We start from the raw sequence: 60,948 nt of genomic DNA on the forward strand, positions 1-60,948 counted from the left end.
TTCGACGTTATCATCGCATAAAATATTCATATTAGGCATGAGATAATTAGACAACGCTAATTATAGCATTGCTTAATTACAATGGTGATGAAACCCTATGTTCCAGGCACAAAATCAAGCCCTAAAAATACTTCCCCAGCCACCGCCTTAAGTTATAAACGTTAGCTGAGACTATTCGCGTTTCTATATCGCCATATTGCACCCATTTATTATTACTGTTTTTATTGTCAACTGTGGTAGAGTTTGAACAAAAAATATATAGTTACTTTTCGTTTCCAGTCGGTGGCACACACAAAATAAACGTAAAAACAGCAGAGAAAATATCACGGAAGAAAGACTTGTCTGAAAATAAGTCCGAAGTGTTAGCAAATATTTTACTTACTTCCAACACCACTAAAGAAGATGAAAGTCATTTATTTAGAATCGAAACAAATAGAGAGAGAGAGGGTGTCATCACGTCAACGCAAACAAACTTCTTTTCGTGCTTGAAACGGGGGTAAACAAGGGTTCCTAGTAACATACCAATTACCATTAATGGAGGTTAAAAAAAACCTTTTTTTATTTTATGGCAAATTTTAACGCAAAATATACAAAAAATATGTGGGTAACATAGGAAATAGAATATATTTATGAATGAAAAATGGTAATTAAATATAAATTGCTTTCATAATTCCGCCGCACTTCTTTACTAAATGGATATCTCCTCGCAGGGTTGGTGTGGTGACAAGTGTTTTGGCGTTATACCTCATGGGTCCGAGTTCAAATCCCTTCGGTGGCTGAGAATTTCCAGAGACTGCCCGATCCCTGCTTGAATGTCTATTAGAGGGTATTTCAAGTGCGGCAATCCGCTTGTCGGATGGTACGTTAAACCGTGGTCCCATTGGCGCCTTTCGTTACGAGCAGGCTTACCAATACCAGGTTTTTCCCCACCCTTCCTACCCTTATGTCTTTTTCATCCTCTTCTCTTTTCTCTTTCCATCTTGGCGCAAATGACCTTAGCTATCGGTCACCTCCTCCTCAAACCATAACATACTAATCTCATAGCAAACATAGATATATATTAAATCATCCTTCATTTTCTTTCTCTTTTGCATTTCGATTCTTCTCAAAAAGTAATAAAAGCTTAAACTGATAACCTCTCCATCGTTATACATTGGTTGTCTACCCACTTTCAGGTCCCAAACACCAAAGCTGTGCCCACCTCCTCCTGTCCCAGACCTCCTCGTTGGTTTATCTACAAACTCCGTTCATCCTCACTTCGTCTCTGATTTTCAGCCTTTTTCTTCCTCTTCTATTTTCTCTTTCCACTGCTCCCTCTCCTGCTGTATGTGTTTTAATTACCCTCTCCTCTTAAAATGTGCCCAATCCAATTCCATTTTCTCTTCATCACAGTTCTCAATAGTATTCTTTCCTCCCCAACTCATTCAAGCACCTCCTCACTTTATCCACCCACTTCACTTTTTCCAGCCTTCTCCACTTTCCACATTTCAAAAGCGTTTATGCTATCCCTATCACTTCTTCCCAAGGTCTGAGTTTCATATTCATGCATCACAACACTCCAAATACACAGTATTAACAACTTTTCCTCTAAAACTATATCTGATACACTTCCCTTTTCTCTTTTGCATGGGTAATGGATTACAGTTTGGTGGCTAGTGTGGTTCATACCCCTTGGGCCCGGGTTCAAATCCCAGTAGCGGCAGATAATTTCCGAGTGTCAGATCCTAGTTGAATGTCTAGTGTAATCTGAGGTTTCAGGCGAGATGGAGTGGAAACGGAACATAATGAAAAAGCAGGAGCAATTTCCACAATTTACATACGGTACGCACGTAACGTACGCTACGTACCTGATGATGCTGTAAGCGAAACCGGTAGTTCTAATACATTTAAAATTGTGGAAATTGCTCCTGCTTCTTCATCAGAATGTCTAGTGAATGGCACTTCAAGTACAGCATTGAGTCCGTCGGATGGGACGTTAAGCCGTTGTCCCCTTGACGCCTTCCGTTAAGAGCGAGCTACTGCTGACGCCGAGTTTCTCTCTACCCTTCCCTCATGGCGCAAATGACCTCATCTGTCGGTCACCTCCACTGAATACAATACTATCTTTTGTGAAATTTTCTAAAATGTTATATTTATGGATAGGGGTAACTTTCCCAAGCGGGTTCGAGTCCCCCTATCCAGGTTACCGCAATCAAAGGCATGGTTGTTTGTGTACGTTCGATTGTTATCACGTTAGTAACCCCGATGTAAAAGGACGTGTAGAGCTGTTTTCGGTGGTATGGAAGAGGAAAAAAAATATAAACTCCTCCTCAACTCTTTCCTGCACCTCCTTACTTGACACTTTATCCATCCATTTCACCCCCGGCAACCTCGTACGCAAATCTGCGAATCGGTACAAAAATATCGCAAAACATTTCAAATTCTAGGCCATGCATTCGTCTATCTCACCTTAAATACTTATATGTAAAACTTGAAATAACAAAAAAATCACTATGGGAATGACGATAGCCTTTTAATATGTCACCACCATAAAGTTGAAACCCGGATGTAAGTAATAAATAATTTTAGTGGACAATTACCACATAGCTTTAATTTCTTTGCTAATCAATGCTCGTATCTCAAAACTCCTGATGTGCATAGCTTATATTATTACTTTTTTTCGCATCTAGAGAATGAGGAACTCCGACCGACTGGTTACGGAAAATTTCAGCTCAATGAGTATAGGATTCTTCTATCCGTATAGATTCTTTATCCCTCCGTCTGGCGTCGCAAGAGCCTTTGTGATGCAGATGGGATTGTGATCATTGGAGCGTAAATATCGCCGGCTCGATCAACAAGCTTCCTCGTCGCCAGCTCACCCTTGATGAATCGAAAGCCGATCGTTCGTGAAATTTGATTTCACAGTCCGAGCACCGTGAAATACAAACCCCACCGCCCAGACTTCTGCACCCATACAAGCGGCGAGTTTAGATACAAGTGCTGGTGTGTTGATGCTTTTGTGTTTAAGGTGGGAATTAATTATAATCTCCCTCTCTGTGAGATCTGAGTGAGCGATATCATTGAAAAAGACCCAATCCGGACAACATATAACAAAAATTAGCCGGCCTCGGTGGCGGTGGGGTAACGTTCTCGCCTGCCAAACAAGAGGTCGCGGGTTTGAGTCCCGCCTGGGTAGGTTTCCCCGGTCCACGGCATGGTCGTTTGTGTACGTTTACTTGTTACATTTGTTGAACACCCCGGTGTAAAATGGCCTATAAGAGCTGTATCCGGTGGTTTGAGAATAAAATTTTAAAAAATAAAATAAAAATAAAAATTATAACATTTACATGTAAAAAATGACAAACCAACTTTGCCTGAGATCAAGCAACCAAGTTTTTCTTGAACATTGCAATTGAAGAAAAGATCCTAACATTCAAAGGCAATTATTTCCACGACTTGAAACATTATCACAGATACAATAATATTCTTCATAACTCGTCAACAATCCTAAGATTGGTTTGACGCAGCTCTCCACTCAATTCTCCTATCAGCTAATCTTTTCACACCTACGTATTTATTCTCTTTAACATCCTTCTTTAATTGTTCCATATATTTTGTCCGAGGTCTTCCTTTTCCGTTCTTACTTCTTCATCGACGATTGTCTCCATCAGGCCATCATGTCTCAAAATGTGGTCTATAGGATTGTTCCGTCTCCTTGTTAACGTTTTCATGGGGCTTCTCTTCACCCCTACTCTTCTTAGGAATTCTTCATTCTAACTCGGTCGATCTATTTTATCCTTATCATTCCTCTGCAGCACCACATTTCGATGGCCTCTATCCTTGCTTTCTCCGCTGCTGTCATTGTTCATGCCTCACTTCCATATAGGAGCATACTCCAATAGCAGGTTCTTATAAAATTTCCTTACTTCCACATTTAAGTTTCCCGCTGTAAGCAGGTCTCTCTTTTGGTGGAATACTCTCTTGGCCTATTCTAATAATTCTTGGGACAATAATTTCTTACTTGCTTCTCCCATCAGTGGCGCAGGGGGTTTTGGGGGATAAACCCCCCCCCCCTCAGAGCTCAGAGAAATTTTAAAGTTTCATCCATTTTTCATAATTGGATTGATATTGATAGTAGAATAGGGTAAGGATTAATAAAATACCCTCAGAAAGCCGTAAAACTCACCATTTTGAACCATTTATCTTCACCCTTTTAATGCCTCCGGGCTGATACATTGAACCTCGCTGGTTGAGCGAAAACTGCCAGGGGCCGAATTATTTCACTTTTTTTTCGTGATTGTGGCCTTTTCAACGGTTGTAATTTATGTAAACCCCTATAATCTATCTATAGTTAAAAGGTGTAAATATATCTTAAGAATTGGGAAAAAAATCTAGATGTATTAAATAAAATTAAGTAGCTGAAAAAATTTTAAATCTGAAATGCTTCTAATTCCGGAAAATAGCCTTGGCAGTCTTTGTACATCCCACCTGAAATGGGCTGGAAGTAAAAGGGTTAAAATTCCGCAATTTATTAATCTCGCTCCTACCGCTTATCCTGGTGGGTATTCTATACCCCCACACACACCGGTATGTATTAGTTTTGCACCTAAACACCCCCCCCCCCCCAGCCTTAATTCCTAGCTGCGCCCCTGAATCTCTTTACTGAGCGACGATAACCTTTTGATACCGGCAAGGCAAGTATGGTCCAGAGGGCTTCACTTTTTTTGAAAAAGAGAGAGCTTTTACTGATCCAACAATAATGGGGTAGGTATTAGCACAATTTTTGTGATATTTGAAAAACTTGATGTTCTTTGTAAACCTATAACGTTGAAGAAGCAACCTTGTAGGCCATGAGATCTTGAGACGTGTGGTGCTACGGAAAAACGATTAGGATATAATGAATCGACCGAGTTAGCTATGAGGAAGTCTTAAGAAGAGTAGGAGAGAAGAGAAGCCTCGTGGAAACCTTAATAAGAAGACGGAACAACCTTGGCGGAACAACCAACAACAAGACGGTCACATCTTAAGACATGATGGCCTGATGGAGACATCGTCGAGGGACAAGTAGTCGGCCAGAATGTGAAAGGAATATCTCGAATGAAATACATGGAGCAGGTAAAAAAGGATGTGAAAGTGAAGAAATACGTACGTGTAGAAAGATTAGCAGACGGGAGAATTGAGTGGAGAGCAGCATCGATTCAGTATTAGAATAGGGTGGTTTCCTATTATTTTTTTTATTGCCTAAATCGAAAGATCATTACTCCTGGAGTAGGCATTTCACGCTTTTAGATTTTTAAATGACGATATCTATTTCTCGCGATTAAATGAAAGGTGAAAATTTTCAAGCGCGCGAAAACACGACGGCTAAGTATGAATGCTGGGAAAACCCCGTGTGACGTCATTCTGGTTCCCGCTGTCACCGTGTGAGGTGACCTTGGGGTGAGGGTATGTGTGCTGCTGCGATTCAGGCTGCTAGCAGGTAGTAGAGTACCCTGCCAGCAAGTAGCGCTGGGCTTAAAGAAGGATCATTAATACCTTATCAAACGAAGGAAACTTTCCGACCATAGGCAGTTTTAACAGGTGATTATTAAGACATGTTTCCCTGAGCTCTGTGCCTCATGTATGCATTGGTAATCTCAGACGATTTAAAACTCCTATCTACTCGTATAGAAACTAGGTCCCTTTGACGTCACGTGGAGTGGCATCGCATGGGCGCCAATATGGCCTTTTTCAAATACGGTTAAAATTGACCATTGCCAGTCGTCTAAACTTGGATTAGTAAAACCAAATAATTTGTATATTTTGAATAAACTAATGGTGGGTAAAGAATTGCAATCGATGCCTTTCGTTTTATTTCATGGAGGAGACTACCCTATTGTTGACGAGTGATGATGATGGTGGTAAGGTATTTGGAAGTGGCGATCGTCAGCTACATTCGTTGAAGGAAGGTAGGAAAGGAAGGGTGATGAGACATCCGGCGCCACTATTACTCTGCTCTTATGGAAATGTGCCAAGGTACCATGGCTTCCCTTGGACGGAAGGGCAAACTTCCACACAACATTCAAAGGGAAATCGGGCAGTCAGAGAAAAATCTCTGCAAACGCCGGGATTTGAACCTGCGCCCACAAGGTGTGGAGCCAATACTCATCTCATTCAAACCTTATCCCCTCTAAATATTTCTTTCAAATTCATCAATTGATGTAGAAAAGTCTTATGTCAGGTATTGTAAAATATAGTACGGTCGAAATCTTCCTCATAAAGAGATTTGCGTGAGCGAACCTTTCTGGTTTTCACCGCCAGCCACTGAAAGCTGAAGTGGGCGTCATGGTGATATTAGATTCAATTTTTGAGTAGCCCTGTTGTAAATATCATACGATGAATTCCATTGGAGATTTTTTTACCTCTTTGACTTCAAAAATGTATCGTAACGTCATGCCTCATGATATGGCCGTTTAAAGGTTTGTTTAGAATAATTTAATTTAGCAAGAAAACAATGTTTAACGTTATAGTTGAGTGTCTAAAAACCCCTTCTATACGCATGTCAGACCACAGAAGTATCAACGCTGAGAGGTATTGCATACTACCAAGGCGCAGCGGAGATTTAACGACCCTCCCAAAACAACCACCACCACTGGCGTAACTACGGAGTTGAAAGCTGAAAAATAGCGTCTTTTTATTCAAAATAACTAAAAAAGGCGTATCCTAACTTTGATTTGGATAGCCATTTTCAAGACGTTAGGTAAAGGATTTGCAGGGGGCCGTTTCCAAGCAACCTCTTCGGTAAACACGTGCGCCCACCATAAGTATCACGTGATGTGGGAAATTTATGCATCAATGAGTCTGGGATGAAAAATTAAGCACGCATAAAAATTAAATCCAATGCTTTAAATTTTTAAAATAGTTTTAACTTAAGTCACAAACTAAAGTCCACTGAGCTTCACTTGAAGATTTTTTTTACTGGCAACCAAATTGCACGAAAATATCGTATCCTTTGCTAATCGTAAGGCGTAAGTCACGTGGTTCAATGCCTGGTTCACGCTCGAGGTATGTTGGGACCAAAGTAGTGACATCACCTACTTTTATCCTTACTTTAAAGTTGAGATATTCTCAAATTTCTCTGGAATAAAATAACATGCTAAAAGGATAGTTGTGTCTAACGAAGAACATATAAATTAAGCTTATTATCTCCATAAAATTGAGAGCACGATTTATACGCGATATGTATAGAAACTGGAGAAATAAGTCATTAATTGGTCAGTTTAATTACAAGTGAAGTCACATCATCATTAGTTGCTGCGAACGGGGCTTCATGATCTCCTTTTCTATTGATCAGCAATGATCTTTCGTTATGTGCATGGGAGAGAGGAATGGTCAGACCTTTCCAGCGGAAGGAGTACTATTTATCGTTCGAGGAAACGACACGCCAGCAAATGTAAGCAAGACTATTGAGCGGAAATTCTGCAGAACCGTTCGGCGACTTCTTCATTCGCTTGATACGAAAAATAATTACATATATAATTTGATCCTCTACAGAAAACATGAGACATTAATAATAGCATTTGAAATGAAATTATTTTCGCAACAGTCCATTAAATTGATTAATTTATTATGACCGTGCATTAACTCATGGGCGGTGAAATACTCTAAGATAATCCACACTTTTACAACCTGATTAATCCAAGAAGAGAGAAAACAATGAATTTATTGGGCAACCAAGCAGTCTTATTATTGCTTTTGGTAAGAACGGATTAAAAATAGGTAACTTAGGAGTCAATTCTTATTAAAATTACTTATTTTAAACTTTATGAAAGTGTTGAGTTTTGCTTGAAGGATTACGTCATAAGATATTCAGGTCCAAAATATGTTAAATGAATCCCTGTAAACGAAGCTTGATTGGCCTCCGCCATTTTTGCAAACTTCCATTATACGTAGCAATCACACTTAGTGGTCTTGCGTATGCAATTACGTATGAAATTCGAGCCAACAACACTTAGGGAATAGTGGCTAGGATTGTGGATTGTCCATCGACCTTTTCCAAACGCGTTTCGTGCTAGGGTGCAGTTGGGTTTTCGCCGAGTGGTGAGGCGTGATTTTAGCACCCCTACCTCCCTCGTCACGGCTGTGTTGCCGAACGTGCGGATATAGCCAACCCATATTGATCCGGGGAGGACGCCACCACAACGCGTGACCAGGAAGCTAGCACCCCGGGCGCAGAATAAAAGACAGCCGCAGAGGTACGTGGACGAAACAAATCATTGAAATGAGAAATTAATTCACCCTTATGCACATCCGTACTCAGCGAATACAGCAAATAACATTAATGCATCACTTATTCCTCCAAATATGGTGTTAAATCTTTATGTTTCTTCGTTTGAAAGGCTATTTATTTTGTTTTATTCATTATCACATGCACCACTTTTCAGAGTACAGAGCTTAGTTACCATTGTTGTTTACTTTCAACCCCATAATTAGTTAGTAAGTAGGCATTTAAGCAGTTATTATAGTATGAAATGAATAGAAAAGGGAAGTTTGCAAATACGAATATCAAGGCCTTTCATTCGAAGTTGGAGTTATCGGTTGATATGGGTTTGAGGAAATAATATATAAAAGGGTTTGGGTATAACGGAACGTTTGGTTTTCTAAATTTCAAGCCATAAGAAATATGAAACACATAAAAAATCAATGTAATTCAAATATGATATCTTCTTCCACATTCATTGGATAATCTCCTGCCATCGGCATGCATCTTTGAGTATATTCTATCTTTGGTTTTCTTAATTGCCAATTAAAGTCTATCTTAAAACCTTATGCCCTTAAAACCCTTTTTATGACACCCTTTCGTCCACTAAAAAGTGAAAGATATGTATTCCTCTATGTTTCTTTGGAAATAGAGATCAGAAGGGGTTAATATTCCTCTTTTTATGACATGCTTTGGCTATTTTATCGTAATATTCCGTGAAAATCACTTTATAGCAGTCAACTGCCACCCTTAATGCGTTAAGAAAAATCTGATCTTTTTCCGGAGAACTTTTTGAACAAAAATCTCTCCCAGGTTTCCAGCTAGATGAGAGAATTCATCGCCTCCAAAGTCCTCAGGGAATAATGTCAATGGGTGAGGATGGTGAGGGACGTCGAACGTTGAACGAGATAGAATCTTCCACCCGGCTCATGGTGGGGTCTTCGGGGACATAAGCTGGCCCTCTCCAGAATTATTTTCCTTATGGTGCCTGTCATCCATACATTACCTTAGACACAATTAGCCGAGGAGCACTTATCCTTTGACTTTCTCTAAACTGTTAAAAGCTGTGAACTGAGATTAGGGTTTTGTTAATCGAGTTTTCATAGAGAAAGATCGAGGAAATCGAGATCGAGCCATGATCTTCGAGTTTAGCTCCAAACTCGATCATCCAACTTTGATCTTGAAAATTGCGTTTGATCTCATCAGTGTCATTACCGGCTAATGATAACGACGTTCGTCCTATGTGAACGACTTTTCTACAAGACTAATATAAATGGTAAGTAATGCACTTGATCATCATGAAAGCAAACAAATCAGTTGATTATTCTTAATAAAATAGTTAAGGCAAATAGTTGCAAGCGCTGATCCCAAAACTTTAATCTGTGTGCATTTGTGAATTTTTTCTGCTAACAATTCAAGCATGTATTCTAATGTGAGTAAATTTTTGCTACCAGTCTTATGTGTAGGGGAAGTTTGCCTAAATCAAACCGATTTCGGAAAAAACGAATTAAATCAAAAATAAGTGACGCAATACATGTTTTAAATTCTAAATATCAGGTATAATAAAAATTCAATTTCAAACCTCTGCGAACGGTGCAATTTAGGAAACCAGTTTCCCAAATCGCACCGCTGGAGACCAAAATTAGGAAATAATGTTTCAACGACAATGAGAGGCAAGTTATTTAATGTTATTTTTCAGATCCCTTTACAGAGCAAACATGTGCATTAAAATACCAGTAACAAGAGGTACGAAAAAAGTTAAATGAGTCATATCCTTGTCATTAACAATTGATGCATGTTTTTTGCTTGATAAAAATCTGCAATAATTGAAACAAGATTTACAAGTCTTTTGAAGAAGTGTTTATACTTTGGAATAGTCTTTTTACGGCAGCTTTTTAAGGCTTCTCATATTGCACAGGTATATAGAGACGTGGTGCAATTTAGGAGCAACCGCCATTTTATATGAAATCATTCCCAATGCCTAAACACGTGATCATACCACGCTGTTAGTAGCACTAAATGAAACACAATAGACTTCAAAAATATGATATGTAGCTAAAACTATGTAACTACTACTTATTTGTTTACAATATTCTTGTAAAAAGACGAAAGAAATATTAGAAGACACAATTCTTTTCTTAATACCTACGCACCTCACTTGTCACTACACTGGTGGCCACAATTGAAATGTTATGTACTTGGTGATGCAGGAATTTCCAAATGTAGGCATTAGACTGCATGTATATATAGTCAATTGGTTTTTAGGATGGTGGTGCGATTTGGGAAGCGGTCCGATTTAAGCAATTCTCCCCTATATTTAGTGTTTTTCGAATGAATAATAAACACGCTTTTGTAAAAAAACTGTTTATTTTTAAGCACTATACATTTTTTCGATGAATCATTCTTTTGATTCAAATTTCTATTTTTTTCGAAAACTCAAGATTTTCGTTTCGATCAAAAAATCGATTCCTCGAAAAATCGATAGCGACCGGCATTATTCCATCACTACACTAATCCACACCAACCGTCGGGCTGAAGCAGTGAATGAGCACATTAGCGCCAATTTTTATCCGACTCGCCAACACCCGATAAATTAAAAAAAAAGGCACCACTTCCCGTCCAGAAACACGTTTACGACCGGTCGTAATTTATCAGAGTGCACTCAAGTAAAGGGGAGAGAAGGACTCTGCATGAAAAATTAATACTCGAAAAAGAGAAAAAAAGGAAATTTAATGAATGGAGGTGTGCGGGCGTGTGCACGCTAGTAAATTGAAAATGGTGTTTATTTTTTTTGTAGGCTAAAAGTCGCCAGGAAGCATTGAAAAGAAAACATCTACTTACTTGATAAAGCAAACGATATACTAGAAAATTATAAAGAGGAATAAGAAACAAGCCAGCGGCAATAGTAAGCGCAATATGGGGTAATACGTAAAAAAAATTGCAGGATACGTTAATTTAGATGATGAACAACAAATAAAAAAGTCAGCGCCAAATTGCAGAGAGAAATTAGTGGCTTGGATACGTGAGGGGGCCGTTAAAGTCAAATGATGCATATATTGGTACGGAATGAATCTAAAACAACATTATAATACATAATTGGGTTGTTGACTATTTTTTATAATCGTCGACTACAGTAGTACTTGAAGAATTAATGTTCCCGTATTTTTCCCTAATTCGATGTATTCGTGAATATATTTCTCTAGCTATTCTCAAAGGAATATTCACGACTCTTTTGCAAATTAGTTGATGACGTCTCCAACTCGTGCCGTAAAGTTCACCGCCCCCAACTACTGCTTCCCTCATGCTTCGGCCTATCGTGGTTGGTCGTCCTACACAATTTTAGATCGATTTCTTACCGTAGAAAATATTTCTCCCTAGAAAGAATCAATGAATCTGAACTCTTATGACGTCACAAAATCATGTTGAATGGGAGGAAAAATTTGGTGTTTCTCCTTTTGCTTTTCGCTTGAGAAAGAGAGAATGGCTTAACGGGGAAGATTTGTTTATCTTCGAAACATATTTTTCCCTTCCGTCTACCAAATTCTTTACATGAATTCCAATTTCAGATCTGAGAGAGCGATATCATTGAAAAGACCTACACCGGACAACATATTACAAAAATTATATCATTTGCATGTAAACAAAATGACTGACCAACTTTGCCTGAGATTGAGCAACCAAATTTTTCTTGAACATTACAATTAAAGAAAAGATCCTAACATTCAAAGGCAATTATTTCCACGACTTGAAACATAATCACAGATACAGTCATAAATATTCTTCATAACTCGTCAACAATCCTAAGATTGGTTTGACGCAGCTCTCCACTCAATTCTCCTATCAGCTAATCTTTTCACACCTACGTATTTATTATCTTTAACATCCTTCTTTAATTGTTCCATATATTTTGTTCGAGATCTTCCATTTCCGTTCTTGCCATCCACTTGTCCCTCGACGATTGTCTCCATCAGGCCATCATGTCTCAAAATGTGGCCTATAAGATTGTTCTGTCTCCTTGTTAAGGTTTTAATGTGGCTTCTCTTCACCCCTACTCTTCTTAGGAATTCCTCATTCTTACTCGGTCGATCTATTTGATCTTCATCATTCTTCTGCAGCACCACATTTCGATGGCCTCTGTCCTAGATTTCTCCGCTGCTATCATTGTCCATGCCTCACTTCCGTATAGGAACATACTCTAAATGTAGGTTCTTATAAATTCTTTCTTTCCTTCCATGTATATGTTTCCCGCTGTAAGCAGGTCCTCCTTTTGATGGAATGCTCTCTTCGCTTGGGCTATTCTGCTAATTCTTGGGCTACAAATTTCTTACTTGCTTCTCCCATTGCTAGTGATCCTGCTTTCCAAATAACAGAATAGGGTAGTTTCCTAATCAAAGAAAACGAAATGCATTGATTGCGATTCCTTACTCACCATTAGTGTATTCATAATATACAAATTATTTGGTTTTAGAAATCCCAGTTTAGACGAATGGCAATGGTCAATTTCAACCTCATTTGAAAAAGGCCAGAATGGCGCCTATGCTACTCCACTGCACGTGCCGTCACAGGGACCTAGTTTCTATACGAATAGACAGGAGTTTTACATTGACTGAGATTACCAATGCATGCATGAGGCACAGGGCTCAGGGAAACATTTGTGTGTGTCAGTTGGACCACAATCCAATATCCAATGGATTAGCCAATATATATGGCAGCGTCATACTGGATTTAGCGTCAACACGTGTTATTTATCTTTGAATCCTGCTTTACCATAACAAACACAGTTGAAATTGAAAGAGGAAATGAGATAAGTACTGCCAAATATTAAGGAATTGTTGGTAGAGGTTATTTATTGCGAAATTACAATTATAATAATGTTTCCCATTGCCTAGAATAACTCCACCCCCCATTTCGCCATGGGATCTTCAGTTTCCGAGGATCCGAGGGGCGGATTTTAGGGGGGGTGTGAGGGGTTTATGGAGGGGTACAGGGAGTGCTTCGCATCGACGGCGCGGTGTGAGAGAGGAGGTTACTCGGAAATTTCCTGACCCGTTGCCATAGAGACCGTTTATTTTCCTCACTGTGTACGGCACAAAGACTCGGAGAGTGGGTGGCAACGCTTTTGGCGGGAAAGGAGGCCCCCTGGGGTGGGGGATGGAAATTCAACGAAGAGGAGCAAGCAGCAGATACAGTGAGTGTGTGAGTGTGTTTTTCCTTCCTTCCGCTCCCCCCCCCCAAATTCTCCGCTTTTTATGCTCCCTTTTTATACATCCATTTTCCGCTTAACATGTCTGCTGCGAGCTGGTTCCTCCTAGGGCTCAGGGCGCCATTTTGGATCACCTCCCACGCGCACTTTCCACCATTTTGTGACCCACCGAAATCACGGAATTGAGTAACGCTTTTGCTAATTTTTTTGTTCATTATCTCAGTTATCGCTCCCTAAAAATAGAGTAACATTAATACTAACGAATAAAATCCGTTGAAGCTGAAAATAGGTGTATCTCAGTGAAAAATAAAAATAAAAAAAGTATCTCCAAAGGTTAATTGAATTTTCCAGCCGAAATTCAATCGACAGAACTTAAGTTCAATGATGGATATAATGGATGCAACGTGTGAGCAATGCGTAAGTGTTACGAGGAGCGGGAGAGAAGGCTTTTAAAAAAATTGGAAAAAAGACGAAAAAACTTAATGGGACACATCATACGGCACCATAGGCTGAAGAATGCAACCGTTGAAGGACAAGGTGAAGGAAAGAACGGGAAAGGAAGATTTCAGAAGATAGTATAGAGCAAGTGATGAAATATATAATATAAAATGTTTATATGGAAGTTCAAAAAATTGGCCGATAGGAGTATTCTATGGACAGCTGCATCAGACCAATCTTTGGATTGATATTTGCTAATGATGCGGGCAACTAAAATGTACCACGAAGAAAATTAAGATCTCAGTAAAAGCTCCAATGCCAAAAATCGCGCGGATGTGTGCCGTGTATAAGCAAGTATGTTCTCTTAAAAGTGTAATAAAAAACTGATCCTTATTTCGGTTGAGAGCATACTATTTCATAAGTTTAATACAGAGTATTCGGAAACAGTATTGCATTTTAAAATTTATTATTTCCAATAGCATTTATGCCCACTAAAAATGTGATTTTTTCCTTGATTACTGCACCAATTATGACTAACATCTACTAGTTACACCCATTTGCCAGCATAAGCAAATGCAGGTATAATTAAATCAGTAAAACTAAGGGTCAAAGAATATAAAATAGGTACGGTTAAAAGGAGTTCTTCCGCTCCATAATCAATGCATTAGGAATCAATTTCGAAGGTAATAATGAATTGGAACCAATATAGAATTGGAAATTAATGCAATAATAAATCGTACGATATGAAAAGCTCCCGGTAATGCCAACTGGTCAGGAGCTGGAATGTAGCAACATTCCGATATCCAACAAACAAATCGTCTTCAGGGTAGATAGTGAATTCGTTCTCCTTATCATGTTGTTGCTACTACAAAAATTCACGAGAAAAAATTGCACTGTGCATTTAAAAACTCCGGAGGTGAAGAGGGATCTCAATAAATGACTCTTTGTCGGGCCTCCTTCGAGGTTATATATGTCACCATGCACACTCTAACCCGAGAGTTGCGATTTCATTCACGGCTTTCATCACTTTTCCAGAACTTAAGCGTCCCTCCACGTCAACTTTTAAGGAGATAAAAAGCATGACTAATCCGTCAGCGAGATACTATCAGATTATATCTTATCCGTTTTTAATCATTATGACTATATGTGCTCATGAGAATATTCGTAAGAAAGCGTTTAAATTTTTGAAGATACGCAATTTTTTGTTCTCCGCTAGTTAGTTCTCCGAAATTGGTATGTTTGGCCCATTTTTGCCATATGCTCCCTTCCTAACTCACCTAGAATATTGGTATAAAACTTGTTCCATATTAGGTGTTCGTTCACTTAGAATCGACATTACAATTCATTTAATAGCCTCGATAGATAAATTACAACGTACATAATATATCTACCCTATTCATCAATTCTCTCGCAGGCAGAGTATAAAAATAATTCACTGCTCAAGGTCCATGCACAAGACCGAGGAAAGGCTGAGATGCGGTGATTCGCTCCGAAAGAGTGCGTGACGTCATCAACTTATCAGCGAGAGGATTGAGGCCTTTACACGAATAAATCAAGGAGTAGGCGATGGACCGAAAGAATAAAAAAAATACTTCATGCTCTACCACAGTGCACAATTTAAAAAATATGTAGACATAATCATTAATTTTTTCGGCTTCTAATGTGTCACCTTTAAGGGAAAACGAGTAGTGGGTGCTCCCTTGCCGCTAGTCAGTCACTCCCTCAGACAAGTAGAAGAAATCTTCATTAATAATAAAAATTTGAATAATATGGCAGACGTTATAATTCACGTTTTAGCTCCCATTTGTCAACCCTAGCGAAAAACGAGTAGTGGGTGCTCCCGAGCCGTTAGTTAGTCACAAGAGAGGCAAGGAGAAGAAATCCTGCCGACGATAAAACCCGTCGCTAGGACGAGTTCTCGCGGCGGTGCAGGCCGACTGAAAATTCGCAGGCGGCCGCTTTTTAATGAGCTATTTAATTATGCTAAAGGTTTTTAATAATCTCGCGAGGGCAAACATGGGAGTGTAGAGTAGAGGGGTAGGGAGAAAAAGGGGTGGGTGTTACGAAGGGTGGATTGTAAAGGGAGGTGAGGGGGACTGTTATGCGTCTACCTCCCCACCCTCCCCCCCTTCCTCCCTCCCCCAGAGGTTACGAAACGGCCCGGTTACGACCAAACGGAGGGGTGGTTGGACAGGCGTGCAAAGAGTGGAGTGGGATGGGGTTTGGTGGTGGTGGCAGGGAGGTTCCCTGCGTGACGGGACATCAAACGAAAATTAAAACCTAGCGCGCGCCCCGGGCAGGTATTGGCGGGGCAAAATATACCCCACCCTTGTAGTGTTAACCACGGCCAACAGATGGCGCGAGCGAGGGCTTCCCTTTCGGAGTGGAGGGAGCCCTTTTATTTGAGGGGAGGGAGGCGCCGCGCGTAGCGAGAGAGGCAGGCCTCTCGGCTTGTATCTTTTCCTATTCGGAAGCGCGCTGCGGCGTCGGCCTTGCTTTGTTAGTTGGACCGGATCTCGCGTCTGCGGCGGACGCCATCTTACCCCGCGTTTGGGGTTTCCAGGCACCCCAACGCGGCCCGAAAGGACACAGCTGATCACAGGTGAGGCACTCTTTGCTTTTGCTTATCCTTACCAACCTAAAGAACTTAACTCCCGTTGTGCAACCCGACTCGATCTGGGCGGTAATTCGTGTTCTACCGTCGCTAATGAATAACGATAGCTATGATTTGATTAGCGATAGCTATCATTTGATTAGCAATAGCTATCATTAGATAGCCATTATAAGATAATAGAACAGCAATCGTAGAGAGGTCTCCGCTAACTTGAGTTGACGAACGCTAATTAAAACTAGGATATACACTGTGGATAATTATTCTGGTAATTACTAGCGGTTGCTTATTCAAGTTAGCGAAGAAATTAGCGACTGTCGCTACGATTTGTGTATTATCTTATTAGCGACGAAATTCCAGAAAAAACGCCCAGGTGGAATCCGGCAGAAAATTAACCAATTTCCTTAACCTTTTTATAAACATTCCAAAGAAGATATCATATAAAAGTAACCTAGGTTATGTCCTGAGAGGAGATGACGTATGTTTGAACGAGAATTGGTCCTCTGAACTACCTTCTACCTGTGACTTCCACGCCCACCTGTCCCGTAGTGCAACAATAGACCGGACCCGCCCCCTCAACAATGGGCGTGCGAGAGCTACCTACTCATTGTTTGCGCACCTGTACTTTTGTTTACTTTCATTGTTAAGCCTCGTGTGTTGCTTGCATATATGTGTGTGACTGTTTGTTTTGCTAATATTGCAGTGCATAAATTTTTGCGCCCACGCCTCGCAGACCGGCGGCGCGCGCGACGCGTTCGATTTTCGCGATTGTTGAAAATCGTTCCGTCTCGAGTGTGCCCCCCCCCCCCCCGCACTCATTTCGACCGCTCCCGCGCGTTCGTTTCGATTACTATCGCTCCTTCATTTTTTTTCGCAAGACCCTTTTTTCGCTCTTTCTTTGTTTCGTCGGTCGGTGGTGTTGATCGGTTAATTACGCGGGGAGATGAGGGGGGAATAGAGGAGAGGATAGTCTACTAATAGGTTTGTTGAGGCAGGTAGGCGTGTGGCCTGTTAGGGGAGGTAATGGGTGGAGGGGGGAAGGTAAGAAGGGGAGGAGGGTGGATGGTTGGAAGAAGGAAGAGGTGGAGGGGGGGAGAAATTTGGCCTTGAAACGTTTAACCCGGATTTTTACGATCGGACAGGTAATGCGTAAGTGTTGAGTTGTGGGGGAAGTTGTCTCAGGGCTTTGTAAAGGCAAAGAGATGTTGGTGGTTGAGGAGCTGAAGACTTCCTAGCATTACAGAAACATCTCCTCTTAAGTTTGCATACATCGCGAAGCAGTGCTGTAGTTGGGCTGTTACGGGCCGGTTCGGTGTACCCCCTAAAATCCAAACTCGATATAAGCGTACCCGTTAAACTTCCGTTTTAAATCTGTAAAAAAGAGCCCTACTGTAAATAGTCCCATAGATTTCAGAGAGAAAAATCGGAAATGATTATTTACTTGTTCAGAGTTATCTCGTGGCACAACTTGGAACTGATATTAGAGTTGGAGTTTTACATTTCAATCGCGGCTGGATGAATGATACATGCTCAGCTGTTGGCATATTTTGGTGATTACCGCCTAAATTTTTTCCCAACTACAGCACTGTCGTGAAGTGTATGCAATGCAACATAGAAGCGATATTCTGTATTTTCCCACACTCAGTGATTCGACCCGAAAGTTACTTTGGATATATTAGGGTAGAGTTCACGCCAGACTTAGCCAAAGCAGTGTGATAATCACTCATTCATGGTAGGGGGCCAGTTCGGGGTGTATGAAGACTTCGAACGGGGTTTTGAAGCTGGAACTCTTCCATAAGCAGTCAAGTCATCCATCGACTAATCTGCCACGATCCACAACATAACGGAATACCGTAATAACCAAGGCTAGGTGCACCATAATACTAAATAATGGCGCAATGGAACGTTTTAAGCGATCAAAAATACTTTCGACTCTAGGACGATCATGTAGTCACCGAAATGTCGTTTGCGGTGGACTATCTCATTTAGAGGCAAACCTTAGAGCGATTCACCAACATAATTCACTGGGAAAACACTAGCATCATCATGAAATTCAAAATGGTGCACAAAGGAAGCCCATATTTTCGTGCATACAAAAGGGGGCGTGGTGAAAATGTGATCCTGGAAGCTGCAGCTTCCATGGGTCCGTTAAAAATAAAAAGAGCTCGGTGAAAGCTCAACGCATCGCTATGCTAGAAAAAGCGTGTTGACAGCTATGGATGCAAAAAAGTAAAACGCTCGAGAAAGTGTAGGAATACATATTAGGATATAAGGGAACAAAGTATATTAGCCAATGCTGCTGTAGCAAGGGAGGCATCAGCAAATCATCTTGAGATATTAAATTTATTCTTCCTTCAATATCGTTATCCGAACGCGATTGTAAAATTACAGGTCCTCATTCTTATTCTGTTCCTTCATGTCAATGGGGAAAATTAAAATTACGACTGCAGAGAACGTTACGCATCAGTGGTAGCCTGCTAGCCTTTGTACCTCGCGCACGCCTTCCAAATTCGACGAGTTCTACGTAAGGGCTTAGCGAATGTTAAAAATGTCGCCACTTTGAAGTCAATACCGGAAATCGAAAACCATTAAAAAATTCAGCTGATAGAGGAAACGTAAGTTATGACGAAAACAATCTTCCTGATTCAGTCATTCTGTCATAATTATACAAATACCCAAAAGTTACCGCCCACATTCCATGAGTTGGTGACGTCATCTTAGTTCTGGGACATTTACTCATTTTGGGATCTCCTCATTGTGGAAAGGATTAGCTCACGAGAGTGCAGAATGATAAAGAACCACACGAGGCCCATGAAAGAAAACTAGGAGTAGTTTAGATGTGGTGATTCGTGCGAGATGAGCTTGTGACGTCATGAAATCGTATGCAAAAAGCTTACCATCATCGATTTTCCCTAGCAAATTGGTCGAGAAGAAGCAAAAACGGAAAAACATGGGTATTTTTTCAAAATCAATCACATGAATATGAAATTGGTATTATATGGCCATATTTTGGCCGTTAAATTCTGGTGTGAGGGTGGATGTCCATTAGTTATGAAATCAAGAAGTTGCTAATGCCAATGTATGGTATTCGTTTGAAAGATATATTCTAATTCGCACACATTAAAATCTAAAATATCACTGGTGGTTCTAATTTAAAATGAGTTAACCTCGGGGCCTAACGAAAGGTAAGAGCAGCTAATTATAACCCCATTGGGGGCGAATACAAGGTAGGGTATATGTACCCAAAAATTAGCATCTACATTCGTCACTGCATGGAAAAGTCATATTTTATCAAAAATCTTGACTTACTTCATCAGGCAAAATTGAGGCTTTTTAAGTCCTCTCTAGCATTCAACCTTTTTGACAAGCACAAGCATCCAAGTCCTGGGTTTTATTCAACAAGTTATCACTTACATCCCCTCCCAAAGCTCAAAGAAATTTAAAAATATCTTTTAAACTATTATCTATTTTTGGCATATGATAACTACATCTGCTTAGAGTTCAATTTTTAGCGCCAAAATGATGTAGAATGTATTTTCAGACATGTAATTTTTCAAAAGTTTTAACAGATTTTTCCAGGGGGGGAGGAATCGCCAACCCCGGCCCGTCAAACCCCCCCAAGGCATATTTCTAGCTACACCACTGCTACCCAAACGAGACTTCGCGACAAGCGAGAAGTCGCGAACTCTTGTTTGGCAGGCGATGATTTTACCCCGCCGCTACCGTGGCCGGAAACTTTATTTACATAATTTGTACAGTATTTTTTATTAAATGACACATTATTCCGTAACTCAAACGTTTCCGCGAAGGAAAAAATCAACAGATTATAGCCATAAGTGTTGTCCGAATAGTTTGCATTTATATCGCGCTTTTCATGCCTCTTTTATCTCTTCAAACGTACCCCCTCACCCCGCCTCCCCCCAGCCGTCCCAACTCAGCAGCCGAAATAAAAATATCGGGTTCAAGGGAAAGGGGAGAAAAGAAAAAAAAAAGACCGCGACGACAGTGAATAAATAATGCGACCCAAACCGGCCAGTTTATTGAACGCGTCGGGTCGGCTATGAGCAAACGAGTGTGTATGTATGTATATATTTGAAAAAAAAATGAAAATCGAGCGGCGCAAGGTCGAGGTTTTTTAAAACGCTTATGTCCTTTTTTTCAAGTACTAAAGGGAGAAATTATCTGCCTAAAGTGGCCCACTGGTTAATATGGGTTTTTTATGTAGGAAGCTGCAGCAACTAAAGTGGATGTACATTTTTAAATACAACGGAACCAATTAGATACTCTCGGTTGATTTAAATTTATTTTCGGCCGTCGTTATTTACTTAGATGTTTTCCAAATCTTGCGCAAATATGGAAGTGGGTAGAGGTTATAGAATTCATATTTTTTCCGGGAACGATAAAGGATTTTGACAGTTATCACCATGACCAACACAATGGACTCGCGTGTGGAAATATACATACATATATGGGAGGAAGTGTACATTTACCCTCAGGATGGACATACTTAAGCCTGAATCACACGATACTTGACCTCGAACAAGTATAAAGTAGCATTAGCAATTATCCAAGTCGACCGTCGACCAATAGAAATTAATATTTTAAAGCCTGCACTGCGATTGCCAATTGTTTATATCAACGTTTCAATTCTATTCCATAATTAGCAAACTTTCTCCTGGTTACACATCAAGGGCCCAAATAACCCCTGACCAACTACTGTGGAGCAGTTTAAGCTGTTTTTGCGACCTGTAATTTACCTACATGCCCAGGTTCTGCCATATTCCTCATATTCTTTACGGGTTTTGGATTTTTGCTTACCTGGTTGCAGTGCGCTTAATTTGTATCGCTACTTATTCTGTAAAAAGATTCATTCACATGTCAGTTTCTTTCCAGCGAACGGTAGGCCAGATTGCACGTTTACCTTTTTCCCTTTTTCGACTACAACATTGCAAATATTTAGCTAGCCGGACTTTGATTCGGGCACCTACTAAGCTAAACTAGTGCTTCAGTATTTAAATTTTAATTTTAATTAGATATGTAGAAACTCATCTGCCTTGAACTAAATTGTTCTATTGGGTAATCGAATGATTTTTCGACCAGCTATACGCACAGTTAAGCTAAATATTTAGAACAATTTGTGTTAAACTCGACCCTGCTGGTTCTCCAGGGAAGAAATATTATGAGATTTCATTCCTGGGAGAATGGAATAAAGATTCAATTTTTTTTACGTTGGACTCAAAGCCTAAATACTACTCAAGGAATTTGAGCTTTTGCTGAGTATAGATGGGTACGTATGGGTTATTGAGTTTTTTTTCTACGAGTTGGTGGGCGTGGAGCTTTGCCTGACGATTCGCATCCTTGAGGATTGCACACATTTGGCAGAGTCCCCGAACAGTCTTGCCAATCGTATTTGCATCTGTTGCGGTGCAGGTTGACTGCCCTACTTCACTACATTTAGAACCACGTGCAAGCTGCGAAAGAGCTTCCTCAAACATCATCATCATCAGTCATTAACCCTATAAATTGTTTGACGCAGCTCTCCACTCAATTGTCATATCAGCTTATCCTTCACACTTACATAATTCTTCTGTTTTTCGTACTCCGTCACCTGCTTTAAGCATCTCATCCCGACCCTTCCTTAGCAATTCTAGCCTTCCACTAGTTATTCAACGTCAGTTTTTATGAGACCATCAAGCCTCGCAATATCACCAATTAAGACACCTGCGTATTCTACTCAAGGATTATTTTTATGAGACTTCTTTCATGTCCTAATCTTAAAAAAACACCTAAAATACTTACAACGCGAGACTTTTATGACAAGGATTTACATTAACAATCATATTGTCAATCAAACTTCCAAGAGGTAAAATACATTGATTATTAAATGAGCAAAAATATGGTAAATTTAGTGATGCATTACTCAGTTCCGTAGCCAGAAACTGAATCTGGGACGTCGAGGTCTATCAGACTTCTTTTCACCTACTGGCAGCGCCGTAGGCGCGAATGAATGAACTGTACCGGTGAGCCTATCAATCGGCATCTAACTAACTTATATATAAATTAGCAGGTAACTACTACGATATTGGTCAAAAATAACTAATTTGAAAATAATGTTCAATGCAACATTTCGTAAAGTGATTCTCAATAAGAACCAAGATATTTTATTATTTAAAACCTCAGGTTTGAAAATAATTACAAAATCCGCATTTAATATTTTTTCGATCGTAAAACCATTTTAGCCCTAGGGAGTATCATTGTAACGACTTCATTTCTGTATAATATGTCGATAATTCTGTGGTAGAGAGCTTGTGAAATACAACTTTTAAAACCAATTAAAATATTATAATCAACCACTTTTTTCCAACAATCGTACTGTAGTTTTTAGGGTGTTCGTTTTAGGTGAAATGATATTTAGGTGATATTTCAAAGATTTCGACAGTCGAGTTTGACTACTTCATTATTGTCCAAGCGTGACCAAAAAATTGCTCAATTAGGCGGGCTAAAAGTGAATTATTTATGTTTTTTTTAACGGTGAGTACTGATTCTTTTTTGCGCTGGCATCAGCATGTATTTTTTAGTGCTATACGGGTTTAAATTTTTAAAATTGCCACTGACACTTCCCATGGCTCTGTTTTATGTTGCTAGCCCTCAAGATGGCGAATAAATCAACGGAAACGTCGACTTCGCTCTCATTAAAATCGTTACCAATGCATCTAAAAAAGATTCAACATAATGCTTCATTACCGCTTAAATCCGCGACACGGTCCGGAGCCGCATGAAATTTGAAGCTATGCTGAACCTAAAATCATACCGTTATTCTTAATTATCTTCCAAATAACTTCCATGTTTACAATCAGTGAAAGGTGCCTCACAGAACCATATAAAGTGACTTTCAGGTTTTACAGAAGGGTTGGAAAAAGTTGACGTCATCACTCTTCACAAAATACACTTTTTTCAATCACTTTCCGTCAACATTAGAATCAATTCATATTTTTAAATTAACTCTAGATATATAATGACTCGGCGAAATGCAAGCAATTTCGAATGCAAACAAATTTTAACGAGTGTACACTCGTAATTAATCATCTGCATCACGATTTACGTTTCATCCACAATTATGATATCGCTTCAACAAGTTGGAAGCTTTTTTTTTTGGCTCGTAACTTTATTATTGCAATAATTAGTCGGTGTACTTTCATGAAAAATTGACAAATATTCTTTTTTGACAGATTGGTTGTATTCTATGGCTCTATTTACATTCCATAGCGAAATAGTTGCGACACGAAAAGAGTATCGGGATAACTTTAAAAAATTGAATTTTAATTTACACATTACCTCCGTGCATATCGGCTGGATTTCATAATTATGGCATTGAACTTGACGTGATACATGTCACACTATCGACGTTGCAAGAAACGCCAAATGTAGCTATTTATGCATTGTTCGTTATATTTGTATTATATATTTTTTCAAAAAATCACGCATTGATACTCCTCGTAAATATTTTTCCATTTTCTCTTCACAACCATCGACGGAAACTTTAAACACTATTAGCTATTAACTCACGAGTGATAGTATAGCCAGTCAAAATTTAGCTGCTATATATCAGGATGACATTGTGCCAAATATGTGTGGTTTTATGAGTAGAATATTATGGTCCAACAAATCTTTTTCCTATTTCATCCTTGAATATCATCGTGTCTGAATCTTGTGATGGTGAATATTGCACAGAGGCAGTGTAATATACACGCGTATCAGGTTTTAACTGTGGAACTATGTTATATCATTGTCAAAAATGAGACACGCTAATGTATCTAACGGCATCCCACGAGGGCATAGCTAAAAATTTTGATCGGGGGTGCTTGCGAGGCATGCGGATATCTTATACTGGCGTTTTATTGTCGATTCGCATGCATCGGAAAATCATAAAGATCCATAATTTAGCTATAGATTTCGTTTGCATAATGCTGAAAGCTAAATTAATCGTTTGTTATTGAAAGAGATGAAACATAACTAATTCGAAAAATGGAATGTTCGCGGAAAATGTTCGAATGGAAAAATCGCGGTATTCATTGCAAGGAAAAACCAGGGGGCAAGGGCTGTGAACCCCAAATATCCTCGTCCTGTCCAAGAGCCTAGTCATAGAATTCTATTGGATGTATTTAACGATTTCGCATTTCTCCGAAATTCAAAAATTTTAGGAGACTAAAACATATATTCTATAGTGAACATTAGATAGATACTCAGGTAAATATCCACTTTCGCTAATATTCGTAGACGGTTGCACCTCTTTACACACTTCACGATGTATGTAGTCGTTCTCAATACTAACCGAGACCAATTAAGTCACAATGTTTGTATTTTTCCCTTAGTATACCATGAATTAGGTAAATGGTTTTGTGAAAGTTATTTTGTATCTTGCTCTCGCAAAGCGACTCATGAGATATGTGGCATCAGTGATTCCTAATTCCTCCTGATTCCTAATTAAATTTTTTAAAGGCTTACTCCTTGTTAATTTTGAAATTTTAGATTTCTCGAGCAATTATGAATCGTTTAGAGCCACACGGATATATCATTTTTGAACTTTACAATATTTATAAGTACGACAGAAACGATAAATTAAGAGACGTATTTTTACCGAACAGATTGCTAAAGGAAATCGTTTTCACGACTACAAAATACTATAATAAATACTAGGTGGGTGCTTGCAACTCTTTTTTTTTGTCAACGGATGATGTCCGGTCCTATGACGCGGCTTTCGGGGTAGAATGCTGTTCTAGATGAGAGATTTTTGACATGGGCTATCGATTTCATCTCCCGGCTACGTGAACCGAAAAAAATATGAAAACAAAGTCTTCACGAAGATAAGCTCGGAGCTCTTCGTACGGGGACGACTGCCTATCATCCAATCCAACGAGGAAGAAACGCCGGCCTGTAAGATAAGGAAAAACAGCGTCGCCTAGGCAACGAGCAGCGACTCGCAGGATCCCAGCAGCGCCAGCTGGCGGTAGAGCTGCGAGGCTCACGTGCCTGGGCGGAATTCGCGGAATCTCGTCTTGGCAAACGTGAATGCGAGATGGAGGATGAGGGTGGGGGTGGTAGGGAAGGGGGAGGGGGGAGAAAGAGAAGGGAGAGAGCGAGGGGGCGGGGCCTGGAAGAAACAGCTGAGCAGCGATACGGAAAATCAACGCTATTGCCGCGCGGTGCTCTCTGCAAACTCAAAGAGTAAAATATAAACAAAGGCCACCTACATAGCTACATCTGCGAGGTACCGTGTAAGCTACAACCAGAATGCATGGCGGGGGGTGATTACACACCGGGCATGGAGAACTCATCCTATCTCATGCTAGCCTTAATTAGAAACGCGCTCGCTTGCCGGACACGGGCCATAGGACAACGACATGCGGTTTGACCAGACATTAGGGATTGCTAAGCATATGAATTAACCCTCTTAGTGCCACGGGCCGATATATCGGATTTTGCTCCAGGGGCGAAAAGTGCCACGAGCCGATATATCGGCTCGAGCGTAGACCGGATTTTCAAACTAATATTGTCGTAATAATTAAATTTATCCTTTATCCAATGTATTAGAATATTATAATCAAGAAATAATTCCTTTTTAGTAAAATCAAAAAACATCACATTGATATCTTAAATAGTAACTTCATATTGTGTTTTTTCATAAAGTGCTACAAAATTCTTAAATTTAGGTTGGCACTTTTCGCTAGAACCACCAAATTTCGGTGGCACTAAGAGGGTTAAAGTATTAGTTAATAGTAGGTGACAAAAAGTTAGCGCAGTAACTCATTCATGGATGAGTTATAACATGTCCAGAAACCAGGCTTGGCAAGTGAAACGAAACGAAAGTCAAAGCTAGTAAAATTATATAGTTTCGTACCAGGGAGCGGAATGTACAACGTTTCATGGGAGTAAAGTTTCGTTCCGAATCGAAACTAAACTCCTTGGGGACTTTAATTTCCTGTGGGAGCGAAACTAAACCTAGGCCTCTCACTTTCGTTTCCTTCCGGGTCGAAACAAAACATTTTCGTTTCGTTTCTCTTGCCAACCTTGCCAGAAATGCATGTCTGTACCTCCATATTCGATCTAAATTTGTAAGCATTGCTAATTATTCAAAATGGAATGAATTTTTTTTAACTCTCACTGACAACAAGTAAGATAAGCAGCTACGTTATGAGGTTCGTACACTGTACTAAATGAATTGAACATAAAAAGTACTGAAACACTAGCATCTCATCGAAAAACTGAGTGGATATCAAAGTGAAATCAACCTCAGGGCTATAAGCTAATCATAATAACGAAATTACAAATAAATATTTGGCTTTAAAAATGCAGATATGACATCAAGTAGTAATATTTCATATTTTAAGACCTATAATTATGTTAACAAAAGTATAAAAAAATTAGTACTTGTTTCACCGCCGAAACATTAGAGAACAGATGGTCCTGGCTGGACCTAATGTTGTGCGAAGGAAAGCGAGACATTCGGCGCATCTAGTGATAAATGGCATGGTAGCGATTTTACTAACGTAAATGTATGAAAATATACCAAGTTTATCCGTATCTTCATTTCACTAATAAGCAAATTTCATTTTATAGCTGGATATTTGCTATTTTTTACATTCCGTCTGGAAGCCGCTGATTTTAACACTTTTTTATTTCCCAATTTCTTGCTTTCCTTAAATATTTTAGTCACACGCATGTTGCGATGGATTCTGTAATGTAATACCACAGCGGACGAATTCTTATCCATGCTATTTGGTTTCCTTGACAATGTACTGCATCTTAAATTTCTAATGATTATCAATTATTCAAAATCAAATTATTATAATAATCTTAAAACCTGTTGATGGATACTAAAAAAACTTTGAAAGATAGGAGAAAATTTACATCCAGATGTGTATGTTTAAAATACCGATAGAGCGAGGTAAACGCTTCAACTTCGTAAGAGTTGATACACCCCCAAAGAAAATATAAACCTGAATTCGTGAATTTCACACGCCTTTGCTTTAGTAGGTGCGGGCTCTACCCACGCCAATCAAAGCTAAGATAGGAGTTGACTCAATGGCTGAGTAAATGGTAAAAGGTTCGTACAAAACACGATTCTTCAACCACTTTACAAAATGATATGATAGCGGATCAGGGTATCACAACAAAGCCACTGGAGCGCTTTCTATTCCGTATTTATGGCCGAGAGCTTATTATTCCGATACATGGATTTACTGATCAGTGCCGTAAAAAATTCTGCATTATTTAATATTTGAAAAGGTATGAGTGAATTATGACGTTTGGCGTAAGCTTTTTCCTATGCATTTTATTTTCGACTGAGCCCTCAGAAAAATACAATAATCAGGAATTCGAATTCATTTTTGAAAACATATTGGAAACAGATTTCAAAATTAGTTACATAATATCTATCACATGTGGAGATATTGTGGAAGTTTTTGTTCTGTATATTTTCTATGTATATATTATATGAATGCGTTTCACACGCCTTTGCCTTAGTAGATGCGGGCTCTACCCACACCAATCTAAGCTAAGATAGGAGTTGATTCAATGACTGAGTTTTCGAGTTTATCTTCCGTGTTTCTCAGGTTGTTCATCGCCATCAAAGCATATACTATCTGATAATTTTTAAATAATTCGTTGTCTCGGGCGTGACTTTATGGAATAGGCTTAACATGGTGAAATGTAAAAAACTTTGCAATTTTACGTAAATTAAAAATTGTACGATCTGGGTTTTGATCTGGATCGTAGGTTATCATCCGTTGACGATGAACAGATTTTTTTTTACTTATCCTTGCTTTAAATCATAAGGAAAATTAGTCAGATATTTTCATGATTTCGTCCGTAAAATTAATAATCAAATCGCTTCGTCTTCCACCCGAAATCACTCCAAAAGAAGTAATGTTTTCGATGAAAAAATTTCCCCAAGGCAGTCGAAATCCTCGACGTGAGACGTCGAAACCACAGGTCGTACAGCATTATGTGAAATTCAATGTTTTTTATATTTCATTAAGCAAATTTTAAAGCTATAAACGATATTCTCAATGGGAGTCGCTACCAAATAATTATTTAGTAAAGCCAAAACACCACTGCACCAGCGAGTGTTTCTGATTGGACTGAAAGAGTTCGAACCTTTGCAATGCTTGTTTCTTTTTTTTTATACAGCCAATCCACCCTCAGTCCAAGCTTAGTTTATTTATACATATCCGCTCCTTCCTCGTTCTCAAAATTCCAAAAACGTCCAATTTTTAAGCTCGGATTTTCCCCGGCGGAATGTATATTTGCTCGAGGACATTCTGCATTTGGGTGCATTATTCAACCGCAGCGGAAATGCAAGCGATGAGGATACGTTCAAAGGGGATATTTCCCCCTACAGCCTATAATAATGATAACATCCACATGTGCATCCAGGGATTCATTGAATGCATGCAGTAGGGTTGCTGCGATCGTATATACGGGCGTCGTTTTTTAATCAGACCCCAAAGCAATGAAATGACGATCGCAGAGCGCCGTGCACGGGATCAATGGAGGTTGGGGACGTCATATTACGGCCAACCAATGACTGATGCAGAGGGAGGACAGGAGGCCTGTGGGCCAGTAAGGGCCCCCTTGGGGTATTAAATTTACACTAGATCAAATGATAATTTTTTTTATTTGTCGACTATATACATGAGAGGACAGCCCTTTTGGACCTTTAATTATTATTAAATAAAAACGTAATGCATTATAGAAACTTAACCATGAGGTAACTTAACTAAAAATTTACACAAATTCTTGCTTCAAAAACTTTGAAAAATAAATCATTGGGAAAAATTAGTAATGGGACAACTTTGAAATACTGTTACAAGCCTCAAAATTTACGTAACCTCCCGGACCTCTCTATTATGGCTGGTGCTTTAACACCCGCTACCACACGCCTTTTAGGCGGCTTACGGGGTAGTAAGTTGGTGCTGGGAGGTTACCTACATGGTTCCCCATCTGGCCCCCGAACCCCTTGTCCCTATACTGGATCTGCCATTGTGGTCGGCTGTATTCTGATTACGAAAATGCGCCTGCCAGGTTTTGAACCAGAGAACCTTGGATCACCAGTGAAGCGCTCAATGCATTATGCCTACATGCTCTCCGGTTTAAGCCCTGAATTTACAACATTTTGGGCGCCTGGACTCTGCTTTTTGACATTTTTTCGGACGTCATCTATGAAAGCAAAACAATTTTTTATTTATTTTAGGAATTCGGTGTCTCGGAAGTGACTTCATGGAATGGACTTAACACATGAAATCTAAAAAACCTTGCAATTCCACATAAATTTAATCCTGAAAGAGCTATGTTTCGACGTTACAAGTCATTATCTGATACATATGTATCTGCAAGACAGAGAATAAATCTTTGCGAAAATTATTCGTTCCTTGATGTCCAATTTCAGCGCTACATCAATAAACTTGATAAGCACAAAGTACCGAATTACGTATCAAGGATTACCAATAAATATTCTCTTGTCTCACCTTTTCCGTCATTTGACTTTAGGAGGACCAATTACGCATTAAAGGCCAGTCGTATTTTGTCTTTTTTATCGCGAACGAATCAGTCGTTTAATATTTGCGATATCCTCTTGAAAGTCTAAGGGTGTGTACACAGTAGAAATTTTTCGCCATTTGCCTGCATCGCAAATGCATAAATTTTAATTCTGGAAAAACACATTTAATGAAGAAAATTTTAAAAACTTAATAGACCGGTTTCCTACCATTTGTTTGTATCGTAAATGCAAAAATTTTACATCTGAAAAAATACCTTCAATTAAATATATTATAAGCTTTAAACTTGAGCGACCGATTTGCTGAAAATGGTCTACCTCATGTATCTACAAAGTAAATTTTAAGGTAACAGCGCAAGTTTTAATGGAATAATTCGTCGCGAAAAAAGAGTGGTTAAGCAGGAAAGATTCGCCCTCTAAGCACCCATACTAATGCGTACAATTATTCAATATCTCTGGTTGCCATGGCGGGCGTTCGTTGGAAGGGGCGGGGGGTGGTGGGACGTGCTGCTTGTCTCCATGCGTGTGGGTGGGCGTGCTATACCGCCCCTGGCGCTCCCAGGCAGCCGGCCCTGGCTCCCGCAACCCGGGACCGATTCCGAGAAATAGAAGGCGTGGCATTGGAATGGGTGAGGTTCCAGGCTAGACCCTTGCGGGACGCCCCTTCATTGGGGAAAATTAAGCGTTCAATCGCCTCGCTCCCGGTCTATCACAACGGATGCATGAATACTCATAAGTACAAGTACATATATACACAAGTATCTGTAATAGTTACTGAGTAATCGGTAGCCGCCTTTGTACAGGGTTATCATGAGAGAATGGTGCGGTTTTGAAGATAGTTTTAATTAAAACAGAATTATTACTAATCAATTAATAAATTATGTAAAAAAGCGCCGAGGGGACCACGGCTTAAAGTTTCATCCGACGGACCCGGACGGAGTGTTGCACATCAATTGCTCTCCTCAACGCGCTCCGGCAAGGAACGGAAATCTCTAACATCCTTTCCCTCCTATATTCCAATAAATTACTTATACCTCACCATTCTATTATGAAAATCCTGACTTAGGTCGAATTCCAATCCACTTTGGGGTATACTAGGCGTACTGAAATTTCCCCAGTTGCCAGAAGTCGCGTCACGTTTCTCGACGTAGGGCAAACTTCACAAACAGTAAAAGACAGTATGGCTGGAACAGATGAAGGCGTAATACGAAGCCTATTTAAGAAACATAGCGCACACAGACCAAACGTATAACCTTATAATTTGTTGTAATATATTATTTTATCAACCTAAACTGAAATTTTGGGCTAAAAATGTTATTAAAAGAAAGTTCATTTATGGTTAAAAGCCTCACATAGTATACTTATTTTTGCAGCCATAAAATTAACTAATCAGGTGGAATTAATCAGCGGCAGCAACAATTCACGCACTTGATATATTTTAAAACTCACGAAAACGCTTATCAAGTAATTGCATGTTTTACTCTTTGGCTAATAAGGAAGGGAATCATATTTTGGTGTGAGATTAGTTAATTTTTAATACGACACTAGTTCTATCCAGAAGTGTCTTTATAATGAGCAGTTTGTAGAGTAACATATATGCATAAAAGATTTCAATTTTCCCTTAAACACGAGTATGTTGATGGAACACCTGTTATAGTAATGATGAAGACCAATATCATACTAAATTCAAAATAAGAGCTCATTATGCAATAATGTCAGTCATACAGCGCTTTACCACGGAAATATCAGGTAGCCAATTACTAGACGTGAAAAGTTTATAATCGTGCGGAATACCCAGTGTTTTCGCAGCAGATTGTGATTCGTGGTTTTGAAAAATCCCACCCATTAATAAAAATCAAAAATTTTGCCTTCATTGCATTCAGTAACCTACTGCTGGAATATTTTTTTCTTCAAAAAAATTAGGTAATTTTAGTTAGATACACACTTTTATTTCATTATTAAACAATTATATGGTAAAAGTTAGTAATTTATCAATCTATTTAAAAGTAAGCGGGTTATAGACCATGCAAAACAACTCAGAGAAAACATCAACTCAAATGTGGGTATCTCATCCCGCCAGAATTACTCAGGGTATTTTGAGAACCTCGATAACGTAACTCGTTGCGGATTCAAGTCTTTTCTTCGCGATATTTCTGCCTGATTAGACGGTTGTAGTCGACGGAAAAACAGGAAATACTGTCCTTATCACTCGTTCAATATTTTAACGTCAAGGTTGTGGTGATAGCTGATTTTACCCTAGAAGTTATCCGGAGTACATCGTAATATGGTGTGATACACTTACCAATGGGGTTAGGAGTACGAATTTTATTACGAAAATTAAGAATAAAAGGTTTGACTAGAAATGCCAACCTGTCTATGGAACACTTTGGTCGACTCTATTCCGCTACCAGTCGGCGCCTTGCCACTTATCGATGTGGCGCTGTTGGCTGTCATAGTGTTGTACCTGTTGCTTGGAAGTCAACTGTGCTGACCATTACATCTAGCGATTTGATCGATGGATTTTTCTTCCTCATAGAGTAATCCTCCAAAATCGCTAGAATAGTAATGGCTTTGCCTGGTTTCGCTATTTAGTTGGGCCCTCTTCGCTTCTGTAGCGTTGAGGTGTTTTCCCCCGTCCCATCTCTTCCGAACCTATCCTACCCCAAAGGCGTCGACGGGTCCCTATGGCGGCGGCGCCTCTTTCCTTTTTCCTTCCTCTCCAGCCCCTCCCCGGGTGATCGGGCATGTAAGTCTCTGGCTTGGTTCCCGGCCCCGGTGTGTTGTATCCCTGAAGGGCTCCCCTAGAGCCCTTAATCCATTTGTATCTGTTGCTGGTTGCCAGAGTTTTGCAAACGAGAACCCATGCTTTGGGGAGGCAGGAATTAACTGTGGCTTGCCACTGTTTGTATCACGGGCTGTTTTTGGTCCGTTTTTGCAAGTTTTTCGCCCGCAACTTTACGCACTGTCGAGCCACAGCGTTGAGACCAAGTCTAAAATGTGCGTGCAGAGATGCAGCGTCGAAATCAGCAAACTTTTTTTCTGCAGCACTTGGAATGCTTGAGATAGAGCCCTAATGCGCAAAAGGCAGACAGACTGACTCGCTACAATCTTAACATGCATAGATAGCGTATTTAAAACGATTGAAAAGAAATCCTTTTAATCGCAAATGAAATGAAGAGCAGTGACTTTTTTCTCCGTTCGTTCTGTAGCAAGATTTGGGTTACGGATGAAAGAGAAATTATTGCCATTCACGCTGATACTTAAATACTCTCACATAATTTCCATTGAAAATATCTTTATTTCGAAATCCCTTGTTCTGCTCTTTTACATTTTATCGATTTTATAACACCAACACTATCTCTCAGAAGAGATTTTTAGGAAAAAAATTAAAGAGCTCCAGATTGTGACTCAATTTCCGGTGCAGTTATACATATATTTTTCCCACAACTAGTTGAAATGAAAACTAATATTTAATAATTATTATAAACAAGCTGAATTTTGCAGTATGATTTGAGACTTAACTTGTAAAAATCATTCTTTGCAGAAAATCAGCTTGCGAGTGCTCAGGTTTGTAGTATATAATAATTTTAATAAAAATAGCATCGAGATATAGTTTTGGAAGTAATATACCTCTTTCTTCCGAAGTCAAATAAAAATATGTGGAGAGACAAATGAATGATCATCAGAGTAAAAATGTGTAAAGCTGTGCATAAAAAATCAAGTGATGGTTTACCATCGACTTGAAGTAAATCTATAAAGTAAGTTTAAAGTAAACTTACAATCATCTACGTGTATTCCTATAAAAGACAAAAGGATTTATCTCCTTCAAAAGTTTAAGCAAAACTGTTCCGGTCGAGATATATTTGCTTAAATTCTCATTGAATTTGTAACCATCAGATGTTTGTTTTTTTCAAAAATTCTCTTTAATTTCTTTAAAATAGAGTTTTATTTTCTCAAATCTTCAAGAAACTTTCCATTTCCCTTTTCTCCTCAAATATTATATCCTCCCTCCATCAACAACTCCCTGACAACATGCAATAACGGCAGACATTAAAAATCAACGTCAGTATTTAAATGTCAAGTGTTATAAATCCGAGGAAGCCAATAATATCACACACTAAATAGGAAATAAACAGCTTCATTTGAGGGAAAGTAGGATCATGAAAAAAATATTTTTTTTCGAAATTACCAGCGGGGGAAATTAGGGAGTAGATTAAATATTTATATCAAGATTCAATGAAGCCATTAACTGCTGCTTCAGTGCCTTATATATTTTTTAATTCGGAAATTTTTTTCCATAGCTTGTTTTTTTTCGTCGTCGACACACCTCGAGTGAAGGGTTTCCCGATGTTATGGGGTGACACCTCTCTTCCGTCGGGGGTGATTGAATGAAGAAAAAAATGACTATCGGACACTGGAGTGGAAGTGCCGGAATCAATTACTCGCCTCGAGTGGCTGTTTTCATCCCCGTCATCGGAAATTTTAATCGTGAATGTCCCGAGAGATAATGTTTACGGGAGAAAAAGCTCATTTCCTGTGAAATTAAATTGAAACGATCATTCTAATGAGTTAGTCGTGGATAAAATAGGTGTGGTGTGGCTTGAAAAGGAGTGTTTTTATTGATTGTAAATTGCTGAGGCCAAGCTTTCAACAAAATAAAATAGATTAATATAAATGGTACATTATGAAAGGATGCAATGAACATTGCCATTAAAAATGCGCATCTCTTCTCTCGTAAGAACGGCGTTAGATCTGTCTATTACATAGAATTTTACGAATCAATCATATCAATAAATGGTTAAAAATAATTACTTCACATTTAAAAGGAAACAAAAAAAACTATCATGATTGAGGAAACATGGCAAAATCTTTTGCCATTAAATCTTTCATGGGGCAATGGAAAAATAATTTGCCGCCCCACTTCCTGTCAATATAGCCAAACTACATTACACGGTCAATATATTTTTATCGCCGTTTAGCATCCCCGGAAAACAGATAAATATTTGTATTTCAAAATTCTTAAAAAATGATTTTTATAGTTATTTGATGATTCTAAATGTTCGCACGTTTGAGAAAGCTGAGATGTTACATACTAAGTGAGGTAATTCATTCCCGTGACAATATATAGGTACACTTGTAAAATACCCTTGACAAAACTCGATTGAACATTTATCGGGGATTCCATGAAAAAAATAAAAATATCCATTAGGATGAGATTTTTACGTCTTTCTTTGATCCCTCCTCCACTTTTAACTTTAATTTTATCGCTCGCATACATTCGCTTTAAGCAGGGAACAACTTTTTTTGGGCCCCGAAGACTGGTCGATGGACGGACTGCAGTGCGCGGAAGCAAGTTGAACTCGATCCAAAAATTTCCCAAGGACAGAACCGACTTTTGCAAGGACATTCGCGTCGCGGCGATATATCTTCGTAATGCATTTCGAAGCGCAGTGGTTATTTTTTAAAGACATTTCGCAAGCAAAATCCTTGGACATGTTTAATGTATAGAGTAGGAGCCATTAGTACCGCCATAGCTCTAAATTGATGTAAAGTAAAACTCGCTTACATCGATCACGCATGTAACGAAATCCCGCCTATAACGAGGTGAGTTCCCGGTTATTTGGACTTACCATGTGATAGTCAATGTTAATTTCCTCGAATGTAACGAGTACGGATGATACGAAATCCCGCCATAACGCACTATTCTTTGGTGGATTGGGAAAATGTTACGGGCCGTTTGCTCGAATATTGACGATTTATGAAATATTAGCCGGAAATATTGTGGTGTGCATAGCAAAATTATTTATTATAGATACAACGAAATCCCTTTTGAAAAAAATAGAACGATGGTCCCCTGAAATTCGTGAAATGCGAGTTTTACTGTATTGATATGTTGTATCACTGGTTATACAATTGGCATTAAAACAATGTAATCCAGGATAATTTTTCCTCGAGACTGTTTATTCAGCTTAATTAAAGGCATTTTTACAGTCTCCCATCTTAGGTAAACAATGAAATAACTATTTTATTTACAAGGTATGATTTATAAAGATTTTCTTTGACACTACTAGATCCAAGCATTCATTTTTTTACCCTAAAGCTTCTGTTTTCGTATTAATTTACGATCCAGGATATGAAATAAAACGGAGTACCCTATGATTAATGTATGCAGTGGCTCAGAGAGGGGGGTTTTTGGGGGATAACCCTCCCCCCCAGAGTTCAGAGAATTATTTTATAAAAATATTTTAATTTGACAATTTTTTAATTAATATTTAGGGGGACGGATATTACTCACAAAAAACATCAAATTATTCAACAAAACGACAACACAGCCATAAAAATTCATTTTGATTCATTTAACTCAGAATTTTTCTGGGGAGGGCCCCCGCACCTCCCGGTTACTCTGGTGGGTATTCCATACCCCCCACACCCCCAAGTTTTAATTGCACGTAAAACTGGTGCTTACTTTGCATTCACGACCTAAGGTCTGAGAGATCTTGAAGAGCCTAATCAATCAATTATTTTTTCTAAGCGTTTGTTTTTTTCCCCCTCTCTTCTACGCTGAAATGTTTTCCATCACACATTTATTCCCATAATTTTCCAGTTAAATCTTATTTAGTACCCTTTCGAATCTGTCATCAAAATGGTAATTTCCCCTCTACTCTCCCTGTGCCTTATCGTTGATGTTTATTGATATTCTTGACCTGTCGGTATTTGACCTAGAATTTATGTAAAATTGCTAAGCCAATGTAAAGTAATAATAATAAATTCATTTGTTGTTCTAGGAGTGAACACTTTTGGAACATAAAGTCAACCTACAATGTGTGCGTTAACAATAGACATGAGGGTAACCATATAATCATTAAAAATATGAAAAAACTCAATTGCTTCTTCGAAAACTCATTTAACATTTAACAAATAAGTAAAAAATAAATCAATTAACTCAGTCAGTAAAAACGTAACAAAGCTCAGTCTATTAGACACAATAACAAAACTCAACAACAACTGGCATAAGTAACAACTTTGTCAGTCAGCAAATTGAAAAAAGAACTAAATTGATTCCTCGAAAAAATGAACATTAATCATATCAATAAACGGATAAATGAATTTAATGATCAACATTAATGGGTACCTAACTGGAAAGAAAGTGTGTGACAGTCTTTCTCTTAAACATTTCCAGTGGTATACTGTCTTTTACTAATTAAACAGTAATGAAAACGACGGTCATTGATATGTACTAATATGTATTACTCTTCCTCTTAACAGCAATGGATCCGGCTCCAATTAACATTTTCCTGGGGGAAGCATCGGAAGACGAAGACATACTTCCGTCGGACGACGACTCTTCGAGGGAGCCGGGCGCCGCCAAAGACGAGGAGCAAGACTCGACAAGTGTCCAAGGAAGTGATATTCCATCCGAATTAGAGGACGAGGACGAAGAAGAGGAAGAGGATGTGAGGATAGAATTCGAGCAGAAAGCTGGTGAAAATCGGAAAAGCAGGGACCATTACGTGGGCAGGAATGGGACGACAGTATGGTACAAAGTGCCCCGTCCAAAGTTAGAAGGACCTCTAGCGGGCCCACCGGAACCCTTAGGACCAAAAGGCGCGGCGCTGGAAGCCGATTCTTTGGTTCAAGTGTGGAAGTGTTTCGTGACCGACGAGATGCTGGACATAATCGTGACCCACACGAACGATAGGATTTTGCAGCTTTGTAAAAAGAACAGTGCCGGATACGGACACGAATTCACCAGCAGGACTGAGATATTGGGTGCCATAGGGCTCTTATATTTAGCAGGTGTGTTCAGCACTTCCAGGATGAAGCTGGAGGAGTTTTGGGCCGAGGATGGGAGTGGGGTGGAGATATTTAGAGCCGTCATGTCCCTCGATAGGTTTAAATACATCCTGCAGAACTTGCGGCTGGCCGGCGGGGCGGACTACGAATGCAGGAAGAAGATGGACAAGCTAGCCTGTGTCCGTCAGGTGCTCGGACTCTTTGTGTCGAACTGTGTGAACAGCTACTCGATCGGCGACTCCGCTATGTTGGACGAGGTTAGGGAATCCTTCCGCGGCCGGTGTTCCTTCAAACAGTTCATGCTCAACAAACCGGTCCACTATGGGTTCAAAGTGTACGCTCTGTGCGACGCCAGGACTTATTATACCTCGAACCTTGAGATTGTCCACGAATCTCAGCCCGACGGGCCGTACAAAACGGACAACTCGCCCCAGGAGATCGTCAAAAGATTGGTGGGACACATTAAGGGAACCGGGAGGTGCGTAACGTTGGACAACTTCTTCGCCAGCGCGGATCTGGCAAGGACCCTGCTGACGGAATACAAACTGCACATGGTCGGTAGCCTGAGCAAGAAGCGAGGAGAGATACCGCGGGAGTTCCTGGACCTGAGGAGAAGGGCTCCGTTCTCCTCGGTGTTCGGGTACGCCGAAGGGATGACCTTGTGTTCCCACCTCCCCGAGAGCGACGGAGTCCTGGTGGTGCTCTCCACGAAAGAACAGCACCAAGTTAGACCCGACCTGCCCAAGCCAACTGGTGCCGGAGATACTGGAGAAGAAGATGAAGTCTGCGAGGTCCCTGAAATGGTCACCCACTACGGACTGAGCAGTGGAATCGTCGACGACGTGGACGAGATCTTCGGCAAGTACACAACCGCTCGAAACTGTAGGAGCGTGTCCCTCACGCTGCTCTTCGCGATGCTGAACGTGGCCGGCTTGAACGCTCAAATCATCTACCAGGAAAAGCTCGGAGAATGCTTGATAAGGCGGAGGTTCCTCAAAACCCTGGCCATAGCCCTGGTCAAGGAGAGCACGCAGATGCATCCCACGACAGTCGACAACGGATCTCAGCCCAGGAGACTGTTCGTGTCCAATGTGGAGCCGTTGGTGAAGAAGATGAAGACGGGTTCAACCCGCTGTTCTTACTGTCCCCGAAGCAAGGACCGAAAGACGCACACCTACTGCGGAAAGTGCGCCAGAGCCATCTGCAAGGAACACTCCGAGTCAATCTGCAAAGAGTGCTTTGCCAAGTCGGAGGGGGTTTAGGCGGAATATTTCACGAAAAAATCCCCGTGTTTCGCGCACATCCGTTCATTGCACACATTTGCGCGTGGGTATTTATGCATCCATATTTCTCACTGTGATGTTTTTCTCCGTGAAGGATCTGTAATACTGTTTTTTCAAAGTTTATGCATGTTGATACAAATTTTTTGAAAACGCAATATTGTTTGTTACGAATTTACCAATGGTATGTGTGTTTTTAAAGGCAATAAATACAAAGAAGTGTTGTGAGGTTTATGAATTATCTGTTTCACTGCATTTCCTATAACGGCGTAGCTCAAATTCATGGAAAAAACCCATTTAACCCACTGCAAGTTTTGCAGGATTTTTCATTTAGTATTTATGGCAATCATGATATTTCTTCATTTTTACTGAAATAGATGAACGTCCTATCACGTAATCTTGAGCAAATGTTTCGTCAAAATAAATTTTTTTTTAATTATGTAGGCATGCACCTTCACTATGATCTCATTAGGGTGTAATCCGTAAAGATACCTGAGTTAGAAAGAGCTAAAATTCTGATTAAGGTATAAAGTATAAGTCTCGTTGGAATCAAAACCGAAGAGTCGCTGATATATTATTATAAATCAAAATAACATAAGGACAACACTGAATCTTTCTTAATGTGCCAATTTTAGCATTTTTGGGAAAAAATAATACGATAAAAATATCTAAGATTTTCTATCAAGCTACTACCATTGCCGTCTAAAAATTTGCGAATAAGGAGTAGGCAAAAATATAAAAAGGAATGCATAAAAAGCAAGCATAAGGGGACTTTGTGATAACTCAAAACCACATGTCGAATTAAAAGGTTAGGTTCTGAAAATACCTTTCTCACGTTAGCAGGCGATAGTATTCTAGAATCACCTTAAGATAAATGCAAACCGTATGCATAAACTGATCAAATATTTTTTATTTCACCTTTCTAACATCCTTTTTAGAGATTTGAATGCCAAAAAATTCATGATATTTGTAAATGTGTTCCTATAATCTGTAAATGCGCCAAGTAAAAAAGTGAAACTAGTGAAAAAATTCAACGCCACTACAAAATTTTCACGATCATAGTTTTATAGGAGCACAGAAGCAAACAGAGAAACTACTGCGATGTCTCCCGTATGAGATCAGCGCAGGGACGCAGCACTTGATCGTCCAAATATCATTTCATTAGTACATATAAACAAGAGACTGCAGCTAAAAATAACCAAAAGGCGAAATAAAACCCCACCTTCAGTATTACCATGGGAAATAAAAAACAGACAAGTAAATAAAAACTTATAACTACATATCTGTAAAATTAGGATTCTTTTCTATCTTCTTGAGGAATAAATTTAATTTTTATATAAATAATATTTCAAATCGAAAATGACAGTATGAAAAAAACGTTTACACTCGTAGTCAGCCTGTCAGACCCTTCCAGTAACATCGGAGTTCGCCATTACGATATAGGTCCTAAGCTCAGAAGTCAAAGCATAGAATTTGTTTATATTTCTTCTGAGGCCGAAATCAGAGCGCTAAATCTTGCAAAGGCTCATCCCTGATTGGTACAATGACTTTCAAATTACGGCATACCATGTTTCCCTGAGACTCACGAAAAATAATCTCGATTGAAAAACACCTAGTTCCACGCTTACAGACTCCGAAAAATGAACATGACATTTGTCCTGGGCAAGGAAAGGACGAAAGACAACGGGAAAGAATAGAACTATTGAGAAAAAAACGTAGACATCAATTCTCTTCCTACAATGGATGGAACGTAGATGCCGGTATTTTTCCGATATTAGGAAAACGCAGGTACTTCAGCTTCCTTCCGTATCTGGTGGCCTGAGTAAATACTGGACTAAGATGCTTTTCCCATATTGCACATCTATAGCCACCTGTAAAACCCTACCATTTGTTTCCAAGCATTGCTCTTTTTTTAACCGATACTAATATATAGTGGCAGGAAAAAATAGCTTAAGGGTCATTGTAATCTATACACAGCCAATGCGGAGCTTTTAGAAGAAAATACTACGGAGGAATGAGCCCCCTAAACGGGTATAAGTAAAATCCGCAGTATCAGTATTCCGTAATGTCTTAAAATACTCACGCAACGCAGATTTTAATCCAACCTTCGTTTAGCTTCAAATTAGATGATGGAGGTTGCATCGCCACGACTTACCTGTAAATCAAGAAAAATAATATATTAGAAGTGAATGAAATTAACTTCACTTAGCTTTTACACATTCATTAAAAATAAATCACAATAGAGTTTTAAAAAATACTGACAGTCTACAGTGAGAAATAATTGGATAGGACTCTTTATGGCTCGCATGACTTCAAAATTAATGGAATTAGCCGAGAAATTTTGTTTTTGCCATCTTAACCCTTTCCGGTCCAGTGAGTCCAAATGGAATCACGTCGCTTTCCTGCTTCGAGCATCAATTCAAATCCCCCGCGGACTCTATTTAGCGTTAGCGGCCGTAGTACATAGTGCCACCACCAGGTTTTATGACTCGCCGTTCAAGAATAAATACGATCTTCAGCTATTGATGAAGATTGCTGCACATGTGCTTGTGAGTATTCTTCGGAGTTCATCGGCGGAGTTTTACATGAATGAAAAACGGAGGTAAGTGCAGTATTTTGACCATAAAAATTAAGAGCTCTTTCGACATTGTTTGACATTGATTATAAGAGATTTTAAGCTTCTGCGAGAGGAAATGTCTTTGTAATTTTATAAAATATAACATGATTCCATTTGGAATCAGTGGCCCAGATGTATGTGTTAAGTTTGACCGAGTTTGCAAAGCATCATTTTACTGAAAGTAAGCTCATTAGTTGAGATCCAACGAAATAGTTGGTATTTTAAATACGAATTAGAATTGACGGAACGTGTTAATTGAATATCTCATGAACGGAATTGTCTAATTGTTTTTTCAGTGTATTTATGTTTAGTAAAGCCACAGGGATTTTGGAAAATAGATTTTATTTTCACCGAATCATTTCCATTTCAGACGATGGCGACATCATTGACGACTAAGGAAATAGTGTACATTTTAGAAGGTGACATCTCTGATATTGACATCTCAGATGATGAAGACATCTCAGAGGAAAACCCGGATTGGCTTTTGAATAGAGAAGCAGTCGGACCTGACGTTATGAATACCGAGGTACAGGGTTTTCCGAACATCCCTGATGTCGGACTTGCTTTTGAAGTAAATAAGTGTAGTGATGATAGTGATGATGATGACATGCCTTTGGCACAACGTTATCCGCATCTAATGAACCAATCGCAGAGAAAAGTAAATAGGTCATTATGGACTTATGAAGACCTAGGTTATGTTGATTCCTCATGTGACTCTCAATTTTCACCACCTCCTGATGAAATTAGCACCCCATTTTCATATTTCAAGCTTTTTGTTGATAATGATATGATAAGTAATATTGTAGAGCAAACTAATCTCTATTCAGTGCAGGAAAAATGCCAAAATGTAAACACTAATGACAAAGAAATACATCAGCTCCTAGGAATTCATATGATTATGAGCATTGTCACAATGCCAAGTTACTCCATGTTCTGGAGTGAAAAGTCGCGATATGGTCAAATTGCAGATGTCATGTCTCGCAATAGATTCAAAACTTTGCGAGGTAATCTACATTTTAATAATAATGACAATATGTTGTCCCGTGATGATCCTGCTTACGATAAACTGTTCAAAATCCGGCCATTTTTAAATGCTCTAAGGAAAAACTTCCTGAAAGTGGAACCGGAAGAGCATAATTCAGTGGATGAATTTATGATTCCTTTGAAAGCTCATACAGCATTGAAGCAGTATATGAAAAGCAAACCACACAAGTGGGGAGTGAAGGTTTTTGCTCGTGCAGGGGTTAGCGGATTTGTGTATGATTTTGAAATTTATCTGGGCAAGCAAACTAATGTAAAAGAATCTGGTCTTGGAATCAGTGGTGATATTGTCATTCGGCTAGCAGAAAATATCCCTAAGCACAAAAATTTCAAATTATATTGTGATAACTGGTTTTCCTCGCCTAAACTATTCTCGCAACTAAGGAAAGATGGTATTTTAGCTGCAGGAACTATCCGTAGAAATAGGCTAGGGCAATGCACTTTGAAAAGTGACAAGGAGTTGAAAAAACAAGGGAGGGGTAGCTTTGATTATAGACTTGAGAAAAGTGAAAATACGTTTGTTTTGAAATGGCTGGACAATAAACCAGTGTATTTAATTTCCAACTTTGTTGGGGCTCATCCTGTGGAAAATGTTCGACGCTGGTCTGTAGCAGAAAAAAGGTACATAGACGTGCCACAGCCAAATATTGTTCGTGCGTACAATAAGCATATGGGAGGAGTCGATAAACAAGATATGCTTCTGGAACTTTACAGAACAAACCTCAAAGGGAAGCGTTATTACCCCAGGGTGATTTTTCACTTCATCGACCTCAGTGTTGTAAATGCTTGGCTGTTATACCGCAGACATTGTGAGCAATTGAAAGAAAAATATATGCCCTTGATTGAGTTCAAATTATCTGTAGCTCATGCATTACTCTACTTTGGTCCCAATATCTCTAATAAGAGAGGAAGACCATCTTCATCACCGAGTGTGGAGGGAAAAGGAGTGGCGAAAAGAACTTTTACACCACGGCCGGTGGCCGATGTTCGATTCGATGGGATTGATCATTGGCCTTTGCATGTAAATACTAAAAATAGATGTAAATTGTGCATAAAAAGTTATACGCGAGTGAAGTGCGAGAAATGCAACTTACCATTGTGCTTCTCCAACGAAAAAAACTGTTTCAAAACTTTTCATGTAAAATGATATATTTGTCCCCTGTATTTCATGTAAAAGGTAATATGTAATCTACATGAAGTTCAAAAATTTGTTTTATTAAATAAATTGATAATTTAACAATGTAATTTGTACATTATTTACAAATTTTATGTTGTTTTAAACCTGTATACTATTTAAATGAAACTTCAGTTAGAACGGAAATCATTGCTTTCAAAAAGGCCACTGATTCCATTTGGAATCAGGTCTGAAATTTTGTATTAATATATATTTGAACGCACTAAAGATTCTCTGCACATATATAACACTTTCAAAGTCATTTTAGTGCAGTAAATAAATTTTTTTGCTGCATATTCATTATTTGGACTGGAAAGGGTTAAAAATATACGAGATTCATTGAATTCCTTTATACGAATTATCGAATGCAAAACCTCTGAGAACGATTATAATTATACTATCTAGTAATACAACTTTCTTTTAAAGTTAACGACACATGCAACAAATTACTTGATAATTGCATTAAACATACGTATAGATATTAGTCTCCATCAAACTGAGGTTATTTCATAAACTTTGCGTCAGTGTAGTATAGGCACTGTGCCAAGCACGTTACGATAAATATGGATATAATAACTTCATAGAATATTGACATAATGACTTTCAAATTTATAATATTATATTAGCTCGCAGAGGGCAACAACGTACGAAGGGTAAAACACCGGATTTCATAAGTAAATAGTTTTTACTTCCATAGAAATATCAAACATAAGCATGAAACCGGTTTCACCGTTACGAACTCATTACAATCTGATTCATTACAGTGCATAATGGATATTCAAAACATTACATAACAAAAATATCACAAAAAATTTACATTAGTAATTATGTTGAGTTGGTCGTACTGAAAGGAGGATTGGAACAAGAGGCAATGTATATCGCCCATTTTTTTATTTATTCCGATTTTTGCGAGTTATTCTTCATCTTGTCGACTTAACTTGAGTCGTGTGCATGGGTAGGTAATTTTTTAGAATCGTCGTATAATTTTCTCTGCGCAGCAAAGTGTTATAATTATGATCACCATCATTATATAAGTTATCCCATCACAGTATTTATAATATCTGTCATTCGAAAGTGTTGACAGTTCATAAGTATTACAGAAGAAAGCACAGCTATGTTATCACCAATTAGCATCTTCGTCTTTCATGATATAATATTTTCTGCACCATTTCGCTATCATCAAAGGTACCTACAGTTATTTCTGATTTTTTCACAGGTCCATCTTTGATCGATTTCCGTCAGCTGATTCCATTCTCAATTATTAACCGCTCTTTTTTTGCTATTTCAGTACTTGAATTGAATAAAATGGGCGATAAAGTTCAAGTTTTCCAAATCGACTTCACATCTACCGAGGTTCCTATAGTTAAACTTGCTTCTACTCTACTGAATGAAATCGTTAAGATTGACTACATGCAATTGCTTTCTGCCGCAGTCCACATAAATACACTTATCGAGGCAGCTAATTGGTATCCTGATACACTTACAAATCACAGTTTTAAGACGACTTGCTTCACACTGGCCATAAACGAATGAAAAACTCCTTTAGAAGTACTAAGTGCATACCGAGTGCTATAAACATACATATCTCTCACCAAGTAACGCCATAAATCATTAATTTCATCGAAACTAGATCGATTGACAAATGCAATGACTCACGGGGTCCACGAAACCAGTTGATAAATTCACGTCTTTATCGATATATACAGAAATTTTATCATGCAAGAGCCTTGTTCTCTCAACGCGTTAGATAGAATGCAGCAACACGTCTACGATGTGCGTAATAGATCCGTTGTGCGACTACGAGTAAGCGGGGACGTTTCAGAACAAGTCAATATCGACAGGGTAAACCAGATATGAATAGGTGATTCCTAAAAGATGGCGCGTCAGAAATAAATCTAATCAGGACGGTTAAGAACATAAAAGTTTCGTAACCACAAAGAAACGACATTCAAACAAGTGACGTTCAGTATCCGTGATCGAAAGGATGACTACATAATTGGACGAAATATATACTTTAAAAGGACGTAAGCGAACTTGCTGAACATTGCAAAAAAATTCAAAATTATCCGCTCGACAATCGAACGCACGATGTAGCCATTCTTACGCTATCTGTTGAGAGCAAAGGGAATTTCTTTTATCCGATTTCTAGTCTTCGCCAGCAGGAATTCCCCGCCATTCCATCCTCGAGGTCTTTTTTTTAACCCTATTCCATTATCTGCGATCTAGTAGCCTCTCATGCTGCCCATTACTTGTACGAGAAGGTAAATAGGAGGGCAGGAAGAAAAAAAGCTTCTCTAAAGAATAACATGGGAAAAGGGGAAACCTGTTTCTGGGTTCGCATCGACGCGCTGCTAATTTTCTTCCGCTTCGTCTGGAATGAAAAATAAACGTCTACAGCGTTCCAAGGAGCGACTAGAGATAGTAATACCTACATAAGACTATGGGCAACTACAGTTCAATAGCCTCTCATTTGCTCATTCCAAGAAAGATTCACAAAAGAGGAGACAACGCATGGTATCTTGAGAAAATCTGAGAGAGAATTGCGTCTCTCCAAACTAATGGCTCAATTCGTTCGAAATGGACATTTTTTGTATGATCTCCGTGAAGGGATTTACTTTTCATTTAAGTGATAGAATAAAACTAAAATTTGAAATACTGACTCATTTTACAACAGAAAAAGTTATGATTATTTTTTAAAGAAACAAGAAGAAAACTTCGGCACCAATCCCAAAACAAAAATTGGTCACTTTTTTACGTTTATTGTAAATAACTACAAAGCCGAGACAAAAATTTAAATACAAAATAAAGCTAATTAAATTATGGTAAAAATGTTCCTCCTAATTTATTCTATAGATATAAGCTGTGGCTAACGGTTAACAGAAAATATAATTTTCTAATTACACATCATAGCACACGAATTACTGAACATTAAAAGATGTTGACTTTTGTAAGACCGTATGACGAGCAGCTCGAAAACAGCCTCCTCTAGCAAAGCAATGCAAATATAAAAAGACAAGTATAATAAAAAAATTCTCAAAAAAGGTATGTTTTTTTCATTAAAGATGAATTTTGCGAATTGGAGAAAATGGAATACATGTGGACAATCGTACGTCTATGGTATTTGATCAACGTTTAAACTTAAATTTACCTACGACAAACAGAAAAATCCGTATTTTCAAGCACAGAATTATTATCGTGAGATGTACGAGCATTTGGATCGAGATTACGGCACTCTAGTTTGAGTCCAGGAGAACGCAAATGATTTTCTCCTCTCAAAATTTACCCAATTTTTTCCACTAGTGGGCAATCCGTAAAGGCTTACCGTTGGTTAGTCCTCGATTCTTTAAAAGTTTTAGCCGTCATCAAGCATCAAAGTGTTCAGATGGAGAATCTATAACAAAAAAAAACTTGTTTCTCCCTGGCTTACCTGACAAATTAAACCTGTTTCTGGATTCACACTCCGACATAGTTAAACCCCAACCACCGCATCTTGAATGAGGAGAAAAAATCGGAAATGTGTCGCATTTCCACTACATCAAACCTGAATCTGTTTAAGTTAATATGAAATAATAACATTTGAAAGATGTAAAAACATTAGCCACATAGAAATGCAAGCTCCAAGCAAAGGGCCGCTGTGAACAAATAAGAACTGCACATAACAGTTCTCGCATCTGTCTTTATTTGGCTAGCAAACAAAAATTAAGCAAATACTAAAGGAATCAACCGTAAATTCCACATCAATATAATGCTTTTCAACAATAAATTGAGAAATTGTGCGCGAATTCCGCACCGAAGTTGTGTTTTTTGCTGTCGCGCGCGAAAAATGAGTACTTATTGTTAGATGAAAGATTGAAAGAATGCGAGAAAGATTGAAAATGAGGTTGTTTTTAGGATAATTGAGGTACTAAGCTCGATTAAATAGAACTACAATATACATGAATGTGTACACTCTCAAGGACTCTCAAATTTATTTTATCATAAAATAAATAAATGATAAAAAATCAAACTTCATTCAATGCCACAGACGAGCTTAAATATTAATGTTGAAAGCATAAAATCAAGTTTCGTGGTTGTGAGCCACATTCCTAGCAAGTTGGTGAAAGTACAAGCTTAGGAAATGTCTCACTCAGGCGCGCTAACTGGACGTAATCATATTTTCAGGGGTTGAAACTGCAGTCATAAGCATCCAAAAGGCACATGATCTCCCTGAGGTTTTAAACAAATATGATATTTGCGTCTGGATAAGGTCTGGCTTCAAAGGGCCATTGGGATAGCCAAAAGCATTTCCATTGAACTCTGAATCCCTAGTACTTATCCCCGACAGAATATCTCGGATCAAAACCACATTAGAGAGAATGGAGTTCTGTGACATCGATAGACGACTGCATATTATAAAAAGCAATCTCCAGCATGCATATCCAGTTAATTAACACTAGCTGGAAAGGACTTGACATTTTCATCCAAACGGGACGTTCAAAGTCAAATTTAGCTGATCATATACTATCCTTTCCTTTAATTTCAGTTGCTTAACACTAGCTGGACAGGACTTGACATTTTCATCCAAACGGCACGTTCTAGTCAAATTTAGCTGATCATATCCTTTCCTTTAAATCCGCGGTCATGCATATTTTTGCACATATTTCCTAAATACATGCAGAATATTTCGCAATTTTTAATAATTATATAGGTGTGAATAAAATGACACATTAGCTTTTAATAATATAAAGCGACAGACACATACGATGTTGTACAATTAACTTAATGGAGAGTTGTGTCAAAACAATAGGACTGTTGGTGATGAATCTGACGAGTGTCATATTGCAACTGAAATGCGCTAATTATAATATATTTCTATTCCAGCTACCTTTGAATATTCCGCACCTCTAATTAAGCGCGAAATTTTTTAAAATATTTCTCCAGCCATAACAGCTCACTGTAACAATTTCCCGTTACGACGGGAGAAAAATGATGGCTGTGAAATAGTACTGGACAACAATGCTTGTTAATTTTTTTCTTCTAATCATGACCTCATTTATTAATGGTAAAATAAATCTTGGAGTGTAGGTTAAATGTATATGATGCAAAAATAGTTGTAAGCCAACGTCTCAGTTTATTTTAAACTATGATTAGGGCCATGAATGAAAACATGAGAACAATATAATTTACTATGATATACAATATTTTTGCATAAATAAATGTTACGTAGGAGTTTTTTTACAATAATATAATTTTCAAAATATATAAGGCGAGAATACATAAAAAATTTGACATACCTTAGCTTTGCACAACTTTATTTATATTACGTTACAAGCTATTGCCAAACCTAGTTACCATTAATTTTGATTAATTAAATAAAAATAAATTTTGCAAATGTTTTCAATGTCTGTTTTTTATTACAACTCGTTGTCGAAATCAAAAACATGGCCATTGCTTATGCTATGGCTAGCAAGAGCACACAGTGTTATACCACCTCTTACTGATAACTTGTGTTGTGAAATCCTAATTTTTAAATATTGTGCTGTTTGTCCTATATATAGCAAGTGTTAAAAATCGAGGCATGAAATTTTATATATTATATTACTTTTCAGATTTTTAGGGGTTTCTGATTTTATTTTTGTGTATAGGAGCTTGTTTAGAGTGTTATGATTTCTGTGAGCAATTTTATAATTTATTTTATTGAATACCTTCGTAATTTGTTCAGATAGTTTACTAATATAGATAAACCTGCGGTATGGGGATGTTGAACTTAATGAATCTTTTTTATTTAGTGAATTTTGAAGTCTTGTTGAATAAACGAAAATAAACAGAAAGGGGGTCATGCAAGTAATAAAAATAGTGGCCCTCGCTCCCGATTTTTCGCCCTGAATTATTATCAAATGCTTCGCAATTTGTGTTAATTTGATTTGCGCAGTAATGGTAGGTGTCGTCGCTCCAGATTTTTCTTCGTGAGTGATAACCTAGGGCAATACGGTAGTTTCCTTCATCAAAGAAAACGAAAGGCAATGATTGCGATTCGTTACCCACCATTAGAGTATTCACATTATACATATTATTTGGTTTTAGTATTCCCATTTTAGACGAATGGCAATGGTCAATTTTAACCGTATTTCAAACAGGACAGATTGCTGCCCATGCGATGCCACTCCACGTGACGTCACAGGGACCTAGTTTCTATACGAGTAGATAGGAGTTTTACATCGTCTGAGATTACCAATGCATGCATGAGGCGCAGAGCTCAGGGAAACATCTCTTAATAATCACCTATTAAAACTGGCTAAGGTCGGAAAGTTTTCTTCGTTTGATAAGGTATTAATAATCCTTATTTAAGCCAAGCGCTACCAGCTAGCAGGGTACTCAGCTACCTGCTAGCAGCCTGCGTCGTATCAGCGCTCAAAGCCTCGCCCCAAGGTCACCTCACTTGCGGCAGCGGGAACCAGAACGACGTCACACGGGCTTTTCCCAGCATTCATACTTAGCCGTCGCGTTTTCGCGCGCTTGAAAATTTTCACTTTGCATTTAATCGCGAAAAATAGATATCGTCATAAAAAAATCTAAAAGCGTGAAATACGTACTCCAGGAGTAATAATCTTTCGATTTAGGCAATAAAAAAATATTAGGAAACCACCCTATTGTGTTTGTAATTTGTGCTTATTTGATTTGGTAAAAATGATAAATGCTAAAAATGAACACTTCCCTCTTAACACCCATGAAGCAAATCCAAGCATTCTTTTCAACTGGGAAAATCAGTCGGCACACATTGGAACGCGTGATTCAAATTTTGTGTTTCATCCTTTTCGGCAGAAGTGAAAGACAAAACTTTATCCATGCACGCAGCAAGGATTTACCCTTTCGCCATATGTCTGCACCGAACGACCCCACACGAGTGAGTGGTGAATTATTCATTCGAAGGGAAACGTTTCGGAATGATTTCCTTTGGCCTTTTGGGGGGGCTGCAACAGAAACAGACGGATGCGCGCACTAAAAGCACTAGCACTGAACCAAGTGTTGGCGGAAAGAGTGGTTGTTTGTGCACGGTGCAAGCACGCCCACCACAAGCCGAGCGAGCGAATTCGATGCGAACTCATGTGGGAATTTTAGATATTCGCTTAGATGTCGCTATCATTTCTTTCTGGCAAAGGGAAGGTACAAGAGTGTCACCACCAGATTGCGTTCAAACAATTTGATGGGAAATTAAATTTTTTTAATGTGTGTGTACTTATTCAAGCTTCCAATGCGCTATAGTTTCGAAATAAGATGTACTAATAAAATGCCTAATTTATGGAAAATGATATATAAATCTAGTACATTCTAATCCGCAAGCCGCCAAAGGAAGCGTATGGGTGAGGGTGTTAGCGACACCATCCGTAGGCTAATAAATAGACGAAATGCTCCAACAATGATTCGCCTAGCTTTTATAACGTAAAATACGTCGAGTATCCTAACGTTTCGGAATGATTTCATTTGGCCTTTGGGAAAGGTACATTAGAAGGGAGATAAAAAGTTGTCACCTCCAGACTGCATTCAAACGATTTGATAGAAAATAAAATTTCAACAGATGTGTGTGCACTAATAAAACGCCTAACTTATGCAAAACATCTATACTACCCCACAATTCCCTTCCATAGGCGTATAGCGGGGGGTGTTAGGACACCAGCCGCTGACAAATAAAAACCAAATGCTCCAACGAAGTTCGAAGAGTATGGAAAGAAGGATGAAGAGAAACCCGGCGTCGGCATTAGCCTGCTCTAAACGAAATACGCCAAGGAGACCATGGCTTAACGTCCCATCTGACGGACGGAGTGTTGCGCTTGAAATGTTCTCCACATAACATCCAAGCAGGGATCGGGCAGTATCAGAAAATTCTCTGCCACCGCCGGGATTTGAACGGAAGCGCAACAAAACAACTCTTTAGCCATCACACCAAACCATTCCCCATCATGCAAAAGATAAAGGTGAAGTGGATCAGATATGTTTTACCGGGAAAGGGTATTTTTAATACAGTGCTTTTGAAGTTTTGTGCTGTTTGGATGCGAAGCGTGGGCCTTGAGATGAAGAAATAGGAAAAGGATAAAAATCGTTTGAAATGTGGGTATGGAGAAGGTTGCGGAGAGTGAAGTGGGTGGATATAGTGAAGAATGAAGACGTGCTGAAAAGGCAGTGAAGTTTTCTCGGGTTTCGCACCGGGTCAGATCCTCCATTTCTCCTTCCAACGTTTCGATGGGCAAACCAGAATATTTTTAAGAGGTGGTCCCATACATGGCTTAAATTAAAGCCACAGTCTCTGTTGATATTATTGCTGTTTTTTCGAATCTGAATGGATTTTTTTACTCCGCTGTCCCAGCATCCATGAGATCGACAGAGAGGTAAAAATACGAGGGGACTGGCAGCCAATCAGGAGATTCTGAACCGCCCTCACCCACAGAATTCTGTATATATACCCCGAGGCTTTGAGGATTGGATGCCCTTACTTTCCATTATATTAGGATTGCAATGACATGGATGATTGTGCTAATACCGTTCGCTCGGTTAGCAGCCAGCTTTGTGGAATTTGGACACCGAGCGTTTGCACGCAGGACGGGTTGGGTCGGGTGAGTTTTTGGTGGTGGGCCAAACTGCCCAGCATGAAAACGAGACTGGGAGACGACGCGACTCCCGCCCGCCAATCAATTGGACGAGCGCGGAGAGTGTGCGAGGGAGAGGAATAGAGAGAGGAAGAAAGAGAAATGAAATCCGGTGGCTGCAGAAGGAGGAGTGAAGACGTGACCACAAGTTTGGGATGACACCAGGAGAGACAAGTGTGCAGAAGCTGTTACGCAAACGTTACGTAAGGACGATCTTTTTATTAACATACCGTTAGCTTGAGTCACTTTGGCCTAGCTAGGTAACATTGGCTTACACTCTAAAAAGAGATTTCATATTTTCAGTTTTTCAGTCAGCATATTGTCATAGTGAATACTGTTACCATAGTCAAGCATCTACGTTAAAAGTTACATAAGAGTGATCCTGCCTTGTTAACATACCGTGAGCTTGAGTAACTTTGGCCAATCCGGGTAACATTGGCCCAAACTAAAAAAAAAAGATTCAATATCTTCAGTTTCTCAGTGAACATATTTTCATGCTGAATATGTTACCATAGCTGTAACGAAAAATTTGAATAAGAGTTATTCCTTTATTAACAAACCGAAATTTGATATGATATTTGGAGGAGGCGACCGTCAGTTGTCATTTAATTCATAAAGGTAGGGAGTTAAGGATGGAGTTGACCTTACCTCTCGAAAAACAACGGGGAGAGCCAATCATTCTTATGCCGCTGCATCCCTAATTGTTGCTTTTCCAATTGAAACCATGGTATTTTACCAAAAGGTGGTTTTCTAACATAATTTCTGACAATAGCATTTGAGGACCTAAAAGAGGGATGAGTGCAATTTTTTTGGAGATAATTGCAAATAATGGTCGGTGGAGTTCACAAAATTGTTGTATCTAACAAAAATATACATGTAAATCACTGAAATTATACATATGTGCGCATATATATGCATATCAGTGGTTCACTTGTATCCCTTTGCCACATCAGTACTGCGTACCCCGCCAACAATTATCGGTACCTATCTGCAAAAATAAAAAAAATGCCCTTATTCCTCTATGCTTCCAAGGCCCTAAATTATCCTATTGCTTTGTTACCCCCTTATAGGTGATTCCTAAGTGGACCAATTTATCCTTAGGGATTTGTAATAGACTTTGCATTAGCATTGGTAAGACATTGTGTTAGGAGGGAAGGAAAGGGAGCTAAGGATGGAGAGAAACCTGGCGTCGACATTAACCTACTCTTAACAAAAGGTACCTAGGCAAAAGTTGCCGCCATTTTTTCATGAGTTAGTGACGTCATTAAATTTCTAGTTCATTAGTTAGATCAAAGAGACAGATTTTTTAATAGAAGAATCAATCACTAGAATGGTAATGACTACGAACCACATGATACGGATGCGCGAGGCCGAAAAATAGCGTAGAAACGGTGAGCCACTCGGCGAGAGTTGGTGACGACATGAACTTATCAGCGATAGGTGTACGCCCGTCGATATTTCGCCGTAAATAGCTCGAGAAGTATGTGACGGTTTGATAGGTCGGAAAACGTACTCATATCTTCACATTTTAAATTCTATCGCTAAAGAAAAATATAAAAAAAGTGGTGAACGAGTCGATTGTTACACTTTGCTGTAAATATGGTTATAATCGCATATTTTGTTCGAATAAACTATTATATCGGAATGAAAAGATTTGCGAAGCCTTTGCCAAATCTCGATGAAATGTGCATTAAAACAAAGCATGAGATAATAAACAGATTTACAGCCAAGTCAAGCAATTTGAAGCAAGCAAGCCCATTATAAGCAGTCGTTGTGGATATTACCATATTCTCTCGCAGATTCCTCCTCCAATCGACATTTTTGAGCAGTTCCCCTGCGTGTTCCTCATCACTAGTCAAACCACCTTTCACGGAATAAACATGAGTTCGAGGCCTGCATATCATTGCAACGTTGCCGGCTCGTTCGTCAACAAAGCACGAGTGCGGAGGCCGAAGATCGCGAAGAGATAGCCGGCACGCGTGCCGCAGTCGTAAATGTGGCAACGTCGAGTGTCGGCATAAGGGAAGTGCCGCCAGAAAATTCCCCCATTTCACTCAACCCCCCTTTCCTCCATTCCACACCCAAATGCGAAAACACACGCCACCCAACGCCCATGCATTCGCTTGCATTTCGCATTTCTTTTTTTTTTTATTTTCACTTCCCTCGCACGAGTAAAAGGCAGCACACACACTCCACCCCTTCTCTCGTTCCCTCCGCTTGCGCGGGTGGCAAACGCGCATGTAATATCCACTGCAACTCAGCTTCCGTCCCATTGATTCCGTCTGTGATTGGAGAGTGTACCTTTCTAAATGTTTACATCAGATACTTCAGCTAAAATACGAGAAAATCCGTATAATAATAAAACCCACCTCCATTAAAATAGACTGACTGATTGATACAAATTTTTGGGGTTCAGGAGATGAGATACGACAAAATGTCATGCATTCAGCGCACGCTGATGTAATTTATCGTAAGATGGAAAAGAAATTTCTTGTTTGGTGCAAAGTAGCTACATCTGACTTGTTATTCGTTACGATCCCGTAGCGTCATAATGATGACCGTGAAAGAGAATTCGGACCTAGACCTGCTGAAATTAGGAATAAATTATAATTTTTTTGTGGTTCGCACTCATGATTGGTAATTCTATAATTGAGAATTCCACACACCATAAAAAAGCCATTAATACTCATATGTATTCTATTGTATTAAGCAACTGGATAATAGTAAAAAATTACGATATTTTGAATAATAAAATATTTGGTAGCTAGTCCCTGGGGTGACTAGACTAACTTTCATGAGTTATCCAGTAACGCTTCTAACCTTTTATTTTAAAATGTATGGTGATTTAAAACCTCCACAACAGTCAAGAAACATCATTTTTCTAGTCACTATATATTTCATAGTATATTTTAAAATTTATGGTGATTTAAGTCCTCCGCAACAGTCAATAAATGTGATTTATCTAGTCATTAAATATTTCATGATATGTTTTCAAATGTATGGTGATTTAGAACCTCCCCAACAGCCAAGAAACATCATTTTTCCAGTCATAAAATATTTCATAGGAAGTTTATGATGTGATTTAACAAACTTTGAAGCTTAATCTATTAACGCTTACAACCTTACGCATAAAAGTTTGCTAAAATTATTCAAGCATAACTTAGTACATGAATGTTCACTTCAAAATGTATGGTGATTTAAAACCTCCGCAACAGACAAGAAATGTGGCTTTTCTGGTCATCGAATGTTTCATGATATATTTTAAAATGTATGGTGATTTAGAACATCCTCAACAGCCAAGAAACATCATTTTTCTAGTCTAGGCAAGTTAATAGTCATTAAATATTTCATAGGAAGTTTATGATGTGACTTAACAAACTTTGAAGCTTAATCTAATAACGGTTACAAGCTTACGCATAAAAGTTAGCTAAATTTATTTCAGGCATAACGTAGTACATGAATGTTAACTTTAAAATGTATGGTCATTTAGAACCTCTGCTCCATTAATTAAGGTCCATTAAGTCTGGTTGAGGCTAAAATTGTAGGTAGATATTAAAAGACCTTTTTCCGTATATTAGGCCGGAAGGGCTGATACATAAATCCTCACGCGATTACACATCCAATCCCATTGCATCTCCCCTTGTGTATCCATTTGCGTGAGAGGAAAATGCGCATGTAATATCACTGGTCAGGTTTTTTTTCTGCGTAATATATGCGGCGGGCCTTTCCCTCGGGCTACAACCTTGTCGCGTTGGAAAGGCTAGCTACGACCAGTAGAGCTGCACATGGCGAGAGTAATTCTTATTCACTCCCGCCCGCAGCAAAAAATCCAAAAGACATAACATCATTGTTGTAGTTCTTATCAATCAGATCGCATTTCATGGTTTTAAAAATGATAGAAATAAAAAATATTTGCATCTAAATTATAGGAGTATTGAAAGTGCTCATGAAAACAAAACTTATTAATACAGAATTAAAAAACAAAAATGAAAGCGATGAAATATGTGTCCGTGAAAAACTGAATCTATAATTGATTTGTTAAACTGATTCGCAATGGAAATAATAAGCAAAAAACCTTAGTATTTATAATCATTATTTTCTCGATGATAACTACCAATAGATAATAGAGAAATAATTAGGAATGCTCGAAAAGCATCCTACAAAGCTGTGAGAATAAACATAAAATTTGACGGAGACACAAAATAGCGCTTAAATTTTCAATAACTCGCCGCTAAAAATTTATTGCATCCAGTTAAACAATGCTTCAACTGCTCTAAAAAGAGGTTGCCAACAACAGTTCAGACAGCACGAGATATTCATTGCGGCGTCACAAACAAGATTCTGTGACCCTCCTGGTCCTTTCCGAAATTCGTAAAAAGAATAAAATTACGTGTGGGGGAAATTCAAGGCTGAAATGCGGTTGAAATGGCTCGAGGAAGATATTTTAAAAAGAAAATCTGTCATCAAGAATGTCGGTTTGGAGGTCGAATGGCTTTGTTGGAAGATTCACCTGAGAGAACTGATGAAAAATGTATCGACTTGTTGGATTCTCACTGTTTAGAAGGAATAGTCGATAATTTCAAACATATTTAAGTCAAATTGCCAAAGAATTATGTAAAATTGTTTTATGCCATTTATTCTGACCGATTTGAGTACTTTAAAATGATTATTTAGGTCATTGAAGTGTCTGAGCATGAATTTAGAAGCACAATACTCTTTGGATTCGAGGTATCTATGTGAAATAACGCTAATCTAATTCTACTCACTAGGGTGTGTGAAAATAAGCTGTTAAATCGAAATTGGATTCCAAGAACATCACTTACGAAAAATAATGTGCTCCGGAATAGGACCCTTCACCTATTTGATTTTTATATCGAATGTGATTACGTTTGGGAAATAAAGACAATCGTTGGGGATGCGAATGGTCCATTTGCGACGAAATATCGGCGGCTTCAACCCTTCTCGAATGCAATGTGATGACGTCTGGACCTCATAACGAGCCAGTCATCGCTCCTTTTTCTACTTATAAGTCTTTACTATTAGTCTCGTGTGCTTATAAATTGTTTCAACTCTTGTAAGCGCTTTATTCCCTAAATAAAAGATCCTACATGAGCTAGTTAAGGAAGCAGAACTTTTAATGACGTCATCAACTCATGAAAAGAGGGCGAAAACTTTGGCATTATTTTACTTATAAGATAACTGCTGGATATTGTTTGTTTTCTTAACTTATCTGTCCCTACCACCTAATCACTTATGTTAACAAATATCGAATTCGGATGATTCCATAACGAAAAAGCTTTTTAATACGGAAAAAAATAAAACCGAAAAGATAAGTGTTCAAAAGCGAGAACGGCCGGACCGACGTCACTTTCTCCTATTAACTCATCAGACCATCACTAACGCCCATGCATCCATTAAAACTGTTGAGAGGATTCATTTTCGGATTCATGGAATGCAGATAAAAGCGAGATCGAGGTTCCTCCAACAATAGAGTGCCTCGTTGACCCATTTGTCAAATGGATTCACTGATTTACGACATAAAATCCATTTGCAATGAAAATGAGGGGCATCGCGGTGACACGGGACGCGAATACAGAATCCAGCGATGCAAATGAGGGAATTGCAACCGCTGAAGATAGGAATCGACTCGCGATAAGGGAACAAAGTCCGTTTTGAGAGCAAGCCCTCTGAACGGAACGTCATGTCCCGGAATAATTGAGGATTTGGGAATTCAATATCAAGGGCTTCTAGGAGTTTTTACGTCGCGACGCCTTGAACACCAAAACCATATCATTTGGTTGAAGAAAACGGCCGATAAATTGTATCCGTGAAAAAAAACAAAGTTTTCATTAAAAGACGGTCGGTTTCAGGAATTCATAGTAACATATAAAGGAATAGGGTGACAGACATTTTTCAGAGGTTGCCCATCATTGGTAAAAATAAAAATACAGTGGAACCTGGATAATTCGAACTTCTACCATTCGAAATATTCTTCAATTCGAATATTTCTCTTGGTCCTTAGCATTTTGTATTTAAAAAATGCTAAAAATCTTGAATAGTTCGAATTTTATTTTGGATAGTTCGAATTTTTGGTGTGTCGAATCAATCAGGTCAAAATCAGGTCAATCAGATCAAAAAATGTGTTTTTCTTTCCAAAAACCGATTACGATGCACTAAAAGTTAAAAATAATAATCTTTTCATCACTAGGAATGAAGAGTGGATGACAATTCTTAATCACCTAACAGACTTATCTTCACTCATGTCTAATACATCGAATAAGCTTCTTTGTAGACTTCCGGGGAGATTTTTACTGTTGGCCATTATTCCTCCGGGTTTCCTTCCAGGTTTCCTTCCGGGTTTATCTATTTCTCCAGACAATATATCGTCAACGTTCCAGTTGACTTCCTCGCTAAACCTTCTGTATGGAAAAATGGATCTGACAGGCAAAGCGATAATGTTTTTTCATTTCTTTGTGCCACTAGGAGGCATAGACCATTTACTCTTATAGTAGCTTTTTGTTTCGACATGCCCTATGCAGCCTTTTGTTTTTTGCATTTACGCCGACAGATCAGTTAAGGATTTTTCAGGATTATTAAGCAAAACAATGGAACAATATTGAAAAATAAAACCATTATTAGATAAATAAGATAGAAAAATAAAAACACTGATACTAAAGAATTCACTCGCTAAAATACATTACATATTATAATACTTAATAGCCTAAGGAGAACGCAAAAAAATCGCACCGTGGTGGATCGGTCCGGGGCCATATGACGGTGTGTGAAGGGATAAATAGATGTCAAATAAGACATCATTTAAGTGTTCGTTTCAATTTCCTTTTAAACCTTTTTTATACCGCTCCCTCCGCAGAGATTATTAGTGGGTGAATAGTTACCTCTTTCAATTTCCAAATATTTTTAATTTCACCGGATAAATTTGATTATTTTTGGATTTAGGATTATTTGTGATTGTGTAAGGTTGTGATGTGATTGCGAATGCTATGGAATTATGCAATAATTCTTATCACATTAGGCGCATTTTTATGCACAAAACTGTATGTAGCGACCATCTCCATTGATAAAAATATCTGGTTTTAGTCGTTGAAAGTACGTCGCCTTTTTTTAATTGTGTAAGTCCTAAACAAGAGATGAGTACTTAAGATTGTCAGTACAAGTTTTTTTTTAACAGTATTGACTCCGCGGTAGGTGTTAATAAATACTCAATGTATAACGTGAAAATTGATTTTTATTTCCTTATCCCAACATTGAACCCACCAGTGGGATTACGAGCCGGCAGATCACTGCAGTGGATCTATGCAGTCATTCCGTGAGAGGGTTGGTTGGGCTATAGACCAGAGGGGGCGGGACTGCCCGGGGCGGAGTGAAAGGCAAGAGAGGGCGCGATTGTCATATCGCGTGCCCTTGAACGCAAATGCGCGACCCTTCTCCAACACTCAGGTCTGGAAAGAGGGTTGAGATTGGGTGGGATACGGAAACAGTGGGATATCGCGGAAAAATACATTAATTATGCAAATTTCCTCGCAATATTTAGCACTTACCATGGTGACCTTAGTACTGCAGATAAAAATAATTCTTATTAATATTGTTTATTAGGAGCGCCACTAAGTTCTCGCTGCTTTTTTAATGAAAATACAACTTAATTGTGAAAAAATGGCTAAACTATTAATTGGTAAACAAATCATTTTAACTATTGTCCATCGCTAGCTACAAGTTTTGCCTATTTGTGGCAGAGCTCGAATACAGTAAAAGTGTGCATCTTTTGAGGCTATCCACGAATCAAGCCATTTTTTTCGTTTTCTTCAAATTAGTGCAACTGCTGATTAGTAAATTTTAATTAGTTATTAAATTATGTATTTAATTTAATTAATCATTAAATTAGTTATTAAATAGTACTTAACAGTTATTAAAAAATTTTCACCTCTTCATGACAATCTTTATGTTGCTTGGATATGGCTGAAACAATTCTGCAGGGAATCTATTTCAATCGTTTATCGTCGAATCTGTTGACACATGAGAACTTTTTGACGCTGGTCCTTCGAGGGCGACATTTCATCTTGTATTGCTGATCTTTCTCGCTTATAGAGCTGTGGTTCTCAATCTTATCTCGTAGTTCCCTCGCAAGTGAGCGCAAGAGTGCGCAAAGCTTATTTGTTTTTCTTCTCCGTCCAAGTGAGTACCATCCCAGTACTTGCAGCATTTTAGTGTCACTCAGTGCTGACCATTTCCAAAAATGTGTTATTTCTTAATCACCGACCTTTGATGCGAGGAGAAGGCGTTTCGTATCATAGCAAATAATTAATTTTGCTCTTTTTTTCATACGCTTATTTAGCGGTTAGATACAGAGGTTTATCACGAGGTTTGAAAATGTCAAACTA

General features: G+C 38.7%; 2 protein-coding genes across 2 annotated transcripts; both read left to right on the plus strand.

Moving 5' to 3' along the window:
* Positions 1-16,333: 16,333 nt before the first annotated feature.
* LOC124164113 lies at positions 16,334-39,338 on the plus strand. Its single transcript, XM_046541292.1, has 2 exons — positions 16,334-16,461; positions 37,292-39,338. The coding sequence occupies exon 2, from the start codon at positions 37,294-37,296 to the stop codon at positions 39,079-39,081; it is 1,788 nt and encodes a 595-aa protein (XP_046397248.1). The 5' UTR covers positions 16,334-16,461; positions 37,292-37,293; the 3' UTR covers positions 39,082-39,338.
* A 2,125-nt stretch (positions 39,339-41,463) lies between these two features.
* Positions 41,464-60,028, plus strand: LOC124163845 (piggyBac transposable element-derived protein 3-like). The gene is made up of 3 exons (XM_046540948.1): positions 41,464-41,701; positions 42,087-43,505; positions 59,831-60,028. The coding sequence occupies exons 2-3, from the start codon at positions 42,090-42,092 to the stop codon at positions 60,026-60,028; spliced, it is 1,614 nt and encodes a 537-aa protein (XP_046396904.1). The 5' UTR covers positions 41,464-41,701; positions 42,087-42,089.
* Positions 60,029-60,948: the final 920 nt, after the last annotated feature.

The sequence above is a fragment of the Ischnura elegans genome, chromosome 8, assembly GCF_921293095.1.
Source record: "Ischnura elegans chromosome 8, ioIscEleg1.1, whole genome shotgun sequence".
NCBI lineage: Eukaryota > Metazoa > Arthropoda > Insecta > Odonata > Coenagrionidae > Ischnura > Ischnura elegans.

What these genes read in the sequence shown, in the direction of transcription:
- LOC124163845 (XM_046540948.1), top strand. Translation starts at nt 42,090, where the DNA reads ATGGCGACATCATTGACGACTAAGGAAATAGTGTACATTTTAGAAGGT. An exon ending in GGAAGCGTTATTACCCCAGG is followed by an intron (nt 43,506 to 59,830) that starts GTGATTTTTCAC and finishes TGAACCCACCAG; the next exon opens with TGGGATTACGAGCCGGCAGA.
- LOC124164113 (XM_046541292.1), top strand. Translation starts at nt 37,294, where the DNA reads ATGGATCCGGCTCCAATTAACATTTTCCTGGGGGAAGCATCGGAAGAC.